Source organism: Daucus carota, chromosome 7 (assembly GCF_001625215.2).
Source record: "Daucus carota subsp. sativus chromosome 7, DH1 v3.0, whole genome shotgun sequence".
NCBI classification, from domain to species: domain Eukaryota; kingdom Viridiplantae; phylum Streptophyta; class Magnoliopsida; order Apiales; family Apiaceae; genus Daucus; species Daucus carota.
This window is the reverse complement of record NC_030387.2, coordinates 8,456,919-8,528,254: the sequence shown is the minus strand read 5'-3', so window position 1 is coordinate 8,528,254 and position 71,336 is coordinate 8,456,919. Positions and strand designations below refer to the sequence as shown.

The 71,336-nt window shown below is 35.5% G+C and overlaps 6 protein-coding genes and 1 non-coding gene across 10 annotated transcripts; 3 read left to right on the top strand and 4 right to left on the bottom strand.

Annotated features, from left to right (window-relative positions):
- Positions 1–5,298: 5,298 nt before the first annotated feature.
- On the bottom strand, positions 5,299–5,370 carry TRNAW-CCA (transfer RNA tryptophan (anticodon CCA)). The gene has a single exon. It is a non-coding gene; the product is annotated as a tRNA-Trp (tRNA).
- A 1,677-nt stretch (positions 5,371–7,047) lies between these two features.
- Positions 7,048–15,724, bottom strand: LOC108195858 (protein RNA-directed DNA methylation 3). Of its 3 annotated transcripts, none has more exons than XM_064081626.1 (21): positions 15,458–15,724; positions 14,265–14,518; positions 14,031–14,186; positions 13,769–13,927; positions 13,505–13,588; positions 13,081–13,154; positions 12,664–12,999; positions 12,487–12,538; positions 12,240–12,395; positions 12,004–12,147; positions 11,787–11,883; positions 11,555–11,704; positions 11,428–11,476; positions 11,274–11,332; positions 10,875–10,944; positions 10,711–10,744; positions 10,566–10,626; positions 9,386–10,483; positions 8,181–9,019; positions 8,059–8,095; positions 7,048–7,954 (listed from the first exon to the last, which is right to left on the bottom strand). In XM_064081626.1, the coding sequence occupies exons 1-21, from the start codon at positions 15,636–15,638 to the stop codon at positions 7,296–7,298; spliced, it is 4,749 nt and encodes a 1,582-aa protein (XP_063937696.1). In that variant the 5' UTR covers positions 15,639–15,724; the 3' UTR covers positions 7,048–7,295. The 3 variants fall into 3 exon arrangements, with proteins under 3 accessions (XP_063937696.1, XP_017218343.2, XP_017218344.2); XM_017362854.2 differs by having other exon boundaries at positions 8,181–9,025; positions 15,458–15,723; XM_017362855.2 differs by having other exon boundaries at positions 7,048–7,948; positions 8,181–9,025; positions 15,458–15,723.
- A 28,062-nt stretch (positions 15,725–43,786) lies between these two features.
- On the top strand, positions 43,787–46,956 carry LOC108193768 (protein HHL1, chloroplastic-like). Its single transcript, XM_064082262.1, has 6 exons — positions 43,787–44,167; positions 45,243–45,380; positions 45,588–45,674; positions 45,790–45,837; positions 46,297–46,460; positions 46,548–46,956. Exons 1-5 carry the CDS (start codon positions 43,862–43,864, stop codon positions 46,336–46,338), a joined length of 621 nt encoding a protein of 206 aa, XP_063938332.1. The 5' UTR covers positions 43,787–43,861; the 3' UTR covers positions 46,339–46,460; positions 46,548–46,956.
- A 306-nt stretch (positions 46,957–47,262) lies between these two features.
- Positions 47,263–48,521, top strand: LOC108193767 (small heat shock protein, chloroplastic). Its single transcript, XM_017360582.2, has 2 exons — positions 47,263–47,669; positions 47,970–48,521. The coding sequence occupies exons 1-2, from the start codon at positions 47,426–47,428 to the stop codon at positions 48,434–48,436; spliced, it is 711 nt and encodes a 236-aa protein (XP_017216071.1). The 5' UTR covers positions 47,263–47,425; the 3' UTR covers positions 48,437–48,521.
- A 408-nt stretch (positions 48,522–48,929) lies between these two features.
- LOC108194588 (late embryogenesis abundant protein) lies at positions 48,930–49,353 on the bottom strand. The gene is made up of 2 exons (XM_017361548.2): positions 49,192–49,353; positions 48,930–49,088 (listed from the first exon to the last, which is right to left on the bottom strand). The coding sequence occupies exons 1-2, from the start codon at positions 49,351–49,353 to the stop codon at positions 48,930–48,932; spliced, it is 321 nt and encodes a 106-aa protein (XP_017217037.1).
- A 541-nt stretch (positions 49,354–49,894) lies between these two features.
- On the bottom strand, positions 49,895–52,634 carry LOC108195508 (uncharacterized). The gene is made up of 5 exons (XM_017362473.2): positions 52,261–52,634; positions 51,939–52,091; positions 51,350–51,739; positions 51,153–51,229; positions 49,895–51,075 (listed from the first exon to the last, which is right to left on the bottom strand). Exons 1-5 carry the CDS (start codon positions 52,394–52,396, stop codon positions 50,185–50,187), a joined length of 1,647 nt encoding a protein of 548 aa, XP_017217962.1. The 5' UTR covers positions 52,397–52,634; the 3' UTR covers positions 49,895–50,184.
- A 13,833-nt stretch (positions 52,635–66,467) lies between these two features.
- On the top strand, positions 66,468–70,725 carry LOC135147714 (uncharacterized). Of its 2 annotated transcripts, none has more exons than XM_064080979.1 (2): positions 66,468–68,773; positions 70,303–70,725. In XM_064080979.1, the coding sequence occupies exons 1-2, from the start codon at positions 67,245–67,247 to the stop codon at positions 70,319–70,321; spliced, it is 1,548 nt and encodes a 515-aa protein (XP_063937049.1). In that variant the 5' UTR covers positions 66,468–67,244; the 3' UTR covers positions 70,322–70,725. The 2 variants fall into 2 exon arrangements, with proteins under 2 accessions (XP_063937049.1, XP_063937048.1); XM_064080978.1 differs by having other exon boundaries at positions 70,300–70,725.
- Positions 70,726–71,336: the final 611 nt, after the last annotated feature.

Sequence of the window (71,336 nt, the reverse complement as noted above, 5' to 3'; positions counted from 1 at the left end):
TAGTGTTTTATATTATAAAAAGTTGTTATTTTGGGAAAGTATAGAAATTATGGGACGTCCTAAAAAGAAAACGGTATAGAATTGATGGGAAATTATAGAAATTATGGGACGTCCCAAAAAGAAAACGGTATAGAATTGATTGGGACTGAGGGAGTATTTATTATTCCATCCATTTCAAAATAATATTTGATTTTTTAAACCTATTTTGGAATGTACAAACTTAATTTTATATATTATTTTTCAATTTTTCTTTCTAAACAAAATTTATTAACTATATTTTTATTTAAAAAAATGCAGGTATTTCATTTTCGGGCAGCTTATTCAACGTCGCATGAATCGTAGAGTTCCTTGGACCGTACTTTACCTGGTCCTCGATCTTTGGATTATTGATTACGTGATTATTGTTTTTGTCTGTTCCTCTGTGAGTAAAATATTACTCGAACTTATAAGTGATTAATTAAGAATAGTGGATGTATGTACTTTCTATGTAATAAAATTTCGCTTTTTTTTGACAAGTTTTATTATATAAAGAATTAAAACAGAAGATTTCAAAAAGGAAAAACATAAACAACGCTTGTGAGAAATAAAATAATAAAAATCACGTGTAATAGTAACTCCTCCCTTCCGTCTTATTTGGATAAAAAAAATTTCATGAAATTTCAAATTGAATGCTAAATATTATGTCATACTCCTATTAACCGCATCTTAATTAATTAATAAATTTCATGAATTTATATTAGAACAAAATTCCATGTAGTCCACATATTTACCGTAGTACCGTAATCCACATATGTTTAGCAACTATATAATGGTATAAAAACATTGCAAAATGTGTTATTTTGCAAATCATGTTTTATAAACATCATTATTTTGTTAAAAATTTTGACAATCCTAAACATTCTACAAGTTAAATAGTGAAAAACATATTCTTCTGCAAAACAGGTTAAGTTTGCAGAACATATTTACATATTACAGAACATATGTGTTCTACTTGTCGAACATAAATGATTCTCAATATTTTTCATGAAATAGTGATATTTATAGAATGTATTTCACAAAATAACAAGTTTCATACATTTTGCAATGTTTTTATACCATTATACAGTTGCAGAACATATGTGGTTTACGGTACTACGGTAAATATGTAAATATGTGGACTACATGGAACTTAACTCATTTATATTAATACCACAAATTCATATACGATGAAATTATTATACAAAATTTTATAATTTGATATATGCAGCAACTCTATAATTTTGTGTACTCCTTCTATAACATAACCTTTATTTAAAATGCCAAATTATTTATATTTTTTTCAAAAGAGAATACTAGAATTATCACATGTCATATTATCATCAGTTATAATTTAAATAATGATAATAGACAATCTTACATTCACTAATATTCCCAATTAGTTCACCCTAAATTTTTAAATCATTTTGTAAAAAAGTTTACGTCCAATTTAGCCACATTATCTGGTTAGAGCATCTCCAACGAAATTGGTTATAATGTTTGACTAAATTGGACACCTAAGATATTATGTAAAATTTAGTATATATTTTTACTTCGATGATATTGGCTATATTGGTTGGACATAATTTAAAGATAGTATATTATTAATATTTTAAATTATTATAAATAAAATATAACACTTCAATATGTTAATAAGTTATGTTTAATTTTTTAAAGGCCTGTAGTGAATCGTCATTGTCCAAGAGAAGGTCGACTATTATTATAGATAAAAACGGGGGTATAGTTGGAGTGTAAATTTAAGAAGAGATTGACTATGGACTATTTAGATTAAGGTTGGGATTAAGAATCGGAAATGGGAACGGAGGGTATGAGAATGAGGGTTAACGGGAATGAGAATGATATGGAAGCCCAAGGGGCGGGAAAAGTATGATTTAATCACCTAAGAGAATTGAGGTTTGCATTCCATAGCACCAAATAACTAATTCAAACACCTATGTATGAGATTGAGGTTCCGATTCCTGTAATCCTATTAACCGGGCTCATTAACCATGAACCAAATACCCCTTATATGTTTTATTTTTCATATGTCAGCTAAAATTATGCCCTTCATAAAATGAGGGATGGATCGACAAAGCATTGTATGTATTAATAGTCTTGTATATCTGAAATTGAATATAAAATATGTTTATAGTGTGATAATTTGATATAATTGGAGAAATCAATAATTATTATTATTATTATTATTATTTAAGATATAATTAGAAAATCAGTATACGCATCATTTTATATTTTTTGACCTTTAGCATCTTTTTCATATATGTCTGCCGATTAAGAAAACAATAATCAGATTATTGCGAAAACAAACCTAATTCCGACGTGTCTTCAAGGAGCCGGAATTGATATCCACTCACGAAGTGCCACGTGGTAAGTGACCGTGGGCGTGTGCTCCGTAGATGCAAACATGGCTTAAGGTGTGTCATTTGTGTGTGTTATTTTAATGTGACCACAAATCTATCGCTCCAAAATTTGAGCCATAAAGTAATAAAGGAGCTCATTTTATAAGATTCTTTCCTTTTACCCCCACACCCCACTATATTCCCATTTCTCCATGCGGTCCATCTCGCACAACTTCGATTCATGATTGAAATAACCACATATAGACACACTATTTTATTATGCGTCTCGTACGAAAGGATAGAATATTGCATATTCCGTAGCCATCCAAATTGTTCAAAGTGTACTTAGAGTGGATCTGCGATAATAAGGCGTAATTTAAAAATATTTATTATTTATAAATGAGAGATTTAAATAAATGAGAGATTATAAGTGAATAGTACATATTATATATTTAAATAAATATCTGATACTTACAAGTTATTGAGTATAAGAAATTCTAATAAAATTATAAATTATCTTTTAAAATAGTCTTTGACATATATATTTGTAAAATCTATTTCAAAAATGAAATGAGTCACTTTCATCTTCTCAAATTCTAACTTAAAAATTAGAAACTGATTTGTAAATTTGTTACACAAATGGTATAAAGAGTAATTCTTAAATTTAATATATTTGAGAATTTATGTATTATAATTATTATATTTTAACAACAGAATATTTTTGATGCTTAATCAATCATGTATATAATATAATTAATTTTCGTAAATTAAAATTTTCGATCTCCGGTAGATGAAGTATCGTCCGACAATGGATATCACCCGACAGTGGCTTGTAGGTGGTAGTTGATGAGAGTTGAGGCAGCTACTGCGGTCCAGATAGAATAGTTACATTATTAGTAATGTATATCCATTCGTTTAGATAAACAAAAATAGAAATGATAATAAAAAGATAGATGCTTGGTAAGTTATGCAAATGCATCTTCTTCACATGCATTTCTTACATCCTGCGTTTGTTTATCGTCATCAAAAATCATATTTTTTCACAGTTGGAATATTCGTTAAAAAGAATCTTACTATGTCTGATTATTGTAATCTTAATTTTGTCTTGTGTATTTACTGTAAGTTTGGCTGTTATCATTACCTAAAAATATTCAAATATTTAGGAACCAAGAGATGAGATTAGCTTTAGTACAAACTCTGGCGGTGTTCGATAATATATCTGTTTTATGTAAAAAAAATATATATTAATAACATATTATTTTTAAATTATAATCCATTAGTATAGTCAAATGTTCAACAAATTATACATAGTGTCTTACTTGTCCAATTTACACAGCTATTATAATCAACTTTTACATGTTCAACAAATTTTACAAAATGTTGTATAAATTTAATTTAATTAATCAATTTTAACAATACTGTTGGAGGTGCTATTAACCAACTAATTTGAGCGAAAAACTGAGGCCTAGATTTCCACACTATGCAAGTACTTAGTAACTTATAGTATCATACTACCATATGTCGACAATTATGTGGAAATATGAGTACACATAAATTAGCAAAAATTAATATGAAATCTCCAACCAAATTGGAATTTCAAATTGTACACGGCAAGATTGAGAAATTAATTAGTAAATTCACATGAAAACAGATGCACGTTTTATAATATAAGATGATTATGATAAACCTTCTTCCTAAAACCTCAAGATTATGAGAAAATTAGTTACTTAATATGATAAGTGATATTCATTTTACGCAAGACTCATGTTCAACTCCCTGTTTAAAGATGATGCTCGTGGCATTGATAAATGCTCTTCTAAATATCTTAAAATTTTAGAAAAATTAGTCACTTAACACCACGAACCAATAACTTCTCGGTCAGATGGCCTGGCTTTGAAAAGTTTAAGGGTTCGAAAGAAATGACCAGAGGACCACATACTCTGTTTCCTGATAATTCTGCTGGAGAATACCTACTTTGTTTCTAGCTTTTGTCCATGTAAATCCCAGCTCCTACTCCATGCATGTGAAAGTGAGTGACAAGTGGACATGTCAGTGGGCAGCCAGTGGACCTGTATGTTCGCAGTAGCTTCAGCCTGTCTGAACATCTTCTGAATGGATTCAAACATCAGCAGCATATGTACAGTACTAGATATCAGTCATGACTCATCTTCTTGTCGAGATCACCTATGTCTTGCTCTGCATCTTCCCCATTTTTACAACAATAACACACATGCATAATGCATGCAAAACTTTTAAACCATGATTTTGATGATAATGCATGCATCTCTCTTGGTCTCGAGTAGAAAGTATTTGGACAGGGGACATCTGTATTAAGTACGTGGAAAAGTTGCATTTTCGACACTAATGCGAGTCAAAAAGTGATCAATTATAATTTAAACTCAGGCGCCAAAGTTCAAATTTGGAACAATCAACTGGCTGCTACTCTACAATTAGTGACTGACTTTTACACATGACTTGCCATTTTATAAACCGGTTCAAAATGACGGTGTTGTTATTTGTACAGTAGATATATCTTTTAAACCTTTTCGAGCTCATCTTATTATGATATATCGGATATTTGAGTACTAAAAAGTGATCCAAAAATTATTATAGATTGAATTAATTGTTTTATACGATGACTTAAACTCGCATTCGAAATTTTGAAACCGCAGGAGCTCCTTGGATGAATTTTGAACATTCGGTATAGCCGTATATATAGGTAATAGTAACCCAATCTGTTTTGATAAAAATCAAGCACTGTGCTGACCGTAAACATCTGGATCGTTGGGGACGTTGATTTCATAGAAACGAGTGAGTGCAATATATAGTCTATGTGTTAACATAATGTCGACATGTGTAGTCACGGATGCAGTAGCTGAGTAGAGGACCATTTAGCAGCTGTAATTTCTATTTAAAAAATGTTTTGTGAACCTGACGTGAATCGAACACGCAACCTTCTGATCTGGAGTCAGACGCGCTACCATTGCGCCACAGATCCACCACCTTCTTAATCACCTAGTATTGCTATATATATTAGTTTAACCTAGTCCAGTTGTTTGAAGTAATTAATTTGTTTTTTTTTTTGAAGTAATTAATTTGTTTTTAAGCGCACTTGTAAGTCGTACTCACAAGAAACATTTAAGCCTTAAAAGAGTATTTAAATGGAGTTGACTAAATATGAAATATATGCGTACTTTTCTTCCTAATTATAAACATATACCATTTCAGACTTCATCTGGGCTGGACATACATGCTAAGAGCATCTCCAATCATACAAACCCCTTGGCTAAAATGTGAGTTGATATTCCAAATATAAAAAATTTAGTCAACCCGTTGAAAAAATCATACTCCAACCACGTGAATCTGTTGTCTATAATTTTAGCCAACCTCTTATGGATGGTTATATTTGTCGAACCTCTACAGGTCTGTAAGAAATCTGTAGGATGATTGCACATCATTTATTACCATATTAAACTGATATATTCTATTTTAACAAACTAAAATATTAATAACATTTTATTTTTAAATTATAGCCAACCAATATAGCCAATGCCATTTAAGTACAATGTCTTATAGGTTCAGCAAATTTTACACAATATCTTACATGTTCAATTTAGCCAACGATTATAACCAACACCGTTAAAGATGCTCTAAGTGCTAACCGAAAACAAGTAGTATATGCTAAAAATAGAAAATCTATTTGGAGTCTGATCCAACAGCCCAAGGCTCATATTTTTTCAAACCCAGACCCAACGGTCAGCATTTTTAAAGCAGTAAATAGGCATCATATGTCATTAATTATTCTTAAGAGCAAGGGCGAATTGGGAAGGGTCAACAAGCCAGCCAAAAGCAAAGAATCGATTAATGAACCAGTTAACAAGAATCGAAATCTCAAACCTACTCCCTCCGTCCCTTCGATTTTTTTACAATTTTTTTTTGGGGTGTCTCATCCAATTGTTTACATTTCAAAACTTATCAAATATAATCAATGGATCCCATCACTTCTCCACTTTTCTTTCCTTTTCACACTACTTTTACTCCACTATCTTCTTTCGGTTTTTCTATGGTGTGCCCATGGGCACACACTAAGCACCAAAATTTATGAAATTGGAGGGTTCTATTGGCTTACCTTCTTTAATAATGGTGGACCCCCCTGCAGTTACAACAACCACACCAATCAAAACCCTCCATTTTTATTAATGTTAGTGCTTAGCATGTGCCCATGGGCACACACTAGCCAAACCGATCTTCTTTTTATACATTAAAAATCAATGAGTCCCACCACTTCACCCACTTTTCTTTCTTTTTTTCACTACTTTATACATATTTCTTAATCTCCGTGCTCAACCCATTTGATAAGAAATGGGAGGGACGGAGGGAGTATTTGTTAGTTTTTGGATTAGCCATTTTGTTAAATGAAATAGGAACTTCATCATTCACAATTTCCCACTTGACAAGTAAATCATTCCTTCCACACCCCTGGAAATTCAGATACTCATTCTCATTCTCGATTTTCAACCCCTGGAAATTGGTATACTCATCCTCATTCTCGATTGAAACCCCGTTTATAAAACAGCATTACCACTATACCAGGCTCACAACTAGCATTTAGAACTACAACTACACGGTTTCTGCAGTTTAATCTCGTCAAATAATATAAGAGTTGGTGCAATACTGAAGAAAAGGAGCTCCATAGATTCATACATGGAACATTAGAATCAGGAACAAAAAAATTACTAAATCTAAGTTTTAGGAACTTAAAAGCAAAACATTCAAGAACTTGCCAGCTACCACTCTAGAAGGTCCTCAGAGGACAGAAGTTCACCATCAAAAACAGACTTCAATGTAAGTGACAAAGCAAGAAAACCTCAAAAGAAGAAAGTTACCAAGTTTTAAGAGAAATTCACCATAGTGCTAAAAAGTTCAATTATTCGAGCTAGGGCATTCTCGGGCAAAGTGCCCTTCCTGTCCACATTTATAACAACCACTTCCACCACCACGGCCACCAGACCTTCCACCACCACGACCCCCACCTCCCTGACTACATTCTCTGGCAAAGTGCCCAGACTCTCCACACTTGTAGCAAGCATTTCCACTGCTAGCACGACCACCAAACCCCTGACCGCCACTAAATCCACCTTCACCTGCGTTACTCCCACCAGCAGCACCCCATCCCCCAGTTTGTTTTTCGCCAGATGTATTCCAACCCCCAGTATCTTTTCCTCCTGATGTGTTCCAAGCAGACATGCTTCTATCAGATATTTCTTTACTGTTCCCGTTGTCTGCAGTACCTCCCCATGAAACTGATTGATTCTTCCCTTCTGTACCAGTGCTCCAGTTGCTTGTAGGCTTCCCAGGTTCAGCAGCACTACCCCATCCACCAGTGACTTTCTCACTTTTAGAATCACCCCAGGAATCAGAAACAGTGCTATCGTTAATAGCAGGAGTAGACTGGTTCCTTCCACTATCAGTATTTCCCCAGCCCCCAACATTTTCACTAGCAAGAGCACCGTCATCAGCTTTGGCTGCACCCCATGATGATTTTGGAACCGCTGCACTCCCCCAGGCAGCAGAGCCTACATCTTGATCATATAAATGGGTAATCAGAGCACAGGCAATCAAAAAAACCAGTTAATTTCACATTGTACAAGAATACTTCAACAAAAAAGGGATATAGATATCACACCTTTCTCAAAGTTGAGACGACTGGTCTCTAGCTGTGTCTGTAAAAAAAAAAAAAAAACCGTTATAAAATAGATAAACGCGTATATGCTGCTTAATGAAGTGCAGTATTTTAGAGCTAACTACCGAGTTTTTAGCAGACCATGAGCTTGTACTATAACCTCCACCACCACCCTGAGTACAATCCCTAGCCTGGTGACCACTCTCACCACACTTGAAACAATTATTTCCACTGCCACCAGCCTTGCTACATTCCCGAGACATATGACCAGTCTCCCCACATTTGTAACAAGAACTGCCACCACCCTGACTACATTCTCTTGCCATATGACCCGTCTCCCCACACTTAAAACAAGCATTTCCTGCTTTGCTGCCACCTTGAGGACACTCCCTGGACATATGACCTGACTCCCCACACTTGTAACAAGCACTGCCTCCTCTGCTGCCACCTTGAGGACACTCCCTAGAAATATGACCAGACTCCCCACACTTGTAACAAGCATTGCCTCCTCTGCTGCCACCCTGAGGACACTCCCTAGCCATGTGTCCACTCTCTCCACACTTGTAGCAGGCATTACCAGCAGCGCCTCCTCGCCCACTAGCACGACCATCATTACCTGCAGTATCCCAGCCGCCGATTTCTTTATCAGGTGTTGGAGTAGACATATTCCAACTTGCTTTACTTGACCAGCCCCCGCGTTCTTTTTCTTTTTCAGATGAAGCGGTTCCCCAGCTGGACCCTCCATCTTTAGAGGTATCAGAGGTTTTATTCCAAGAGCTACCCCACCCGCCAGTTTCTGAAACAGGAGCATCAGTCGATGTAGTCTGGACAGCTTTGCTTGACCATCCCCTGCTTTCTTTCTCCGGTGCAGATGCACCCCAGCTTCCAGTAGCATCATCAGCTAAATTTGCACCCCAGGTTGAATTCTGATTAGTATCAGATTTCGTCGACCACGCGGTCTCTCCTACATCTTGCATAAGAAAATAGACATTAATTGTTACTTTGGTAGTCACCAAGAAAGTGAAGCAGAGCAAAAATTCTTGGATTCTTTAATCATGTATTTACAAATGTGGTAAAGGTGATAAACATAATAAAAATACATAGTAACTTTTAATTTCTCCTGCTTTTTCTTGGAAAGCAACAAATAATTTAGCAATCTTGCTCAATACTGTAATATCAAATAACATCAAAGGATGGTTTTTTACTTATTACATGCAAAAATATTCTCAACTCATATTTATTTAAAAAAATATGATGCACCTCTGGAGCGTGAAGCATTTTTCAGCAATGAGCATACAAGCCGATAAAAAAGTACATGCAATGAGCATACCTTTGTTTGAATGACTCCAAGAGCTTCTGACATTGTTTCCAGCACCACTGCCGCCACCCTGACTACACTCCCTAGCCATGTGTCCCGTCTCCCCACACTTGAAACAAGCATTTCCTCCTTTGTTGCCACCCTGAGTGCACTCCCTAGCCATGTGACCAGTCTCCCCACACTTGTAACATGCATTTCCACCTCTACTTCCACCGCCGCCGCCCCCCTGAGTACACTCTCTAGCCATGTGGCCAGTTTCCCCACACTTGTAGCAAGCATTACCACCCCCGCTGCCGCCGCCCTGAGTACACTCTCTAGCCATGTGCCCAGTTTCCCCACACTTGTAGCAAGCATTACTGCCCCCACCACCTCCCTGACTACACTCCCGAGCAATGTGCCCAGATTCCCCGCACTTATAGCAAGCATTGCCGCCGCCGCCCCCCTGACTACACTCCCGAGCCATATGCCCAGACTCCCCACACTTGTAACATGAATTGCCACCAGCACCGCCCCTTCCACCATTCCCACCACGTCCACCACCCCTTCCACCACCACTGCCATCAAATCCACCTCCATTACCACTACCCCAACCCCCAGTTCCTTTATCTGCCACAGTGGTGGATGTATTCCAAGAAGATCTGCCTTCACTAGGACCATCTTCACCATCTTTACCTTTACCCCAGGAATCCACTTGATTCTTTACATTTGCACTGCCCCAGGCACTAGTTGTATTATCACTCGCATTATTTTCTTTACCCCATGTTCCCTCAGACTTGCCCCATCCAGCATCCTGGTTATTAGTTGGATCAGTACTCTTTCCCCAAGAAGATGCAGAGGGATCACATGTACTGGTAGATTTATCTTTTGCTGCCCCCCAGGCATCAGTTGATTGGCCAGCCTGATCATCGCCGGGTAATTTTGCCCTACCCCAGCTATCAGAAGTATTGCTGCCACCGACAGTATCAGAAGCCGCTTTACTCCAGCCACCATCACTTCCTCCCCAACCACCAACTTGCTCAGTAGTAGCGAGAGCTGTTTCGCGAGTTGCAGGCGCTCCCCATGATGAACTCTGAGTTGGTGCCAATTTTGTCTCCCATGTTGCCCCCTCATCTTATTCATACAGGGTATGTGTGAGGAGAAAATCAAGTGAAGATGCAAATTCGTTGAGCAAACATGAATAAGAAGTTATTACCTTTTTTTGAATCAATATCCATCGAGTTTAGAGGATCCAATGATCCTGTTTCAGGATTAGGCTGCAAAAGTTGGAAGAAGGCATTTTATACCATATCTCTTTGTGTACAGAAACTGAAACATATTAAAGCAGGTTATAGACTAACCGCGATGCTTGAAGGGAAAGCACCCCAAGAGTTACTGCCAAAGTCGAACAGCAATTGGGTCAGAAGAAATGTCCATGTGGAAAAATTAGTAGTCAGGTAACGATGACTAAAACTTGCACAACTGTTTTAATATGAATATCAACCAGGAAGTCAACAAGCCTAACCTCTCAGTAGTCTGGCCACCAGTACCCCAACCCTGAACATCTGCTGATGTCCCTGCCCCATCCATCCAACCTTCAAAGTGAATAAATTAACACATATAAAATATTATATAATAAACAGGCCGTTTAACCACAAGCTACAGTAGGGAATACAGACCAAAATGACATATACAGATTGCGACAATTACAGTGTAGTGACAATTTTCAGAATCATGACTGACATAAAGACTAACATATGGCTAATAAACAGAGTAAACTCTTAATATTTCTAAAATGTATTTGGGAAGTTATATCTAACATGTCACTTGCAATGAGAACTTCCAGTTGCATGGCTCAGATATACTAATTAACAGAGAGACATTACCACAAGTCTCTCTACTATTAAAAGAAATATTTTCTTACCTCCAGGGCCGTCTTCTTGAGTTCCAAGCAAATCAAAAGGTTTAGACTCCAAGCCATCACTAATGCAAAGAGTAAACAGTGCATCAAGAAACTAAAGAAACTATAGAAAACAACACAGAAAGCCTTCATAAATGTTGGTTCTAATTAATATTACCCGGTCAGAACACCCTTTTCACGAACTGCAACGAGGTGCTCAGCTTTAACTGCATGTGTAACATATTACAAATCTGTACAACCATATTTCCAGGATCAGAAAACAAGTATGAGACGTATCACTAAACCTGTAAGTATCTTGTGCTGAGAATCCAGCTTCACCGTAACATCTGACCTTCTTAGGGCCAAGACACGACAGAGATATCCCTTCAAAGGGCCTATCCGGATTCTTAATGACTGACCAACAGAGAATAATTCATCTTTGCCACCCTGGTTTACTGCATCATTTTATTAGAAAAGTTACACAGAAAATTCAAAAATAGGATTGGAGGATTCAACTGAATAAGGGCCAAAACATACAGGTACTATCCCTTTCTTGCCATGGCTTTTTGGGGGAGAGAGGTGATTTTGGAGATGATGGGCAATCATCAAAGCTCGAGGATGCTTGTGCACCACCCTGATCATATGCAATTAAAATACATATTTATTTTTTATTTAAAATTTGGGCTGCAAAAAAGGGGGAACTAAATAATCATGTGACGGCAAACTAAATATTATATGTGACAAACATTCAAACCTTCTCTTTACATGCATCACCAAGAAGTTTAAATTTCTCGCAGTTTTGAGATTTACAACAGTAATAACCACTATTTTCCTGTTCAGACTCATTATAAATGAAGACTGTTCCTCTGTAAATTTGCTTAACGACACCTTGCCTTCCCTGGAAATATGGCAAGACTGATATAAGATAACAATTCTTCAGCAACATAGATCTTACTAGATAAGAGGGAGAAATATATGAGAATGATTGACCTCTAGTTGACCTTCCAAAATCCGGACGGAGTCATTTATTGATATAATCTTCTTGTGACGGTCCCATGTAGTAAATTTATTATCAAAGGATGCCTTCTTCAGTTCCCGACGTTTAACATTCACAATTACTTGCCCTTCTGAACCCTCCTTCAGGACCTGGGAATATTAAATAGTATATATATAGCTAGGTCATATACTACCAGTATACAAGTTAAAATGTTAACCCAGAATATACAAGATTGTATACCTTAAAGCTGTCATCCTTCTCCATGCCTACAATAACACCAAAACCAGTCCGGCTACGATAAAAAATTAACAGCATTTTCAGTACTGATGAACCATGCAGTACACCATAAATGTATGAAAAGATTCAAGAGGAAGCATCAGACTAACATAAAAGTTGGCATCAATAGGTACTAATTACCTGAAAAAAACCATATCATGTACTTCTAAATCACTATCCAAATTTGAGGACGATGAACCCTCTCCTTTTCCACCAGCTTTATCATTTCTTCTGGTAATATTTTTCTTTTGTTCACCATAAAGCTCAGAGAGCCACTCCACATCATTAGATTCCTCATTCCTGGAAGACTCGAATTTTAGGAGCTCATCCTCAGACGGCAGTACACCATACAAGCTCAAAGAATCAATACGGACTTTTTTGTATAAATAGCCATCCTTTAGCAACATGCCATCCAGAACCTCATAGAATGTATTGCTATCACGGTCACACCTAGACTGAATGAGAGGTCGGAACTCCCTAAAATATTATTTACACACCATAAGTATACATGTACAGGAGCCAATATACATATATGATAGAGTGGGTGGTTCATATTACTCAAGTTCACTAGAGCTGATCAATCTAGGGGGTGGGGCAGGGCCAGCAGTTTTCTTGGCGGCGACTCCTCCACCCTGTAATGTGTGTGTAAAAGGGTCAATATCTCAAAATCACAAGGTTATTCAGTGATATTTGAGTAGTGCAAGTTTCAACAAAGGAAATTAGATAATAAATCCCCCAACCAGATTAATTTACACAGGGGAAACATTACTTACAAATATTAGTAAGCGAATCAAGGCATGGCATACGAAAAACATAAACATGCATATTTATCTCCTCACAAATAATAATTTCCATGTCAATACAAATTTATGCGTAAATTGTTTAAAAGGTGTTCTCTGACGATACATGCATATATTGAGATATAAATTATGCATGTTATATTAATGTTGATCTTTTAAAAGAATAAATATAAATATATTACAAATTTTGCCGCCAAAGCTTGTAGATCTATTCTTGGAATCAGCTTCACAGTAGCTTTTCTCTTTGATTCATTCACAGCCACAACCTACAAAGTAATCACTATATTGTCAAGAAACTACTTATGATAAAACAAAAACATAAGATAAAGATAAAAGACGTATAGATGTACATTCATGTGCATTAACAAAAGGGTAGAAAAGGAATGAAATGAAAATGAGTATATAACAGCAGGTAACTAGTGGAATAAATGACATGCACAAACTACCTGAGCAAGGTCCCCCTTGTACTTCCCACTCTTAACGCGGGCAAAGGTGCCCAAGGTAATGTTGCAGGGCTTGCTTCTGACAGTAAGCAAATTAGAAATTTCACCTGGTTTAACAGCAGCCACTCGACTTGGATAAATACTACAAAGCCCATTACAAGCCTATACAATAAAATGCCACACATTAGTTTCTGGTATCACTATCTGGAAATATAATCACCAAATCTCTACTGATTAAAAAAAAAAAAAAAAAGGAAAACCATACCTCATATATATCATTTTTCTTGTAAGCTTCAATAAATATAGCACCCTTTACATGTTCAGCTGCAAAAGCAGTAATTATCTGCGGTTTTTTCCCCATGGACTGAAGATCAACATACTTCTGCATAAGGCAGATAGTAGAATGCCTCTCGCGACCAACCTGTAGTCAAAGAAATAATGAAACATACAGTAAAAGTATTTCCAAATTGTATATAAGCAGAAGTTGTCAAACACACACCATGCATTTAACTTTCCACATTATAGGATCACAAGAAGTCACTGTACTCCGTTCAGTAGATCTTTGGGAGTCAACTCTATCTTCTGCATATGTAACGAAACTAGAACCTGGTTTGTAACGTTCTTGGACCATTTTTTCCAGCATTTTTTCATGTTCTTCCTCAGTCATCTCTTCCTCCTTTACACGAAGGGCGACATTTCTTTGCTGTTCAGCACTGACATTAGCTTCCTCATCAAATATATCTTCCAGAAAATCTGTTTACAGTAAAAAGATTAATTAAAGATGATATTCGACATAGAAGCAAAGAGCTAGAGTTGGGGCATCGCAGTAAAGCAACTAGACATATCTTAGTATTCTTCGAAAACTCTTATCTAGTAAGTGGGTTTTTATTAAAATTAAGGTAGACAAACATCTCTCCTATGTTTAATCTCAGGAAGGTATACGGGTAAAAAAAATAAATCAACAAACAGAAATATAAACAATTTCGGAAATGATGTTTACCCCTCTCAAAGATAACCGAAAAGTGAAATGTGGTACATCCATTCCCCTTCCAGCTTAATAAAAATTATTTCAAATCATTATAAAATGTATCCCAATAGAAGGCAAGTCCTCCGCCAAACGATAAACAGATATTTACAAAAAAACATAGTAATCACCAAAAACTAACAGAAAAATAATCAAATACATCGTGTTCAAACAACATATAAAATGTCTTTTTATTCTCAACTCATAGAAATGATAAGAGAACCAAACCACAAGTAAACCCTAAACAACATACATTAACATTTCTTAAGCTAATAGTACACCAAACAAACCTCAGAACTCAATTCCAATAAAATTTCACATGTTTCCCCGAGACCCTAACTTACAAACACACATCCATTTAAATCATTTACACACATCATTTCACATCTCACATAATCAGATCTATTCATATTCAACATCCACCAAACAACAAAACCCTAATTTATCCAGATAGATTCACACAAAACAACATGCAAATCAAAACTAGGACTATACATAACCACACACACGCAAGCATATGTATAGAGAGAGGGGGAGAGAGAGACGAAGAGAGAGAGAGGGAGAGGGAGAGGGAGAGAGAGAGAGACAAAGAGAGAGGAAGGGGGAGAGAGAGGGGGGGGGGGAAGAGAAAGAGAGGCGAGAGCGGGGAAGAGAGAGAGATCATATACCACCATCCTCGTCGTCACCGAAGAGGCTATCCAAACTATCATCGCTCTCATCAGCTTCACGAGCAGAGTCTTCGAAGAACTGAAGCACGCCGGAGCGCTTCTTATTCCGGCCTCCAGTTTTGTCGTCGTCGATCTTCCGCTTGCCTTTGGGGTCGGCGATTGCTTTGCCCTTTGATGACATTTTGTGTTAGTTCAGAAATTGGGGAAAAGAGAGTGAGAGCATGAGAGGAGTCTTGTTTGTGTATATCCACTGTGTGTATGTGTGCATTTTATATAAACAAAACTCTACTTTAAAAGGACTTTTTTGCAGTTAAGTCCTTTGATTCTGTTGTTATCAATTACTTACCGTCCTCGGCTCAGTTGCCTATTTCAAAGTTTCATCAAGAGAAAATTTTTGTTTATTATTATTTGTAATTAATCTTAATTCATGAGCTTTGGCACTCTTGTTTTGGGGTCTGTTTTGGGGTGCTCTAATACTGGTAAAAAAAGTGTTGTTGTTGAAATTAGATAGCTGTTTGGTAATTTGTTTTGATCTTTGTATGTTTTTAAGATAAATAAAAAAAATTATTTTTGATGAGGTTTATTAGTGAAATGTATGATGCATGACAGCTTCCCGTAAAAGTTGAAAAATAGATTTTTGCAAAAGCATGAGAAGACATGCTTTTCCTAAAACAGCTTTTGAGCTAAAAGCTGCTATTCACAAAAGCTAATTTTAGATTTACCAAACAGCTTATAACTTGCATTTCAGCAAAAAACAACAATAGTGACAAACGGTACCTTAGTATGCTTTTAAGGATCTTATATTTATTTCACATGTTCTTGCATCAACCCATTTGTATATTGAGCAAACTGATTTCTCTCCCATTCAAATTTTAGCTTTTTACATACTTTCGGAGAAGTGGATGGTTGGTATCGGTGTCTTAGAGATAATACTATTATGTTTCATTATAAACGGTTATAGATTATGTTCTATTGGATATTGAATAAATATTTATTATGTCTTTATTTACTGGGGAATAAATTGAAAGCATAATAAATGTCCTTAGAATTCTGATACGTGTTATATATCTTTAAGTATGTGACTTAAAAATGACTTTAATCATCGAACTACTCAGCTAACCATGGAACCACTCGGTTAACTGGGATCACTTGCTTAACCATCTTTTAACCATCTTTGATTTAAATGTTGAAGTCTATAGATAGAATATTGTGTTTTCATTTGAAAACAACTATAAAACTTTGTATTGTGCACACACTCTTCACATTTACTCTCAAGAGCTTAGATATAATATCTATTAGAACGAGCGTACTTGTGAATTGTGTATTTTAGTCCCCGAACTTGTCGTGTGTTATTTGATTACGATTGAAGACAAACCTAATCTGAATTATTCCACAAAAAAAATTGAAAAACGAACGTTTGGTATAAGACATATTTAACTTCCCCTTGTACGTTTAATTGGGACTAACAACGTTAGTGAACTTGAAATCAAAAACTTTCGCCACCTGCCACCCTGTTTTTCAAAATCACTTGTAAATTAACTTATTAAAATATATTTATTGCAAGAATAAACTCAGGATTAAACGATAAATCCGGATTATTTTTTTTTTTTTAAGGTGTAATTGTGTAACCCATTTGTTGCTTTATAAGATTTATTTTAATTTTACTTATACTTCTCTCTCCCTCACATATTAGTCTCCCCTCCGTATACTCTCTTCACCTCTTCTTTTCTTTAAAGCCTCGCCTCTCTTACTCCTCTGTAACCGGTAGCCACTGACCACACCCTCCCACCTTCTCCATCCACTTCTCGCCCTAAATACGCTCAAAATCATCCGCTTTCACTCAATAATACCAAATACTTTCATCTCTTTGCTTGCATATAAGTATTTTTGATTAGGGTTTTGGGTTGGGTGTTGATATTCGGAGTAATCAGGGATATTGGGAGTTTAAACATCGGGATTGTAGATGGGTTGCGATTGAATGGAGTTCGGGGGTCTGAAATCAAGTCGAGTCTCAAATTTTGAGCCGATTGACAACGGACCGATCACTGGCAATGAGCTACGGTGAGCCGGTGGTCATGGCGTTTTCTTAATATGTGATTCTCTACTTGTTTTGAGTTGCATGCATGTTGATTTTTGGTAGAATGCATAACTGATTTCGTTCTTTGGGTGTTAATGTTTAAAGATTTGATGAGTCGTGCTTAGACATTGATAAAATGTTGATTTGATCTTGCGAGCAAAGCATGTTTTGGGTCTGACTTATTGTGGTTGTTTATATGTTAGTTCAAGTTTCTGATTTCAGTCGTAAGGTGTGAGTTGTATGATGTTTGTGAGCTTTTAAGTCCAAGTGTGATATGTTGTCGAATCTATCTACGGAAAACCTATTGTCACTATTCTGTTCTGTCTCTGTTTTGGTCTAGTTCAGGGTCTGATATGAATAAGATTTATTCTGTGAAAATGTGCAGTCTGGAGTCTAGTTTGTTCAAGCGAAAACCTTGTATCATTTGAGTTATCGAGTAAAAAGTTATGTGTGTTTTACTGAAGTTTGCGCAGAGTGGAATTCTCTGTTATTTGCTTATTGTTTAGTCAGTACGTTTTTAGCTTAATTAAATTAGTTTGGAGATGAAATTTTTATGTTAGTTGCAGTAGGTATTCAGGAAGGAGTCTGCAAAATTTCAAGTAAAAATGTTAATTTTCTATTTATTAAAAATCTGTGAGTGGGAGTCATTTAGGTACCAAATAATTCGGATTTGTGAAGTCCATGTGTATATGTGCTGTGTATTGTATTTTACGGTAGTTTAATTTTATATGAACTAATGTGATATATATAGTTCTGATATGCTTGGTTGTTAAATAAGTTAGTGCTTGTTTGCTAGTGATTGGTTTTGTGATAATACAAGGGAAATGCTACCGGAATTGCGTTATAATCTAATGCGGACCTAACGTAGTTTGGTTAGCTCTCACTTGTATCCTTATGTGTATAGTAACTAAATGATCTTCGAGAGCTATTTATTTTAAAGATGTTTATATAAAAGACCTATTTTTCATAAAGGCAAAATGTTTTACAAATACGTTTCTTTTAAGTTCAAACTCGAAGATCAAAAGAGTTACTATTTTGTATGATATGTGTTTGGTGCTTGGTTTTAAGTATTTGTTTATATGTAAATATATATTATGGGTACCACGAAGGGTAGCTTAAAGTAGACGTTCAAAGTGAACGTCGAAGTATAGTGAGATTAGTTCTGAAGTAGAGTTTTTACTTGTGTAGACATTAGGAGTGAGGACGCACCTGTAGAGCGAGGAAAGGCTAAGGTCGAGACCCAGTGAAGTAAGTGATTGCTAGGCAGGAAAGCTTTTGTAAGGCAAGTAACTTTCCTAAACTTTGAACTATTGTTTCCTTTCAACCTATCTCAATACCATTGTTATTTTGTTTCGTTCAAAAGTATTTACATTGATGTGAGCCTATTCTTTCCTAAATACTTGATATGCACTTTATCTTGATTTATGAACCTTTGACACTTTTATGCGCTTTATCTTGATTTAGGAACCTTTGACACTTTTATTGATTCATACCTTTGCTTGATCACCCATTGCGATTCCTTAGCTTGATACTTTATCCCTCGATCCTGTTATCACATAGTTTCTTGAGGATGTAACCTTAAAAGGAAAATGATTTTTACTTCTAGCTAAATTTCCTAAATTTATAAATTGGTTTTTATAAATAGATACTTTGTTCGGATGAGAACAAAGTAACATGATTTTATTGATAAAAGCTTTGTTCAGATGGAATCTTAGAAAAATGGATTTGAAAATGTTTTGCGCAAAGAAATAACTGGAAAGATTTGTTTTTAACCGTGGCGCCGGTTGTAGTATTGTTTTTATAGGCCAAAGTGTGCCTCGGATCCATTATGAGACATTGCGGATGGGCATTGTTTGGGGGCTCTAACATGACTGATCATCCGTTTTAGCCCACGCGTCTTTATAATTCCAGTTCAATGTAATATGTTTTAGAAAAGAAAATGACAATTTGTTTTACGCAAGGTATTAAACTTGTTGAGCAGGAACAGATGATGCCTTTGATTATGCATTTTTCCATATTTTATACTATGCCATGGTGTATGTAAATTTTACTTGCTGAGCAAATTTCTTTGTGCTCATATTATTGCTTCCCACTAACCTTTCAGATACCTTCACTCATGGCAAGACTAAGGGGTCATATGTTTACTGCTGAGAGAGGCTGAACAAAGATGAATGGTATGATTTAGTTATTAAGTTCATTTGTTTTGCTAGATAGATGTGAGTGAATGATTCATGGACTTGCTGACCGAGTAATACAGTATCTACTGGCTGTAGCACTCAACCAACATCACCTGCACTATATCATATACTTCTGTTTTATTTTATTTTTCTTTATAAGATATCTTAATATAATTAAGAACACAAATAAATTTAAATATGTTCTTGTAATATTGTTTTTATTTTAAATGTGTTAAATTTATTTTGATTTTATTATTCCTCCTATATATATATATATATATATATATATATATAATATTATATTAATTTTTATGCTTGTTGATTATTTATATTATAGTTAGTTTATAGTAGCTTTTTTATATTTAACATTATTATGTCAAATGATAATTTTATTAAAATTTAAACGTCTAAATAAAAATACTATAATTCAGATTTTTAAAATATATTTTTGTCAAATAAGATTATTCATTCAGTATTCAGATAACTGATTTATTCAGATCATTCAGATATATTAATCATTCATCAATTTTGCATTCAGATTTGTCAAATGACCCCTAAGAGTCACGGCTAGGAAATCTAGTGCTTGGAGGAATCTCATCGCTCCCATTCGACCAGAGGTGTATGACTATCAGTCGGGTCAGGTGGAGAGGAATATATATATTAGTAGTATATTAGATAACAAGTGTAGTTTTATTTTCATCTTTTGGTAAGAGATGTATCATGTATGTCTCACTCAACAGCTCTGATGTAGTTCGGATGTCATCCTATCTTAGTACTTAGACCTATTGTGTTCCTCGTTAAGGGGTTATTACGATTATCTGCATGTTAATTATATGATAATCTGGTTTTATTTTGTTGTGTGGCACCAAATCTTCTAACCCCGGATTTGGGGATGTCACAGATTTGACTGTGTGGATAGTTGTATGTTATTATACTTGTTTTGCGGATTAATATTGTAATATCCCGTAATTTTTAGAATAATATTAATTGATTAGTAATAATAATAAAGGATTAAAGTTGAATTAGGATTTAAAATTGAATTAGGATATTGGGCTTGAAATATGGATCGGACTTGTATTCGGATAACTGGTAGGGTTAGAATTAGGGTTTTGACCCTCTCTATATATTGATTTGTTTCCTCATTCTTTTATTATCTTGTGCGAGCCGCCCGACCTTTTCTTCGTTTTTATTACAAAAATTCGTAGGGTTTTTATTCACGCAAATCAGCTGTCTTGTAACTGATTCAACTGATAAAGACTGGATGATGTTTCAACTGATGAAAATCAAGCATTCAACTGAAGACAAAGTATTCAACGGATAATGCTGAGGAATTCAACTGATGAGACTGGAACAGCATTCAACTGATGGAGTTTGTAATTCATTCAACTGATGAGCCAGGCATTCAACTGATAAAGTCAATAGCAGTTGAAAGCAACCAGAACCTTCAACTGATGAAGCAAAGAGCAGTTGAAAGTGACTAGAGCTTAAGTCTGACAAATCACATGGATCGAATTACACTAAAATAGACATGGAAGCCTAATTAGGAAAATAAAGAAGAAGCAGAAACATACTTATCTCATGCAGTGCAATCTGGATCAAATCAAGATGATGGTCAAAGATGAAGACATCTCAGAAAGCATGCATAAGACAAAGTTGTGCAGCATTGTTTTTAGATTAGAGTGCATTTTGTAATCTAGCTAAAAGCTTTGTAAAACTTGGAGTATATAACCAAGTTAGTAGCATCAGTTGAACTTGTTCAAATTACTTGAGAGAAAAATCTGAGAGTTAGAACTTGTTTTGAGTGATGAACCAGCAGCTGTGCGAATTGTAAAACAATCCACAGATTCTTCTATATAAAATCTCACGGGTGGATCATTCAATCCACCCGTATTTTTAATACTTGGTGTTTTTCTGTTTATTGTGTTCTTAGTGTATTGTTCTTGAATCTTTTAAATTTGTAAAAGATTGTATTCAACCCCCCCCCCCCCTTCTACAATCTTTCTCATAGTTGGTGTAAAATAACAATTGGTATCAGAGCGAGGTTCCCAACAAACAGGGAAAAAGATCAACACTGCTAGAGAAAGATGGGAAAGAAGGATGCTGGAGTGAAGATTCCTGTTCTTGACAAAGACAACTATTTTCACTGGAAAGTGAGAATGCATCTGCATCTGTTGTCCATTGATGAAAGCTATGTGAACTGTATTGAAAAAGGACCTCATGTCCCCATGAAGGTCTGCACAAGTATGGGAGCTGATGGTGAAGACATAGTAGGTAAGATGATTCCAAAACCTATCCATGAATATTCTCAAGAAGATACTGAAGAAGTGCACAAGGACAAGAAAACCATGAATCTTCTGTTCAATGGTTTGGATCAAGAAATGATTGATAGTGTTATTAGCTGCACAAGTGCCAAAGAAGTTTGGGACACCATCAGGACCATCTGTGAAGGGAATGAGCAAGTGAGAGAGAACAAGATGCAGCTTCTGATTCAACAATATGAGTCATTCCATTTCAAGGCTGGTGAAAGTTTGAGTGATACATTTAACAGATTTCAAAAACTGTTGAATGGTCTAAAGCTCTTTGGAAGAGTATATCAAGTTAAGGATTCAAACTTGAAATTCTTAAGAGCTCTTCCTAAAGAATGGAAGCCCATGACAGTCTCTCTCAGAAATACACAAGAGTTTAAAGACTATACTCTAGAGAGACTGTATGGAACCTTAAAAACTTATGAGCTTGAAATGGAGCAAGATGAAGAAATTGAGAAAAACCAAAAGAAAGGGCATTCATCTGTGGCTCTAGTTGCATCTCTGGAGGATACTGTCAAGGACAAGGGAAAGTCTCAAGTTGAAGAAACTGAGAAGTTGGTCAAAGAGGAGAGCTCAGAGTCAAGCAAAGGAAGAAGAAAGGAGAAAGAAGTAGCTGATTCTGGTGAAGAAAGTGATGGAATTGATGAACATCTAGCCTTCCTGTCAAGAAGATTCTCCAAACTAAAATTCAAGAAGAATTTTAATTCTGCATAATCTTTTAAAGGCAATCCCAAGTCTGATAGAAGCATGGTAGACAGATCAAAATTCAAGTGCTTCAACTGTGGGAATGCAGGTCACTTTGCAAATGAGTGCAGAAAGCCTAAAGTTGAGAAGAAGTCAAGTGAAAACATTGACTACAAAAAGAAATATTATGAACTTCTCAAACAAAAGGAAAGAGCATTCATCACAAAGGATGATTGGGCAGCTGGAGATGATTCTGATGAAGAGGAGGAGTTTGTCAATCTAGCTCTAATGGCCAACTCCACAGATCAAGAAGAAAACACTGGAAGCAGTAGTCAGGTATTCACTACAAACCTAGTTGAGTTAACTAAAGATGAATGCAATGCTACCATTAATGAAATGTCTACAGAATTGTATCATTTGCATGTTTCTTTAAAATCTCTCACTAAGGAAAATAGTAGAATTAAGGAAGCTAACACCTTTCTTAGTGATAGAAACAGTGTTTTAGAAGCTCAATTTATTGAGTTTGAGAAGCTGAAAATTGAGTGTCAGACAGCCAAGGATGATCTCTTGGTTGTTCTGAAAAGAGAAGAGATCATAAGAAAGCAGCTTGATAAGGAACAAGAGATTATTGCCAAATGGAAATCTGGTAGGGATGTTTCCACCAACATCATCAACATGCAAGGTAGAGAGACCTTTGTAGAGAATGAGTGGAAGAGGAGTAAGAAAGTGCTTGAGATATCTGAGAACAGTTCAGGTGATGAGAATACTGATGATGATCATCAGTTGAAAGGCAAAGTCTCAACTGATGAGAGTCATCAGTTGAACAAAAACTCATCAGTTGACAAGAGTGTTCTCAAGAAGCTTAACAAGAAATATGGTCCTGTTAAAAAGAATTTTGTTAAAGGTGAGAATAGTTCTTCTGAGACCAGTGATAGTATTAATAACACTCTTAATTCCAGTAACAAGAACAAGAAGAAGTTGGATACTAGTGAGCATAAATCTGAGGAGACTAAAAAGAAGAAAGGAAATAGAAATGGCAAAATAGGAGTTAACAAGCACACCAATTACACTCCCAATGCTAGTGCTCTTAGGAAAACCTGCAGCAAGTGTGGTAGTGTAAATCATTTATCTGCCAATTGTAAAACTGTGATTGCTCCTAATTTGTCTTTGCCTATTCCTATGACATCTGTTCCTCACATGAATTTATCTGCTATGAATATGTGCCTGGTTTATTGCCTCACAATCCTTACTCTCAGCCTAACATGCCATATATGTTCAATCCTTACTTCAATGCCTTTAACATGCCTCAATTTCACTCAAATTTGCATGGAATGAACAATTTATGCATGTCTCAAAGGCCTGTGTTTGAAAACAGAGTTGATGTTCCAATTTCTCAACCAAAACCAAAGATTGAACCAATTCAATCCAAGGAAAAGGCTGAGAAAGTGGAAAAGGCTGCTAAGACTAACAAATCTGGACCCAAAGCAATTTGGGTACCAAAATCAACTTGATCTGTTTGTGAAATGTGTGCAGGGAAACCACAAGAAGAATTTGTGGTACTTGGATAGTGGATGCTCCAGGCACATGACTGGTGATTCCTCCCTGCTCACAAAGTTTGTGGAGAAAGCTGGCCCTAGCATTACCTTTGGAGATGACAGCAAAGGATATACTATGGGATATGGCTTAATTGCAAAAGAGAATGTCATCATTGATGAAGTTGCATTGGTGTCTGGTCTTAAGCACAACTTGCTTAGCATCAGTCAGCTCTGTGACAAAGGTTACAAAGTCAATTTCACTCCTGCAGCCTGTGTTGTCACCAAAGGAGATGACAACAATGTGGTTCTGATTGGACAAAGAAAAGGGAATGTATATGTAGCTGACTTCAATTCTGTCAAGTCTGAATCTATTACTTGCCTTCTCAGCAAAGCAAGCTCAGATGACAGTTGGCTATGGCATAAGAGATTGTCTCATCTAAATTTCAAAACCTTGAATGAGTTAGTAAAGAAGGACTTGGTAAGAGGTCTACCAAAGCTGGAATTCTCAAAAGATGGACTTTGTGGAGCCTGTCAGCTAGGAAAGCAAAAGAGAAGCTCTTTCAAAAGCAAAACTCTTTCATCAATTGTGAAGCCTCTTCAGCTCTTGCATATGGATTTGTTTGGACCAGTCAACATCATGTCTATTTCAAAGAAGAAATATTGCCTAGTGATTGTTGATGATTTTTCAAAATTCTCTTGGACTTTCTTTCTGCATTCTAAGGATGAAGCTGGGAAAATCATCATCAATCATATCAAGGCATTAAACAACAATCCAGATGTCAAAGTTGGAAGGATAAGAAGTGACAATGGAACAGAATTCAAGAACTCTGTGATGAAAGAATTTTGTGAAGAAGAGGGAATTATTCATGAGTTCTCTGCACCAAGAACTCCACAACAAAATGGTGTTGTTGAAAGGAAGAATAGAACTCTTATTGAGGCTGCAAGAACCATGATTAATGAAGCTCAACTTCCAACCTATTTTTGGGCTGAAGCTGTGAGCACTGCTTGTTTCACTCAAAACATTTCACTAATTACCAAACCTCATAATCTAACTCTCTTTCAACTCTTCAAAGGAAAGAAGCCAACAATTAGCTTTCTTCATGTGTTTGGATGCAAGTGTTATGTTCTAAGAAATCAAGGTGAAAATCTTGGAAAATTTGAGGCCAAGGCAGATGAAGCTATTTTTGTTGGATACTCTGATGGAAAATCATTTAGAGTATATAATCTGAGAACCAACATTGTTATGGAATCAATCCATGTGGTTTTTGATGATAAGAAGATTCAAGGATTCTCAGATGAAGGATTTCATGATAATCTCAGATTTGAAAATGAAGGTGAAGGTGATCTGTATGACAGTGATGATGATGATGACATTATTCAAAATGTTGGAATTAATCCTGGAATTAATATTCCAACTGATGACTCTCTGGTGCAAGAAACAACTGTAATTGGAAATTCAACTGAAGCATCAGTTGAAACTACATTGGAGGGATCAGTTGAAACACCTCAAGGATCATCAGTTGAAAGAATGTCTCAAAGTTTCAATCAGTCTAGAAATAATGAGATGTCAAATTTAGGGGGAGCTTTCCAACATGGAAACCTGAACTTCAATAATGAAGCCACATCATCAAGACAATCACTTCCACCACAAAGAAAGTGGACAAGGGATCACCCTTTTGAGCTAATTATTGGAGATGCAAATGCATCTGTACAAACAAGAAGAGCAACTCAAGATGAGTGTTTGTATAGTGCATTCCTTTCACAGGATGAACCTAAAGTCATAGAAGATGCTCTCAAAGATGCTGATTGGGTTCTTGCTATGCAAGAAGAATTAAATCAATTTGAGAGAAACAATGTATGGAAGCTGGTACCCAAACCTAAAAACAGAACAATTGTAGGAACAAGGTGGGTATTCAGAAACAAGGTGGATGAGAATGGAGTTGTCACCAGAAACAAGGCAAGGCTTGTTGCTAAAGGATATTCTCAATCTGAAGGAATTGATTTTGATGAGACCTTTGCACCAGTTGCAAGACTAGAAGCAATAAGAATCTTCCTGGCCTATGCTGCTCATGCAAACTTTAAAGTTTATCAAATGGATGTCAAGAGTGCTTTTCTAAATGGTGAACTGGAAGAGGAGGTATATGTCAGTCAGCCTCCTGGTTTTGAAGATCCAGAATTTCCAGAGTATGTTTACTTTTTATTAAAAGCACTCTATGGACTAAAGCAAGCACCAAGGGCATGGTATGACACTCTGTCTCAATTCTTGTTAGACAATCATTTTTCCAGAGGAACTGTGGATAAAACACTATTTTACAGAAATGTAAATGGTGCCTTTATTCTGGTTCAAATTTATGTAGATGATATAATCTTTGGTTCTACAGATGAGAAACTTTGCAAGAAGTTTGCTAATCTAATGAAAAGTCAGTATGAAATGAGCATGATGGGAGAGCTCACCTACTTTCTTGGTTTACAAGTTAAACAAGTAAAGGAAGGTATATTCATAAATCAAACTAAGTACATTTATGATCTACTTAAAAAGTTTGATTTATTGGATTGCAAAGAAGCTAAGACTCCCATGCCAACAGCCACTAAATTAGAATTAAGTCCTAATGAGAAATCTGTGGACATCTCTAATTATAGAGGCATGGTTGGTTCTCTTTTATATTTGACAGCTAGTAGACCAGATATTATGTTTTCTACATGTCTCTGTGCTAGATTTCAATCTGATCCTAAAGAATCACATCTTATTGCTATAAAAAGAATATTCAGATATCTTAAGGGAACACCAAATCTTGGTATTTGGTACCCTAAAGACTCTGGATTTGATCTAATTGGATATTCAGATGCTGATTTTGCAGGATGCAAAATTGATAGAAAAAGTACAACAGGCACCTGTCAATTTCTTGGTGACAGATTGATTTCTTGGTTTAGCAAAAAGCAAAATTCTGTATCAACCTCTACAGCTGAGGCTGAGTACATTGCAGCTGGAAGCTGTTGTGCACAATTATTGTGGATGAGAAATCAATTACTTGATTATGGATTAAATCTCTCAAAAATCCCAATATTTTGTGACAACACCAGTGCTATTGCTATAACTGAAAATCCAGTACAACACTCAAGAACCAAGCACATTGACATCAAATATCACTTCATAAGAGAACATGTGATGGCTGGTACTGTTGAAATGCATTTTGTTCCAAGTGAAGAACAGATTGCAGACATTTTCACAAAGCCTCTTGATGAATCCACATTCACAAGGTTGGTAAGTAAATTAGGTATGTTAAATTTCTCCTAATTTAGAGTGAATTTTTCTGTAATTTGGCAGCCAGAATTTGATTAATTTTGATTTATCAAAATTGAATTAATTATAATTTTGGATAAAGTCTATAATATTTCAACTGATGAACCAGTGAAATTGTTTCAACTGATGCTTGAAACAATGTCCTCTTGCGTTGTTTTTCATTCAACTGATGACACCAGTTGAGGATGCCTTCAACTGATCTTCATCAGTTGAATAGGAAGTTTAAAGAGGCCCTTATTTCATCCGTTGAAAGTATTATCAGATCTGAGCCGTTGAAATTTCTTTTGTCTCTCACCTACTTTATACACACGATCGTGTGTGTAATTTTTGTAGAGATAAATAAGAGTAATTTCTTCTCAACGGTAATTTCTCAGCCAATCACAGCAATTTTCTGAGAAAATATTTAAGTGTTTTAATTTATTTTCACTTCCTTTCATCTCACTCTTTCGAATTCTTCAAGTTCTCTTCTCTCTCTGTGCAAAAGCAAACTCCAATTTTTCCTCAAGCTTTCTCTGTAACTACAATGGCACCAATGAAGAAGTATACTGCACCAAGTGGGTTTATTTATGAGAAGAACAACTTTGCGTCATTTGTGGATACCAAGGCTGTGGAGGAGAAGGAGTATCACAGGATGATGGAGTTCATCAAGTCAAGCCAGCTCTCCTATGCTATGACTGAAGCTCCCATCATCTACCATGAAATAGTGGAGGAGATGTGGACCTCTGCAGAGTTTAATAGTGAGAATGAAACTCTAACTTTCTCTATTAAAAATGAAACTCATTCTGTTAATGCTGATATTATGAAAGCATGCTTTAAGATTCCTGAAGATACTGTTTTATCTTTGCCTAGTGATGTTCAGTTGGTTAATTTACTTTATGCTATGAATTATGTTTTACCAACTGATGCCTTAGGTAAAATAGAAAGGAGGGGTCTTAGGAGAGAATGGAGTTATTTATGTGATGCTTTTATTAAGGCATTTTCTGGTAAAATTAGTAATTTTAATGCTCTTACTTCTCAGATTTTACAAATGCTTTACATGTACCTGACTAATGAATATTTCAACTTTGGTGGTTTGATGATCCAAGAAATTGGGGAGAAACTAGGTGATAAAACTGATAGACCTAGGAATATTTATTATGTCAGATTTCTTATGATGCTGGCTAATCATCTCAATGATAAGCTAGTTATTACTAACAAGGAAGCCAAGCTTCCCAGTTTTGTGCAGGAAAAGAGAGTCTTTAAAGACCTCTTTAGGATGAATTTATACCCCTCCTTGGAGGTGGTGTACCTGCCAACAATGGAGGCTGGAAAGCACAAAGAGGTACATGGCTTTCCTACTACTCTTTCTCAACCCTCACCTTCTTTGCTTTCTGCCATCAGGGCTGTTGAAGAGGCCCATCAACAGTCCACACAAGTGGCAAAACCTTCTAAAAACAAGTCTTCTAAACCAACCTCAGATGCCTCCCAAAAGACATCTGTTGTAAAATCCAAGAAACACAAACCTGAGGGGAGTGTGATTGGAGGTTGTGAGGGGGAGGGAAAGGGTGAACATAAAAGAAGCCCTAAGAATAAGGATGGAGAGATGTGTGTTAACCAGCCAAGCCACTCTGCAGTCTCCCAAAAGACTGTAGATGTTAATATGGAATTAAACTCATCCCTAGCAGCATCCTCCCAAAAGGATGTTGCTATTGAAAATAGTCCTCAACCAGGGACACAGTCAAAAAGGGGGAGGGACACCACTTCTTCACCAATAAAGGCCTATGGGAGAAAGAAGCTAAGAAGTGAAAAACTGAAGCACTCTGCACACACACAGGCATCCATTCTGGATTTTATGCCTTTAACTTCTCAAAGTCAGATTGATGTGACTTCAATAAATGTGGAGTCACAGCCCCCTTCTTCATCTCAACCAATCACCCATATTTGTGATCTTACCATTTCTACTCCTCAAACACAATCCCCAACCTCTTCTGTGGATGTGGAATTAATTCACACCACACTTGTAAATTCTCCATCTTTGGATTTCATGGAGAAGCCCCCATCTGAGATTGATCATCATCATTTTGATGATTTGTTGGATCTTTCTCTTCCATTTCCTTCTTCTGTGACAGTGTGTTCTGTGGATTTTCCTTTAAAATCAATCACCACAGACTCAACTATCACAGCTTCTAAACCTATTTCTTCATTTTCTTCAACTGATCTCCCTCATCAGTTGACAAGTGTTTGTCCTTCAACTGATCTGCTTAACAGCTCTCATCAGTTGAATGCCTCCTCTACTAATGTTTCAACTGATGTCTCTCATCAGTTGACAGCTGCTGCTACTTCAATTACTTTACCTCTTTCTACAGCAGTTGATCACATGGTAGCACAAACACTTTTAGGATTGAGTGGAGTGAGCTATGGAGTGGAGAGGCAGCCTAGTGAGCTGGCAAAAGGAGAGGGTGTGGAGAGTCTGGCATTTTCTTCTAGCCAGGAAAAAGGAGAGGATAAGAGTGACCCTTTAGTAAGGGTAAGTGAGGGAGAGGTGAGTTGTGTGGTGAGCCAAGGGGAGCCCTTGATGCAAGAAAAGAGAGAAATTGAGAGAAATGCAGGTGTCAATGAAGGGTTTAGTGAACAAGAGTTTCAAGCTGAATACAGATCCATATTGGATGGTGTTTCACTAGACCCTGAGACTTTTACTCATGGGATGTCCTCCATTCAAGACTTTGCCAGATTGGACAATCAAGCAGCTAAGAGGCACCTCAATCTGATTCACACTACATCTTCAATGCTTAGAGCAAAGGAGGCATTAACAGCTCTGCCTGCCAATGCTGGAGATGATTTCCATTATGATGATAGTGATGAAGACCTCAATGATGCTCTTGAGGAATCCCTTGTTGAACAACCTACAACTTCTCTACCTTCATGGCTCTCCATGCAGTCTGCCAATGCAATTGTTGTTAGCATGGAGCTGGAAAGGCAAGCCTCCACCATTCTTCAATCACAACCTGGAAGCTCATCCTCCTCTCCAACCATCTCTGCCACCATTGCCAGTCAAGCTCTAGAAAACCTCAAGCTTCACGAGTTTCAATCTCTTCATTTTCAGCATGAGATAGAGCATCTCAATTCTCTTATTGCCTCTGTTAAGACTGATCTGACCAAGCAAATTGATGAAAAGCTTCCAGCTCAGGTCAAATCAGCTCTTTCTGCATCTGAGCAAAAACAACTACAATTGGAGAAGCAAGTGGAAGCTCTGGAAGGAAATGTCTACACCTTAAACTCTAGAATGGATGAGATGTTGCAGCATCAAAGAATTCAGACTGGACTGCTTCAACATCTTCTTCTTGCCTCTGGTGTTTCACTTCCCAGTCCATCCCCTACACTTGCTGCTAACAAAAAGGGGGAGAAAGAATTACCAACTCCTGCAGAATTGATCAGTCAAATTCCTCCCCCTTTCCACACTGAAAGGGAAAAGCAGAAGATTGCAAGGATGAAAGAATTGGACTCCATTGCAAAGAGAGTGGCTCAACTGGGCAAGAAATCCTCTACATCTTCTACAGCCACTACAGCTCAAATCTCTTTTCCAACCACAACCACAATTCTCAGGGTGATTACACCTGAGATTGTTATCCCTTTCAAGACAGAAAAGGGTGAGCCATCAATTGTGAATGAATTCAAGCCCATTCTGTTTCCAAACAATTGTGGTTACTCCAAGCCTGGGAAAGATTCAAGCTCAATCTACTTTCCACCAGCCAGGCCTGACAAAAATGAGTACAAGCTTTTGGGCCAAGAGATCAAAAGTTACAAAGACTGTGCAGATGTGGCTTTAAAAGCTCATTTTGCCATCATCTACAGAGAAGGCCAGAAGCTGTTCATTGGAACTGGCCATCCTCACTACTCATTTGCAAAAGCTGAAGAGGTGGCCAGAGAATGTGAAAAAGAGGAGTTTGAATCCCAACTCTCTTTGAACCAAATAGAGGTTGATGAAAGGTATGCTATTGAGCTGGAAGAGGAGTTGGCAGCTGAGTTTTTAAATGAGAAAAGATTGCCTCTTGAATCTTCTCCAAAGAAAAAGAGAGTCAAATCTAAGACTAAGATGCCTGAGGCAGCCAAGAGAAGAGAAGAAGTGCCAGAAAAGCCTATCTCAAAGCCTTCTTCTCCAATCAAGGATACCACAGTAGTGCATCCAGATGTCAACTTCCATGATGAGCCAATAATGCCAAAGGAGGAACCAATTGACTTGGAAGATATCCCAATTCCAGCTTTTCTTGTTCAAGAATCCTCTAAGCCAAAGAAGAAAGTCAAGTCTGTGGCTAAGAGGATGGCTAACCCTCCTAAACCTCCAAAAGAACCTGAAAATCCTGATGACTATCTGATCATTGCTAACATTGAAGAAATTTCTGAGTTGGAGCTGGATCTGGATGATCTTCAAGAAGTAAGAGGAATAGAAGCAACTTCAAAGTTACCTGAAAGATTGGCATTCTCTTACAAAAACAAGGGTGATGTCATCTGGCCTCTTCACAGAGTTCTGAATTCTGAGGGATTCAGTTCTCTAACAAAAATATATGGATCTATGAAGAGGACTGGAGGATTTACACCACCTGCAAAGCAAATGGTACTAAAGAGAATCCTTGAGATCAGAAAGGAATGGAACTCAGATGCTAGTCTACAAAGAAGGCTGAAAATTCCCTATACTGGAAAGAAAATTCATCATGAACCTACTCCAGTCATGGAATTTAGGGACAATCAAGGTGTTAGGAGATTTTTCAGACCTAAAGATCAACTCAAAGTTGCTAGCTTGAATACTCTGAAGACTCTCCAATCCAAGCTCAACAGACAAGACAGTGATGAAGAATGGTTCTACAGGATCTTTCAGAAGCAAATTAATATTCTTGAAGAAAAACTTAAGTCCAGAAGAAGAAGATCTTCTAGGAACAAGTAACTGCTCAGTCTAAAGGAGCATAATCATCTGTAATCTTTTCTAACTCTTGCATTTAAATTCTGCATTTTATTTTATTAATGTTTTGTTATCATCAAGTGTAGAATTTATGTCTGCATCTTCTCCAGTCATAAATTGGGGGAGATTGTTAGGAATCAATAATTTTTGATGATAACATAAACATTTTGTAACATGTCTCACTTAGAATCTTTATCAAATTTCAGTTGTAATTGTTACATTTCTTGTCTTTGGGAATTATCAACGGATGGGTAGAATAGGATGGCTAATTGTAAATATCCAATGCCATGTAATTTTATCTAAGTGAAGGATATTCAACTGATGAGATGTAACTGATTCAACTGATAAAGACTGGATGATGTTTCAACTGATGAAAATCAGGCATTCAACTGAAGACAAAGTATTCAACGGATAATGCTGAGGAATTCAACTGATGAGACTGGAACAGCATTCAACTGATGGAGTTTGTAATTCATTCAACTGATGAGCCAGGCATTCAACTGATAAAGTCAATAGCAGTTGAAAGCAACCAGAACCTTCAACTGATGAAGCAAAGAGCAGTTGAAAGTGACTAGAGCTTAAGTCTGACAAATCACATGGATCGAATTACACTAAAATAGACATGGAAGCCTAATTAGGAAAATAAAGAAGAAGCAGAAACATACTTATCTCATGCAGTGCAATCTGGATCAAATCAAGATGATGGTCAAAGATGAAGACATCTCAGAAAGCATGCATAAGACAAAGTTGTGCAGCATTGTTTTTAGATTAGAGTGCATTTTGTAATCTAGCTAAAAGCTTTGTAAAACTTGGAGTATATAACCAAGTTAGTAGCATCAGTTGAACTTGTTCAAATTACTTGAGAGAAAAATCTGAGAGTTAGAACTTGTTTTGAGTGATGAACCAGCAGCTGTGCGAATTGTAAAACAATCCACAGATTCTTCTATATAAAATCTCACGGGTGGATCATTCAATCCACCCGTATTTTTAATACTTGGTGTTTTTCTGTTTATTGTGTTCTTAGTGTATTGTTCTTGAATCTTTTAAATTTGTAAAAGATTGTATTCAACCCCCCCCCCCCTTCTACAATCTTTCTCATAGTTGGTGTAAAATAACAAATGCTATTTAAATCATTGCTGTAGTTTGTTTTCTTTTATTGCAACAAAATTTGCAACACTTTATTTTGATTTAAACATTGCCATATAGCACCTGTGGCAACAAATTTTGGTCCTAATGTATTGTTATTTTAGTGAATTATAATAGAAAAAGCAACCTCTAAGGCAACATTATAAAGACATATTGCAACATTATGAATAAAAAAAATTGGACATGACCATTTCAAAAATATATCAATCCACCTTTAAAGGTTCAACACCAACAAATCCCAAATACAGTATTAAGACTGTTACCAACCACAAGTCTGATCCTTCCTAGACTACCACAAGTCTGATCATTTCTAAACTACCACAACCAAGATCAGTTACATAGTTACTAAATAAAAAAACAATTCGAAGTATAAAAGTCGGATGGAAATTGGCCAAAATAGGTTAAGTACATCGAATTTTTGACATCAAAATGGGCCAAATCAAGAACATAGTCCTACTGATCATGAATAATCAGCTGCATTGCTATCGACATTAATATGTTGTGGGAGATTCTTTTCAGTCAAATGTCTGGGGATTATTATCTTCAATATTTGTTAAGTTTATCCTCCATATCGAAAGCTTTCTTAGAGATCTTCAAGTCCATTGATATCCTGTACACCACCAAGTATATAATCATGTCATGTATCGCTTAGAATAGAAAGAAAAATAAACAAAAAAAAGGCTGTCTAAAACACTAGTTTTAGAGGACAACATAATTATAATCAATTAATTTCTATTTGTATAAACACAGCTTTGCCTCCTTTTTCCTGGTGATAACTGTGTAACACGTACAGAGAGGAAGGGCAGGCTTAAAACCTCAGACTCTTCGCCATCGCTAACAGAATACTACTAGTCCTGGACCAAACAGAGAATTAAATCAATGAATAAGAGAACAAAACTTCAAAACAATATATTACCATACTTCTTAGGAAAACAATTTGTCCAGTTATATTTATATCTGATACAAGCCTGACTTCAACTTAATATATTTAGTATAAGTGACATTTTCTTTTTCTGAGGGGCTTTAGTAGAAGCTACTTAAGATAGTCCGATATAACCAAAAAAAGAATGTAGAAAAAGAATAAAGATGCAACACACCTGTATGGCATACACCACACCATTAACTGAAATAAAAACAATATCAATTTAAATTGAACAAGCGAATTTTTAATACTTCATTGAATTATAAATATGACTTCAAATGTTAAGAAATTCACCCGTTCTTCACTTCTATTATCAGACTTAAGTCTAGAAATATTAACATCAAATAATAGTACTTCTGCAATATTAGCATGACGTTCTTTTCAAAATACAAATTAATATAAAAAAATATGCATTAATTTAAAAAAATTTAATCTGCCTCATGCTGAAGCCTAGAAATATTAACATCAACTAATACTTATGCTATGAAGAAACTATATATCGAAAGTAAGCAAATAAAAACATGCCACAAATTAGGATAGACCGATGTCCCAAAGCATATTGACCACGAGGCTTCGACATAGAAGCTTTAAAGTAGATGTAAAAGAGGTAGTAAAAGTACCTGAAACCAGAAAAAATCCTTAATAGTTGATACACACTTTCAATCAGACACAATATTGGCACAAAAGGAGATTTTTGTAGATCGAGAAATATAGACTACTGGTTCATTGCAAACACAAGATGATAAAGAACCTTAATACGCATATTTTGGGTTGTAAAATTTTGTTAAACTTTGCCAGGGGTTTGAGCTTGCAAGAGAATATTAGTTGATTTAAGATCTAAGTTATTCGCTATTGTCATTGTCATTGTTGAAGAAGATAAACAAGCTCCAATGCATAAGCCAGATCCTATTCTGAACTTGATTGAGCGGGGAAGAGAAATTCTGCATATACATAAATAGACAAATAAATATTTAAACTTACATACTTGCAGAAGCATGTGTCAATGGACAACGACCTTTTAAGATAACACTAGCACTGTAACATATTATTAAATTAAAATTGGGATGGTAATTGCAAAACAAGACCATTTAATATAATTAACAAGTTAACACCAAACAAACAATCATTTAAGAAAACAACAAGAGAATGGAAACCTGATATCGTTCATTATGCATGAGGAGATTATACTGCTTATCAGCCCTGAGCTCCTGAACACAATTGGCATTCTGCAGGTTTGACTGTACTTTAGGGGAGTGGTTTGCAAATAAGTCCACTCACTCTAAGGTGGTGACTAGTTATGGATAATGACATACTGTAAATTCTTAAAAGCTGATGCAATAACTCAAGCCTCCAAACTTTGTCAGTTTTCTGGGGAGGCTAATCTGAATTGTAAAGGTGCCTTTAAATCCATAGTTTCTTATAGTAACAATAAATTTCTTAAGATCAATTCAAGTGCACGTAGATAGACCAGTACTGCTAGGCTTCTCAAATCCTCATTCTGTACTCAAACAAATGATGAATGTCAAGTGCAAGTAAGAAGCATCACAAGTCTGGAGATTATTTTAAAGAATTGTATGTTATGTTTCAGAGTGCAAGTATTATACTATTATTTTTTAAGATTCCGGTTGTATATTTGAAAGTAAAGTTGTGTGGGACAAATCTACGGAAAAAGATCAGTATAAAGAAACAAAAACAACAGAAAGGGTTCATCGCTGGGATGATGACAGGCAGATGCTGTCAGGAATTTGGATAGTTCCATATCTGTATCAAACTGAATGTATTGTATCAGAATATGCAACCACTGGTAGTGGCAATCTTTTTGGTTTGAACACATTGAGATGCTAGTCAGAGTGACATTATTCAGGTGAAATATATAGTTACTTTTTGCCCTCATTCGCTTCAACTAGATACATATTCAGGGGAAAATTCAGGAAATTGAGCAAGATAGCCACGCCAAACATATTATGGTAGAATAAATCAGTGGATGACTGATGACCCAATAGGTAGATTTTGATGCTATAGAAGTACTGATCATGTGCAACAAGCAGTTAATCTAATGGTATCTCCCTCGCTCTTATGGAAAATCGGGGGTTTAAAGCTTGTAATCAACAAGATGTGCACGTGAGTAAAATAAATGAGCAGCCCGAGTATAGACTGAGTGTCACACCATACTCCTACTGCAGTATTGGGTTAGGTTCAATTCCCACGAAAAAAAAAGAATATTTTCCAGTTACGTTGTGCCATTATTGGGTTCAATTCCCACGACCAAAAGAAACAATTAACAGTATTCATATCAAATAAAACCCACAAAACTACAAAAAAATCAAAAGGAGTCCGATAATGAATCCTCTAGGAGACCTATTCTCTTCGCAAACAAACAAAATGAAACACCTAAATTAACAAACACACAAAACCCCTAAATTACCAACTCATAATTAAACAAACCCACAACCTAATTAAGAACATAAGCCCTTCATTTATCAAAACTTAGATCCAATCAACAACAAATAATCGATTACACACATGTACAAAACTTAATTACACACATGTACAAACTCAACCAAACACACATCTAAACCATTACATACTTTTAGTTATCAGGGGAAGAAGACAATACCTCTATATCGCTCACTTTCTTCCATCCTTTTGGCCTTTCTTCTCCCTCGCCTTCTCTCGCCTTCTTCCTCTCTCTCTCGCCTTCTTTCTCTCTCTCTCTCTCTCTTCCCCTCCCTCTCTCTCGAGCCTTCTTTCTCTTCGGAGTGTTTGTGAGGTGAAGTGGTGAACTACACTGCCTTTTTCTTTATTTTGATTAACCGGGCAAATATTTCATTTATCCCGCTCGTATATTTTCATTGGCCCGCCAATTATTTTGCCTCCAAAAATATCATCTACTGCAACGCCTCACTAGTCATGTTGCAAAAGACGGTTCTTTTTGTCCACCTATAAATTTTGTAACGAAATTTTGATTCTATTGTAACGTTTTTTTTGGCATTGCAATAGACTGATTTTATTTTTTCAATTGCAACGATTTGGAAGAAAATTTCTTTTGAGTGGTTGCTAAATCCAATCTATGGTATAGTGTTTGGTTGGTTGCCAAGGATTAGTTATATGATCTTGGATGGTGTTGATTATTTGATTTCGGTGTTGTGGTAAGTTTCTGACCGATCTTTCTAGTGTTTTAAAAATTATGTGTTATATGTTTATATTTGATTGTATAAATTTGGGCTAAGTGATTATATTTTGAATTAGTTTTCGTTCTCGTATATGTGCGGTGTTGACGATGATTTCGGAACTCTTATTTATGCCATGATTTGTGAAAATAAGAATAAGAATAAGGACCGAGTCACCGGGTTATAGTGACAGTTTTCAGAAAATTCAGGACCGTTATCACCGGGTTGTAGTGGTCGTGGTATAAACTATGAGTTCTGAGTTATTGTTCACCATGTGATTGTGGCATCGAATAAGAATATGAAAGTGTTTTGAAAGTATTTGTTGCGTATATTGTTATCGTAAAATAAAAAGTATATTTTATTTTATGTGTACACATGTTACTTGGCCCGACTAGTTGGATCGATTAGTTGCTTGCTAGGCTGTATAGCTCATTACTTACAATTTTCAGGTTTGATTTAAGAGCGAGTTGATGTGCATTGGAATTGGAGTTTGAGGATATTAGATTTGGAGTAGCTTGACGTTTGGACTTCCGTTAGCTGCGCTTTGTAATAGTCACCTTTGTAATAGAATTTCCGATTAATTACGTTGTATTTTAGTTTTGTATTTAGTATTAATATTCCGAAAAGTCGGGATGTTACAAATATGGATTTTACAGGTTATGTGTCCTCCTTCTTTCTCTGATTCCGAGGACGGAATCCCTATAAGGAGGATAGATTGTAATGACCCGAATTCGTAAAATCTATTTATTAGTATTATAAGTGATTTTCGTAAAAAGGAAGGAATAAGATTTAATATTTATTCCAGTTTAGTGACTTTTCAGTTTTATATGTTAAACTCCGGGTTATTGTGTTATGGATATAGGATTATTTTTTCAAAACTTATTTCATATATTGTTTTTGAAAATTCTAGATGATAATTATGTGAATATATGTGTGTGTGATTAAGTGTGTTGTGTATAATTATTCGTCTAATTGATTATAGTGATTTATGAATATTATATGAATATTATGTGATTATTATATGAATTTTGTGAATTATGTGTTATCTGATTTATTGAGGTGACTGCTTATATGTATTTGTATTTGAAAGATTTCAATTTTTATATGCTCAGGATAAAATATAGTTTATTTATATATTTCTTATTGATTTATGGATTGCTATATGATTTTATAATCGATTTATGGATTCAATTGAGTATATTTATATTTAATTGATAATTATTTAATTATTCGAAAAACCGTCCACTAGTAACGGTGTAACGGTTTTACTTCCCGGAAATTACGAGAAAACTCACCTTAGCCTAATTTGAATACTCCAGACATTTTTAATGTTTTGACTTTTTCAATCTTGGAGTACGGTTTTCCCCGGAGTCGGTCCGACGGAGTTTTGCGGGTATTTTAATTATCGATAATTATATGGTTGTCTCGATATACATCCAAGCCATATATTTTGATTATTATAATTATTTTTTTATCTAAATACGTGCAAATGAGATCCGCACACCAATCATTGAGTTAAAATACCCCGTTTTGATAATTATCTCTAGAACCGATACCGATTGGACCCTCTTTATTAATATAAGCTACTAAATATTTTTTTTTATATCATATACGATCCAAAGGGGTACTGATTATTCGTAAATATAAATAGACCATTCTATAGCTTATTTTCCCTCGTAAGGGTCGGTCTAAAGTAATAATGTATGCTAAAGAATGATCTGAATCAATTTTATTGAGACTTATATTTTTTTTATTTTAATGATTTGTTTTGTTTCATTATGTTTATGCATTCTGATCGAACGTATTTCATTAGTTATGACGTAAATATATATATATGTATGACATGCCTTTGTTCCATTTGCCCATTGACATGCTAGGACTTATACAGATTGAGTACAATTCTGATAATTGGTGGGATAACAGGTCTGGGTATACAGAGTAGTGGGATGGCAGGATCTTCTATCGATGCCACATTAGCAACAAGTGAAGTGGCAGTGATGGCTGGTATCTGCCCACTTGGCAATGTAGTATAGGGTCCTGCCCCTGGTGCCTCTTTAGGATCATTAATTTCAGGTGGATCAGATGTCACTGCTGATTGAATGGGAATTGAGGGTCTGCTTCCTCGAGAATCCTAGTTGAGCTGGCACAACCAAACGTAATGCCTGGCAACAAAAGGTATATAGTATTTTTGAGTATGTTTAAGCTGTGTAACTGGAGCTTGGCCTTTTTTTTTCATTATACTAGGAATTAATATGCACAGGTACAAGTGAGGTTGGAGGGTCAGGAGACTTGAGTTACTCTTTAGTATTTGCAGTTTGTTTGTGCAACATGAAAAAGAACTGGACCTGATCTCTTGGAGTTGTTGCTGCAATGTATGATATTGAGAAAATAACTAACTCCTGCTGTTTAGCTCAAACTAATTTTGTCCTTCCCCTGTCCAAGAATCGCATTTGTTCACGTGCACAAATATAATAGGTATAGTACCTTCTTAAAGTTCTTTCACCAAAATATTTTTAGTAATTCAATCAGTAGGATATCTTCAAAGAGTCATAGTAGAAAGAGCACCGGAAGTTATATTATTAATAATTCACTCAACAAGATATCTCAACAAGCATATGGACAAGTAGGTATATATCGTCTTATACTCTAAGCTCATCAATTTCATGTTTTTGGCGATGCAAGGAACCATTCTGATATATGATTACAACTTTAAAATTATCTTGCATGCTCCGGAAAATGTCTGCTTCGGACAATGTCACAAGTACCATGTAGTGCTTTTCTCTAGATCAAAATTTATTATACTTCTAGGCCATCAGTACGCGCTTTAAATTTGTTGCAGATTCTTTTTATAGATATGGGATCAAAGTTTTCATTCAGCCAGAAGAGTTTCTTTACAAATGCTTTGGACAAACATGTTGAAAAATAACCTCCAAAGCAATGCTGATAATAGGATTTCTTTTGTCCAGTAGTTGAAAGAAGAAATCAGGGTGCCGCTTGCTTTTCATGTTGACGTGGAGGTTTCATATGAATTTTTTGTATTTGCACATTGCCATGTCTCAGTGAACAGATTTTGCTGTGTAATTCTAATCAGTTAGAACGACCTTTTACTTGCGAAACAACATATTTCACATTTGCAGGTCTTTCGGTCTTTAATGGATATATGCAAAAGGTGATATATTGAAAAAAGAAAGTTTTTAGGGGGTTGAGGACCAGTCATATTTGTATGCACGTCTTTAAGAAAATAATAAGCATGGCCAGCTATTATACCAGGTAATCAACCCAGATACTGGCACAAGGAAAGACAAAAAATATTAGAACACGAGGAATGAGCAAAACCGAACTAGAAATATTAGAACCAACCTACCACTGTTGACTGCTACCACTTTATGTTCTATTCTATTTTGAAAAGACTTTCATTCTAATTAGTTGTAATAAGAACATATGTTCTGTTAGTTTTTGATCTAGAGGAATTTGTAACGGACTGAATGTTTTGTTCCTAGACTGCTGCAGAATAGTCAGAGCTTGAAACTGGCATGCTTTAGTCCTGTATTATGTAGTTTTAAAATCTGTATCTTAATCAGATTGTTATGCATTTAGACTTGGTTGTATTTAAACTTGATTTGCATCATTTTCTTTTTATACAAATTGCTAGCAGTATTTTAATATTATGCTGGTAGTGTTTTTTGTATAGATTGTATTCTGACAGGCTAGAGATTGACAGTCTGCTTCCATAATGGAGAGCTGTTGGCACTTGGCACAGGTTAATATGCTTTTCATTTGGTAATTGTTTTAGATACTGTTTCCAGATTACATTTCTGTACTTAATTGCTACACTTACGAGCTGCTCGAATATTTACTTATGAAATTTGATTTTGACGTATTAGTTCTGGCTTCTGTATAACATTTTTACCTTAAAGAGGCTTAAAGTTTTAGACTGTAAAGGTTGTACTTGTCAGTAATTAAAGAGTAACAAGTTTGGAGATGTGATTTTATGAGAATTGTCTAATTTTATACTTAAGCCATATTAAAGAATGAAAATCGAACTATTAGTTTTGGTAATAATAGATCATCAAATTTAGAGATTATTCTGTGGCGTTATAAACTAAACCTAACACATTTTCTCCCACTCGAAAGTGGAGACCTTACACCTGCTATTCCAAAAAGCATATGGCAAAATATCCCTGAGTTATGGTGGTAGTCTGATGAATGATGCGAAGCTCTCCGGAGTTTGCTAAACAAGTCTAGCCTCTTAGTCCCGTGGTGCCACTCTGCTGTTGTATCTGTTGGACTATCTTCATTTAGAGGAAACTTGATTTTAATTCGAAATATAATTTTCTTGCTTGCAGATTATATATATAGGGGTGGATCCTGGTACAAACTTAAAAAATTTTATTCGTTCAACACATATATAATTTGAGTTTAACATTTTTTAACATATTTTGTTGAACATCGATTATAATTGTGTTGGAGAAGTACATAAACTAATTTTTCAGTGTAAGAACTAAGTTAAATGTATTATATAACTAATATTTATGTTTCTAGACCCTACCCAAACCCCATAAGTATAGTTTAAACATCTTTATAGATATATTCAACACAATGATAATTAGTGTTCTACATCCGATGTTGAACCCCAGCAACAAATGTGTTGAATGCGCGATTTATTTATGCTTTATATTTTAAAAGTTGTGATGTTTTTTCAAGCATTTTCAACATGGATACCTTCTATAACGGGTTAAATATCAAAGTGGTCACTGAAGTGGAAGTCATATATCACTTTGCTCACTAATCTTATCGGGGTCTCAATTCAATCATCAAAGTCACAATAAATATCAATCAAGTACCTCCAAATTTCAGTTCAAGGAGTAAAAATATTATTTAAAGAGTTTGACATATTTTTTTTGAATACTACCATAACCAATTAAAAGGTTATGACTTCTAGCATTTATGACAATATATTCAGATTTTATCAATTTTATTTAGTATATATTTTTAATTAAAACAAAAAGGTGTATTGATATAATAAAAAATAAATAGTAAATAAAATTTAAAAAATGTAAATATATTATCATAAATAGTAGAAGTCATAACTTTTTACTTGGTTGTGGTAATATTCAAAAATAATGTGTCAAACTCTATAAATAATATTTTTACTCCTTGAACTAAAATTTGGAGGTTCTTAATTGATATTTATTATGACTTTAATGATTAAAAAGAAACTTCGATAAAAATAGTGAGCAAAGTGATATATGACCTCCACTTCAGTGATCACTTTGATATTTAACCCTTCTATAACTAAAGATTAATATGATGAGAGAATAAAAAATTCAAAAAAAAGTTTATAAATTTGTAATTTTAATTTTTTTATTTTTTATTTTTTTATTTTTTTTAACGTAGGAACCCGCAGCCGCTACCCTTCGGGTGCGCACTAGGTAAACCCACGAGCTCACGCAATAGCCTGCAAACTACGTGAACCAAGGTATTTTTATTTGATCCTATATATTTATATATTTATATTTTTCCATCCAAGTTGAAGTTACAATTGAGATAATCTGAGAAGTTTGAGTTGGAATATCATTGTTTTCTTTAATTGTATTTCTCAAGTCAACGGAATTCCGTTACTACTTCAACAATTTTATTATCACATCAGCATTGCCGTCAATTTTTTATTGAAAATTAATGAAATAATATATAATAGTATTTCAATGATTTAAATAAGTCGTTATCGAGATGGGGGTAGCTACTACTCCCTCCGTCCCTCCCATTTCTTATCGAATGGGTTGGGCACGGAGGTTAAGAAATATGAATAAAGTAGTTGAAAAGAGAAAGAAAAGTGGGTGAAGTGCTGGGCCCCACTGATTTTTAATGTATAAAAAGGAGATAGTGGAGTAAAAGTAGTGTGAAATGGAAAAAAAAGTGGAGAAGTGGTGGGACCCATTGACCATATTTGGTAAGTTTTGAAATGTAAAGAATTGGATGGGACACCTCAAAAAGGAAAGTGTAAAGAAATGGAAGGGACGGAGCGAGTAATATTTTGTTGAGCTCAACACAATATGATATAAAACCCTTAAAATAAGATGTTCATGGTGGGTAAACAAGAGTGGATAAGAATAGCGCAAACAGTCCAGTAAGCGAAACAACAAAACAAGTGAAATGGAGACGAGTTTGTCGTTAAATGCACTAATTAGAATACCAAACTCAAAATCTTGTTCATCATCACTGTTAGCTACAAGAAATGAAGAGAATGGGCTGATCAGGTGCTCATTCATTGTTACCAGAATGAGGGTGTTAAAGAATCAGGGAGAAGGACAAAGAGGTGGAGTAATGGTGGCAAAAGCAAAGAAAAATAAGTCAGGAGGCATGCAATCTCGGCGGAGTAAACGGCCAACTCTTCCTTCAATGCCCAAGATCGAAGAAGATGATAACCCACGTTTTGTTATCTTTATTCGGATGGCTAATGTTAGCTCTCTCTCTCTCTCTCCCCCCCCCCCTCCCTCCCTCTCTCCATCTCTCTCTCTCTCCCCCTCCCTCCCTCCCTCCATCTCTCTCTCTCTCTCTCCCTCCCTCCCTCCCTCTCCCTCGCTCCTGCCAGTTATAATTAGTTTATTTCTTAAATTACTTAGTTATTTTGGATTGGTCTGTGGTGTCTGTTAAATTTGGTTTAATTTTGTCATAAGCATAAGTAGTCTGAGTAAATAAAACTCTAAGCTATAAAGTATTTGTATTAAGCATCCATCGATGCTTCGTTGGTGAAGCATTGTTATTCTCCTTAAGTGTCTTTGGCTCTTAGTCTTTAGTGTCAACTTCAACTGTCAGGTGATCTTGTTAAGCAAGAGCCTAGCACTACTACGAAGTTGAACGAGTCTAATGAAATAACAAGATGTTGTGGCTGTTAGCAATTCAAGTCTTATCTTGATTCAGATGATTCTTGTCTAGTAATTGTGCTTGGGACTTGCCGCTTGATTTATTCAAAGGGGTGAGCGTTGTGACTTTGTGGTGTTAATGGCGTGAACGTTTTGGAGTGCTGTCTGAGGGCTTGCCTGTCTACCCGATATCATGAGTACTGCAGTTGAATCACAAAAGTTCCTTATTTTTGCCGGTACTTTTAAGTGCATTTAAGTGCCCCAGTATCTATTTCCAGGGGTTGTCCCTTTTGCAAGTGTCAAAGCATCAATTCAAAAAGTATTCAACTCGATACTCTTGCCAAGTACAGTTCTTTTTAACATTTACTTAAGTGAATATTACAAATAGATGTGTATGAGTTTGATTTTTGTCTAGCAACAATGTCTCGTGCAACTAATTACAAACTTGAGGTCTAATAAATTTGTTCTATAAGGTTGATTGATAATGATCGTCAAGTTGATTGTCAGTGTTCGCTGAACATCGAATTAAGTACATAATGTTTGATCCTGATGTTCTGAATAAGTAGTGTTTGAATGCAAATATGGCCATCACTGTAAATGTATATAGTATGAAAGTGGTATGCTATTTGATATGGCACTGACCTTGGTAAAAATTGTTTAATTTGTGGCAGGTTTATGTATGGTACCCATTAAGCATTGTATCTGGTGGATCAACCGCAAAAATTATTCTTGCTGCTAAAGATACTTTTGTGGGAAAATATATATACAAGGATACCCTAGCTAGGAATCTTGGAGCTGTTATTTACAAGGTACAGTGTGCATCAATGAATTAAAGAATACTGCACTACTTCGCATTCAGCTGCTTCACTGCTTGCTTGTAGGAATAAACCAAAATGCCAAGTAGAAGTGTCTTTTTAAGAAGCTTTTTGTTGATTTCTGTAATGCTATTACTACTTGATGTATCACTCGTTCTAAATGTTATATTGATATTTTTGGTTTTCCGCAATTGACATCAGGATGAGAAAGAGATCCAGAAGACAGCAATTCAACAGCATCGTGTGTTGCGATCAGCTACAGAGTTCAGATATGGCTATAAAATAGTTGTAAAAACCGAACTTTTCTTGTATATGCCATTTCTTTACTGCCCTGGTTCTATCTTAAATATTTAGCTTAAGAAAGAGCATAGCTTGGTCTTAATCGACGGTCTTGGTAATGCAGGAAAATGGTAATATGAAAGCTGCTATTTCCCCAAATGATGTTGTTGAGGTGAGTGCTGCAAATCTCTTCCTATTTCATTTTGGTATCTTGAAATCCGTCATCAAGACTGGATAACCTTCATGTGTTGATCATCTCGAGCGTTGTTTTGATCCTTTCGGATAGACAAGGACGACGACATTGTTAATCTAATAGAACAGGCCACACATATAACTTGATTCACTGTTTACTGTTGATCTATCTGAAACCAGAGCATGGATTGCGACTTGTTTGTAAATATTTGTGGAAATATATGATATTGGTCTCAAAATAGTATGAGCTAAGATACGCCATGTCCAAATAGTTTTGTAAAAACCTGTTGTCTTGTTGCAAGATGCTGACAGATCTGTCATGGTGTCAAAGCTACCATTCCCGATGCTTATAGTTTCATTTTAGTCAAAATAATAAACTACATGGTGTCTTTTGTGTTTGCCTTTAATCTCGAACCTCATAATTTCCTGACCTTATCAGCTCCCAAGACGAGAGGAGCTCAAACCGTGGTTGATAAAGTAAAGGATTTCTTCGGGAATGCCAGAGAATCATTTGGGAAGCTTACATCCTTAGAGACTCCATCGTCCACAGAAGCAGATGATAAATCCTAGCGACTAAAGAACAGAGTTTTCACAGTCTGATAGGTTCCTTCTATTCACCATCCATGTCATGAAATGATCACTTAAATGAAAAAACTGTTTCTATCATATGAATAATTTTTTCTTCTCCAGGTCCTAGAGCTGAAGGAGGATTGAGGCCTCTTGCTGAAGGAGAATCAAGGCTTCTTGCCGCACTTGTTTTCTAACAACTCGAAAACTTCTTGCCAATAGTCGACGACTCCATGTTCTGCACAATCTCTCCACCCCATCTGCAGTCGACATTTATATACAGATCTTGCGTATTCCTGTAATTCATGGTTAAATAGAATTTTGTCTAAATTTCTCGGAAAAATTGCATGCATAATGTTCATGGTTTATTGTTTAAGGTGCAAGTAAGACACGTTTAGAAGCCAAGTGAATTAGTGAAGAACATGCCACTCCATTAAGCTTTGCTTTATAATCTCTTGGCTATATTTTCTGATTTACATAAAATTGTATGGATTTTTATATGATGGCTGATAAAATGGGCTCTTTTCTATTACTTTCCTCGAAACTCTATATTACAATTTTTCTATGAAGTATGGGTTCTGTTTATTATTATTTTGAACTATTTCTTCGAATTTACAAATTGTAAAAGTACATTTATGACAAACAATTGTAATCTGTAAAAAAAAAAAAATTGACAAAATTACTTAAAAAAAGGAAAAATAAATGCAATAAAATAAAGTGAGGATAATTATTATAAAAAAAAAAGTGAAGATAAAAAATTTCCATACAGGACAACTTTCCTAGGCAAAATGTCCTGGAAGAGTCTAGAAACATGCAGCCCTCCCCAGCACTTGTCTGATTCTAACATTCTGGGTTTCTAGCCGCTTCTTTACTAGAAGTGTCTCGTATGTTCTTCAATACCCTATTTATACACACACTTACTCTATCATTTTGAGTCCAAAAACAGTAGATCATTCGAGCAATTTGTGTGCTAGTGAAAACAGGGATTTTTAGAAGAAAAAATGGCTCAGTGTCTTGCAAATCTCTCCTTATCTCACCCAGCTTTGTCCAAAAATGCCAGTTCTGGTTGCACAAGACCACATGTTTTGAGGTTTTTACAGTGGCCCTCTTCCTCCAAATGTGTTGGAAATGGTATCAAAGCAAGTGTGAGTAGAGATAGCCTTGATCATTTGCAGAAAGTTGGCAAAAATCAACAGCCTCAGCAGCAACAAATCAAGAAAAGAGCTCCCCAAGTGACACCCATTGGTACTAATTAATCAAGATCTTTGACTTCTTTTTTGTATGTTTGTCTGAAGATTGCACCTTGTTGTGTTTGATTACTGATAGCAATCTTGTTGTGTTTGATTACTGATAACTACTCCCTCTCTCTCTCTCTGCCTCCCCCCCCTCTCTCTCCCTCTCTCTCTTTCTCCCTCCCTCCCTCTCTCCCTCCCTCCCTCTCCCCCCTCTCTCCCCCTCTCTCTTTCTCCCTCCCCCTCTCTCTCTTACTGATAGTGTTAATGTGTCCTGTTTTCTGGTCTGAATTGGTGTATATTATGTATGCAGGCTTGTGGGATATCTTTCCAACAACGAGGTCAGTACAACAAATGATGGACACAATGGACAGAATGATGGAAGACCCATTAGTCTACAACAATGGCAACGGTCAGCCGAGAAGCGAGAGTGGGAGGTACAACAGAACACCATGGGAGATCAAAGAAGGACAAGGAGACTACAAGATGAGATTCGATATGCCAGGAATGACGAAACAAGACGTGAAAGTATGGGTTGAGGAGAAAATGCTGGTGGTCAAAGCTGAGAAGAAGATTGAAAATGGCGAAGCAGAGGGTGAGAAACAAGAAGAAGAAGAAGTATGGCCTGCTAAGGGCTTCGGAAAATACAGTTTCAGAATTGCGTTGCCTGAGAATATCGAGTACGAGAAGATCAAAGCTGAGGTTAAAGATGGGGTATTGTATATAAATGTACCCAAGGCTAGTGTTAGCTCTAAGGTCTTGGATATTAATGTGGAATGATAGAGAGTTTGTTTTGTTTTTGTGACATGTCGATGATTTTGGCATTTGTAATGAAGTTGGTTCACAACTTTTTGATTTTCGCTAATCTCTGCTTGTGTTTAATTTGGCCAAGAACATTAGAGCACAAGATGACTAGCATTAGACAATGTGAATGTGTAGCAACTTTTATTTTCATATGGTTAATGGAACATAAGTGGATTAGGGGCGCCCAATATATTGAGAACTCGTCCATCTGAAATCTCAGCGCTTGGTAACACTAAACTATCCTAGGCTACTAGATTGAGAAAAAAAACAAGAGTGCATAAGCAAAAGCAAGTAGTCTACATGTTGGAAGTAGAAGTGCAAAACTTAAGAACACACCATGGTACTCGAGTTCTGAATTCAACATGTAGATGACACTATATAACTAAAAACACGCCAAGATGAGAGGCAACTAAGCAGGTAGAGGAAGTCAATAGTTCATTGCTCGTTTCCATCCTCTCCATAAGTGAGACTAATGATGGTGGTGGTGGTGACCGGGCAGCTTGTCCTTGATCCTCTCCATAAGTCCTTTTTTCGCATGATTCGTCTCCCCCTCCTCTCCATTTCCATCATCAGACCCCGTGGTCTCACCTGCACCTGAAGCAGCCACGACTCTCTCTTTGATCTCGGACTGCAATGCATCTCACAACATATTTACAAGTATTACTATCTACACAATATCATAACATCATCTCCAGAAGAGATGGAAAAGTGTTGGTAATAGTACTACTTACGTGAGCAGGGGAGCAGGGGAGCTGTGTCTGAACAGCCGTGGGCGTGGTAGCATACTGATTAGGGAGCAAGCCGCCGCCAGTGATGGCTCCAGTGCCGGTGCCACTGCTATACATTCCAAACCCACTAGTATCCACACCACCAATACTTTCAGCTTTTTCCATTTCTCTTATTCTCTTCCACTCTGCTCATGTTTTAAAGATTATATAATATCATCAACTCGACTGAACAAGAGTTGAAGATTGCGTGCGTGTCTGAAATGCATGCTACGTGGCAGTGCATTAGGAAAGACACGTGTAGACTGATGTTGGGTCATGGGAATAGGAACCCGCAGTTGCTACCCTTCGGGTGCACACTGGCTGATCCACGAGCACCTTTGTGAATGTTGGATGAATATCCGACGGTGAGAATTATAACAAAATTTTAATAAATATAACATTTTTAACTATCGTATGAGAACTCATCCAATGAGTACAGTGTCATTTTTCCATATACAGTTAAAATATGCTGTATATATTAAAATTTTGTTATAATATGACCAGGAACCAGTTATATAACAGATTGATGGGGCCATCGACCATCACCCCTAACTGAATTGTACAAAGTGAATATGCGACTACTTTTTTACATTCTCCAAGCACTGGGAAAGAAATAAAAATAAAAATATTGGTTCTTGTATGTGGATTATACAAGATAACCTTGAAAGAATGTATAAAACTTTTAGGAAGCCAAGATTTCAAAGTTAAAAATGCAGTGCTAGTTGCAGAATTGTTTGCTTAATTCAACACTTAAGCAAAGTGAAGTAAACCGTCTGGGCTTTGCTGCAACAAGCAGCCCTCTTCTTGCTTTGATACAACAAGTCTTTATACTTGGATAGTCTAGACAATGCTGCATTACAATGTTGCCATTTTGCATTAAACAAACCACAGCAGAGCACAATATACATATCTGTAAGATACTGTCTATAAAATAACTACTTAATATGTGTTCATCGGCTACATGAACAACAATCCGTCGTACAAGTCTGGTGAATAATCAGTAGACAGTTCTGAGTTGCTGCAGTCGCAAAAATCTGTGTTAAGTAGTTCAAGGCTTGTTAAAAATGGATCCTCTGGAAGCAAGTCAGATCCATTTAAACATGCCAAATGATTTAGAGAATCGATATCACTCACTAAAATGTGTTCCAGTATTTCATCTTTCATGCTCCAACTGCTTCTGGTATAAGGCTCGGAGTAGAAACAAGTTCTGTGGCTGCTGTCAGACTGGACAGGACACAACTCATACTCAACTCTTTCCGGACTCTGTTTTGGAAGGTTCCGGTTGCTGTAGGGTATTTTGAATTCGACATGGGGTGGATTGTCAATTTCTGTAATAGGTGTTTGATATATAGTGGGAGCAAATTGCACAATATTCGGGAGGGTTTGGTTTTGGACATTGGGATATTGGTGATGGCTCAAGTCATTCTTCATCTCTAGGCGAGGCCTGATTTCCTGTTTGGTCTCGATTCCTTGTCCATTTCTGCTCAAAGAATATTGAGATGGAACGAAAGAAGACAATGCCATATAGTTTGCTGCTGGTACTCCACAAGTACGAATGAGATTGCTCTCTGATATGCTGCTAGTATTCTGAATTTCAAAATTGTCATCCGTTGTGGTCAACATGGGCAAGAAAATGATACCTCCACTTTCAGATGTATTCTGAATAACACTGCTTTCAGGAAACCCGGATGTGCAACTGTCAGCGTCAAATTTCTTAAAACTGATCTTGTCAGAGCCCATATCAGCAGCAACTTGTTCTTTTGAAGATAAATCTGATTGTCTTGTCCCACTAAAAGAGGTCTTGAGATCATCTTCTTTCTGTAATCTGCTCAAGTAGAGCCGGTATTTCTGCACATCAGAAAAAAAGATGAAAAAAATTAAAAAAGATAGATCAACAGACGAAGCCTGTCTGCAGAGAACGTTACCTGCAAGTGACTAGCAACATTTTCCCTTGTCAACCAGGGGACATTCATCAAATCAAGTATCTTCTTGGGGCCGATTTCTACCAAACAAATTAAACAAAACTCAGATTGTGTATATTTAATCCCCTACAGACAAAAACCAACTTAAACAGATGCAACTAACATAAACCAGATAAAGAAATTTTAGTTGGAGTGCTTACTATCAAGTCCTATGTGATTCACAGTTTTGACAAATTTCTGGTGAAGTTCTACGGTCCAAACTACTCTACTTTTCTTCACAGCAGAAAGGTCAACAACTTCATTGTCACGGTGCTTGCTTTCATATCCCTTTCTTTTCTTTCCGAAATCCATACTCCTTGCACAGAAGAAATATCCATCATCGAATCCATTGGAAATTCCACTTCTCGCCACTTGAATATTTTCTAGGCCTTTAAGACCTTGAATATCTTTCAACTCATTTTTCTTCTTTCTAACCACATGCTGCCATATATTTTTCAGTTCTTTCATTCTTATTGGCTTCAAAAGATAATCACATGCTCCATGCTGAATGCCTTTCATAACTCGACTCGTTTCTCCATCAACAGACATCACTGCATGTATAAACTAAAAGTTAAGGAAAGTTCTTCACAGATACGAAAGTAATTAATTCTTTACTGCAGCCCTTAAAATCATACAGCATGTATTCATAAGATGTCGCGGACTTTATACTGAGATACATAAGAAATACTTGTTCCTCAGGTATTACAATCTTGAATACTTGATTATACGTTTTTGTGGACAAAAGCTTACTTATGACAGGAAGATCCATCTCAAGGCCAACGTACTCGAGAAGCTTAAAACCATCCATATCAGGCATGTTGACATCACTAATTACAATGTCAAAACCGTCTCTTCTTTCACGGAGTATATCCAGAGCTTCTTTTGCTAAGCAACAAATTGTCACTGAAACATACCAAAATGAAAAACATATATCTTAGCCGCAGTAATTATATCAAGCTGATCATGAAAATTGTACTTAATGAAACTGAAAACATCCCCTGTAATTATATCAGAAGATATGAGCGTTTAAAGCGTAAATCACATCAATTAGCTATAAGTATCTATAGAGGACCTTGATAGAAACACTTCATGAGCATCCTCTCAATGATTTTTAACCAGGTAAGATCATCATCCACCACTAGAACACGAAGGCCATGCGGAAATGTCTCTGCTGTTCTTGGATAGGAGAACTCATTACCATCCACCATGTTAACAATGCAAACAAATATATATTGATTTAAGTACTGATTCGTGGGGTTTAAGGGTTCAAGACAAACAAATAGGTGTCAACACTTATCCCAGTTCCCTCAATCATATAACATCACTTGTCTTAAATAAAACTTCCTCCATGATTAGTTTTTTCAGTGTGTCGAGGAACTAGTGAATTAAAAACAATATTTGTCACCACCAAGTTTCCTCAATGAACAATAATTCGAGCATAAACTTTGTTAGTGCAGAATTTCGTTTCACATTTCCTTTAACACAAGTACATTTGTTATAATATGACTATCCTTTTCCTCAGTGTAAAGGTATTTGCTAAGCAAAAGCTATTGTGAAGAGAGGCTTAAACTTTAAACCTGAAGCTAAAGCCATTACTCTCTCCGTCCCGGCAGGTTCTTTACGTTACAAGTTTCCCTGAATATAAGTTTTTCTTTTCCTGAATAAAAGTTTGACATTTAAACTTTTATTAAAAAAATAATTAATTTTTTTTTATGAAAATATATTTTGTAGGAGTCTCAAGCTGCGTGCAAACAGTAAACGTAAACAACCTGCCGGGACGGAGGGAGTACTTTGGAGAGTGGGGTTGGAATTGTGTTTCAACTCAATGGCCCTAAAAAGGACTGCCCACTAAAATTTCAACCCTTTTTACATAGTAACCGTCTTATTAGAGACGAGCTTCTCATCTGATCATGTTATCAGAAACAGACGTGTACATTTATCCGTTAGACCGTTACACTAAGGTCTGCGTACATCTGACTCTCTCAAACCCTACTTGTTTCGAGGAAAGGGGGTGCCTGGTTAACTCTGGTCTGGTTTCCTTATCTAATCTCAGAGAATGATTAGTGGGAAATATGAATTCCATGTAATATATTAAGTAGGGTGGTCCTTTGGGAATTTATTTCTTCTTATCCCTTGGTATGTTCTGAGTTATGAATCAAGCAATAAGAGAAGGCCAGATACATGCATAATGCATGAGCCAATAGCTTAGCTCTCTACTTGATTCTTCTTCTTTGGTTGTCTATAGGCTCTTACTCCTAACCTATATATAATGATGAAGATGCTTTAGGCAATAGCTTGCGCCATTTATACCACTTATATGCCAATAGCCTTAAAGTATGAATTCAAATTAGTTGGAGGAGAAGACATTGCTCAGGTATCCATCTTTTTATTCTCTTGTTACCCTAACTTTTAGGCTTTGTGAAAGAATCATGTGGGGACTCATTCGCTGTCGAATTGGAGAGTGAATTATCGTCTAAAGCTAATCTAAAAAAAAAAAAGGATACCACTTTAACCGGTAACCTGCCACGTTGACAAAGACACGTTGTCAGGAAGTATATTTAAAAAAAATCAAATAAATATGATATTACTATTTTCTTTTTGTCATAAGGAATATAATATGGTGTAACTATGTATAGATGAAACCTATTTAGTAAGAAAAAGGAAAGAAAACTATATATGAAACCTCATACCTCATTTGGAATTCTTATAACTGAAAAATGATGCTTTCAGCCATGTCGGAATCTTATATGTAATTTTAATTATGTTTTTGAAATTAATTTTAAAAACATTATTTCTGTTACAAATTTCCTTTTGAAAAATTACGAAATACGTACTTTGTCCCATAAACGAGGAAGATCAGCTTATATTTAGAAATATTTGTACATCGGATACAAATGAGTTCATAATATAGTAGATATATTTAAGTATAGAGTAAGGTTGGATAACTTATCCTCTGTCGTCCCAGGTCTGGGTTCGACCTGCAAATCAGAAGTTATCCAGTAAATAATAAAAATTAAATAAATATAGCGACTTTGGCAGATAAGATTCACGTGTTGAGCCTCTAATCACGTTATTTGATTGATCCTTTGTTTTAAATAATGTTTTGAACAGTTTTATAAATTGAAAACTACTGTACTGACTACTATTTTTATAAAATACAACAAAATGGTGTCAAACTTTCAAGTAGTGCCTTTTATAACTTGTTAGCGAGGACGATATATAAATAAAAACATGAGAAATCTTGGGTAATAAATTTCAAAGCGAGACATGCGTAAAATAAATTAAACACTCTACATTTCAACTATTTTTTACATTTTATATTTTTAATATTTATTAAATTTTTACGTGTCAAAACTTTCAAAAAATGATATTTTTATTCAAATATTTTAAGTCAATTAAATTTCTACACGTCAAAAATTTAAAACGATAATTTTTATAATATACTGTAACTCACTGTTTTTCAAATATAATTATGGGATCTCTAATTTTCACAACTTTTCTTAATTTGTTCACAATTTTATATAAATGTGTGAATATGAGGTTAAAGAAACCTAAAGTAGTTTAATCTGATACCATATTCTTAAATAAAATAGTACACAAGTAAATGACACTTAATTATCGGTGACTTTGATAAAATTATTATTCCCTTGAACTATATATAATAGTTTGGGATACGAATATCAGAAAAATGTATAAAAAAGATCAAAGTTAGATTAAAAATGAATAAAGTGGTGTCATCGGTTTATAATTTGAGATAGTTATGAAATGTAAAAAGTTCAAAATTATTTTATATTGTTATAGAATAAAGATAATGAGAAAAAAATTCAAACGTAATAATATTCATATATATGAAAAATATATTATTTTTGGAACACGGAAATGAACGAAAAAAGAAATAAATAAACTAACACATGTAGCATTGGAATCTACTTTGCACTACTAAATGACTCTGACACATCCACGCGGATCTAGTGAAAATCTAAACCCACAAGATTTGTGTCCAAATTAAGTCCAATCCGAATTTAATGAACTAATGGGCTTATTTATTTTTATTACCTAGCCCAACTGCCAAATTACTCAACCCTAGACTTCTATTTCTAGACCTCACTAGCCGTCATTACAATCATTCTCCTCGGAGTCTGTGTCTGGCTTTTCTGTCTGAAAAAGAACACTTCCTCTCAGCAGGTAACTTTCCGCATCTCTCGCTTTTGCCGATAAGTCTACAGTATCAATGTATAATGCTTCATTTTAATTATTGTTCTCTGATTGCTTATGATATCTACATAATTTGGGTTTCTATATATGGATAATTAGGGCAACGCGTGTTTTTGTTGTTGTTCTACCCTATTGAATGAAGGACATTAACTATCAATCAGCTAGCTAGGTCATTCATGTCAACCTAAAATTAGGGTTTATGTAATAAATTAGGGTTTTATCATGTAAAGAGGGTTGCGTTCTTATATGTTCACTAGCTAGTGTATAAGCTTGTTATTCCATCATTTTGATGAATTTATTTCTAATTCTGGAAACATTTTATCTTTTAGAAGTTTTTCATAATGCCTTGTGTTGGCTTATGTGTGTCAATTGAATTTTTTCTTATTTATCAGCTGGGGCCATGGCATCGGTGGCCATGTTATTTGTTGGTGCTATTGCTAATTACTTCTTAAGGGAGGTAATACTCAATTCTACCTTTATTTGTTTAAATGTTATTCATAAGGTACAACTGTGGTTTGAAAGCGCAGCCGATAGTTTAATTTAGCTAACTTAATTGTGCCATGTTTTGCCTAGTTGGTATTTTGTAAAATTACCTTTTTAGTAGTTTTTGTTCCGCAGGAGTAACTTGATTGATCACATTTTCTAAAATGTGGATTTACCGCCGGGAGCTTATATCTGAGTTTCAGATCAGCATGGAGAGTGCCATATTTTTTGTGTGATTTTTTTTTTTCCGGGCTAATACAATTATCAATTAACCAATACTTTCAGAGGGTTCCTGCTCCCCCTCCAGCGCCAGCCACCACGGCAAGTTTGAGATTCAAGAAGAAGACTGTGAGCTTTTCGTGATTTTGCTTTGTGTTATTTTTTTCGCTTCTGATTAATATTCATTTGATTAGTTAATATTTGAATATTATTTGTATCAACCAGAACTTTGACAGCAAGCTGGTGAGTAAACAAATTAATGAAAAACGTTCCAAGGGACATGAAGATGATGCCATGAGTACTAGTGCTTACAGCTTGGATCATGCTTTTGATATTGATGATGACCCTGACCGTAACTAATTGAAAGAGAGATAATGACCTTGCGAGTAATGCTCCTGTACGTCAATGGTATGCAAACATTGCATAAAATGTCATATCAGCCTTGTCTTCATATAAATATATTAATTGTCAGCATTCCTGTCGTAGGAAAATTAGAGCATTAGATTTTTTCAGCTAATGGTTAGTTAATTAGGACCCAGAAAAACTAAATGGGATGGCATTAGTAGCTTATAATACATGCAATTTTATATAGACATCATTCTAAAATCTAAAGCTTCTTATTAAATTGATTGCAGGTTAATATCCATATTTCTTTGTGTTTAAAAGTATGTGTATATTTAGTCTTCTAGTTGAAAGATTTAAGATAGGAAACAGTTTTTTTTATGTGTAAGTGTGTAGATTGAGAAACACTCCAAGCCTAATTTTCTTCAGTTACATTTCTAAAAGAAATCAGCTAGCTAGTTTACCAAAGTGTGAAGTGAGTTTAATCCATTGATCTGTTACATTGATCTCTACTTAATCTGCTACATTGATCTGTTGGATCACCGTAACACGAAGTTGAGGGTTCACATGATCTAGCTAGTAGAACGATGAATGTGTTAGCATTTAAATTACCAAAATCTAGTATACATTCTGAAAAAAAAGATCATTAGACTTGTAAGCTTGCTATATGTAGTTCTAGAAGCTTAGCAGATTCATAGCAAACCTTTTATAGTTACGACCTGGCATCATTCTACAATATTGTATTCAAGCTAATTAATTTCAACCTTAACATTACACGTATTAGGGGTTGCGTCATTGTGTAATCTTGCAGAATGGAGAGAGGTAAGGTGAGGTGAGATAGGTGAGTGGAGAGAGTGAGGTGGGTGTTTGTTGCGTGAAATGTGAAATCTGTGTCAGTATCGACTCAAATGAGAAGGGGGAAGTTTGCGGCTCCGATTTTTAGCACGCGACAAGTTTTTATTTTGTTTATTTTTTTGTTTTAATAATTCATTTTATTTTCAACTTCTTAATTATTTAAAAATATAAATATTTATATTTTTTAAAAAAATTCAGTTGCAGTTTTATTATTTTATACACATTTAATTAGTTTCAAATTTTCTTATTTTTATTATAATTAATTATTTTAAAGAGATGATATAAAAATTAATATTATATTCCAAAATTTAGTATTTTCATGTTTAATATATTATATTTTATTAAATTTTCATTTGAAAGTATTTTAGCTTTATTTTATGTAAATTTTATTATCATAATAGAAATAATTATTTTATTTATACTCTACGCAACACATAATTTTGCCTATTGCAACATCATATGGATATGAATGGTTATCGTTGCGGTAGGTATCAACTAGTGGCTCTAATGCAACATAATTTTGCAACACTCGCGTTTATACCATTGCGATAGGCCATATATGGCGTAGTGATATATCATTAGAACGCATAAGTATTTGGAGTCACATATATATATCATTTCCAAAGTTTCTGTTAAATTACATTAGTACCAATATCTAGACACCGTCGTATTTGATAAAATCTACTTAATTATTTGAATAGCTTTAAATACAATCAACAACAGAGACAGTTTCATCATCATAGTAGCCAATAGTAATACATTGTTACCAGTGTATAACCACACCATGGTATTGATAGAGACAATCTGCAGTTTCATACAGTACTAGGCTACGCCTTGCAGATTATCTATGTTTACTTTTTTTTAACCGGATTTCATGCTAATACGACTAAAACTTGTCAAATCTCCTCTGTGATGCAGTGACACAACTCGCATTGGTTACATGGAAATCAAAACACATGGCGAAGAGAAGAATTATATCAACCAAAGGACTCTTGCTCTTAGCTGTATCGCCCTCACCCTGTTGAGATACAAGCCGGAATATACCTAATTCCAAGCCAGATCTATATTACAAGGAGGTGGCTCTTTTACTCTCTTTTCCTCCCCCTTTCTCAGCCTTATCTCCTCTGTATTTATAAGCTTTAAGTCACGCTCCTCATGTGTTTGCTTGCTGGGCTTTTGGCCTTGGACTCCCTCTTGGGCTTGGCGGTAGTGGGCTTCTAGTTCGTGGGCTTGTGGCCCAACATTAGCCCCCTCCAAAGTAGTTCCATATCTTTAGATGTGGATTAGATTATCTTGGAAAGCGTTTTTACTACATAATTTTTGTTGCTTGACAAGTTTATTGTGGTGTGCAGGCGGTGAGCCATTTCTCTAAGAGGTACATGAGGTGGTGAGGTTGATGGTGCCCGTTATGGCGAGGACTGTTGGGCAGTGCAGTTGAGGAGATGGAAGATGCAGTGAAGGTTGATGAGATTCTTGCCGATAAAAAGTCTCTTTCCTTTCTAGTTGCTTTCTACCAAACAATCGAAGCCAATCTGATGGTGATAATTGCTGAAAGAACATGATGGCTAAAAGAATAAACTGTCGAGTGAAGTAGAGGGGCTGTGAGCTTAGCTCGGGGAACCGTCTTGGCAGTGAAGTAGAGGGCTGTGGGCTGTGAACTTGAAGAACCGTCTTTGCAGTGAAGTAGAGAGGCTGTGGGCTGTGAGCTTGGAGAATCGTCTTTGGTGGTGATATCAATGTTGTCACTTCTAGATTTCAGGTTTGACGATCGATTTTAGTATGGCATCTTGTGGAGATTACCTATATTTCCGTCTAATGGGTAAATAAAAATGTTAGATATGAGAGACGCTATCATGCGCTCCTGATTTTTCTCTCGTTGGGGCTGTCACTTGACCTTTTTCAAGTGAAGAGTTTTGGTGGACTACTGCATACATATAAGGAAGTTAATGTAGATGCCTTGATTCACATACTAGCTTGCCCGCAAAGAGGGCTTATTTGAAGGTAATATGTTTGGGCAGATGAAGCCTTAGGCATGATACCTGACACCCGTTGTAGGGCATTGCCTGCCATTTAAAGGACGCTCACTGAGCTAGTGAAGCGATGTAGTGAGCAGGCAAAAAACAGAGCCACTTGGTTCATCGGTTCAATATTTCAGCGCTTCCATTTCCGATCAGATCTGAGAATATCATCTCTCTGCTCAAACTTTTCAATAAGCAACTAATAGACATCCTCCTATGAGGCGAGGAGCTTGCTAGCCTTGGAATTCATGACTAGAACTTTGGATGTTGGGGGAGCCGATGAAGTAAGGAGGGAGAGCCGCTGAAGCGAAGAGGCTATTCGACCTTGAAGGTCAAGGACAACTAGACCTAAAATACTTTGGAAGTGGAGAAATAATGAAGTAGAACCGCTGAAGCGAAGATGCAGGTCGTGGAACCACTTTAGCGTCCTCCAAAGTGTGACGTTTAAAGGACGATCCAAGAGCTGGATGCTTTAAGAGCTGTATTTTATATTTAAGAACAATTCAAGAGCGTGATGTTTCAAGGGTGTGACCTATGACGCTTCATGAGTTGGACGCTCAATGAGCAATTAAGAATAATTCAAAAATTGGAAGCTCAAAGAGCAATTAAGAATACTTTAAAATTTGGACGCTTAAAGAGCAATTAAGGACGCTCCAAGAGCTGTATTTAAGGATGCTTCACAAGAAGACGCCTCACACGCGGCGCGCCTCACAGAGGTGTGCTTCAAAAATTGGACGCTCCAAGAGCTGATGGAGCAAAGAAACGAATTATAGAGCCATTTTAGGACTGTGCCTTTTACTTTTAAGGATGCTCCAAGAGCTGATGGAGCAAAGAACCGAATTATAGAGCCATTTTGAGGCTATGCCTTCTATTTTCAAGGGTGCTCCGAGAGCTGATAGAGCGAAGAGGAGATTTGTGGAGTCATTGAGGCTATGCCTTTTACTTTTAAGGATGCTGCGAGAGCTGATGGAGCGAAGAGGCGAAATATGGAGTCATTTTGAGGCTATGCCTTTTTATTTTCAAGAATGCTCCGAGAGCTGATGGAGCGATGAGGCGATTTGTGGAGCCTTTTTGAGGCTATGCGTTTTAGTTTCAAGGATGCTCCGAGAGCTGATGGAGCGAAGAGGTGATTTGTGGAGCCTTTTTGAGGCTATGCCTTTTAGTTTCAAGGATGCTCCGTGAGCTGATGGAGCGAAGAGGCGAGATGTGGAGTCATTTTGAGGCTATGCCTTTTACTTTCAAGGATGCTCCGTGAGCTGATGGAGCGAAGATGCGAAATGTGGAGTCATTTTGAGGCTATGCCATTTACTTTCGAGGATGCTCCGAGAGCTGACGGATCAAAGAGGCGAATCTAGATTCATGATTTTTGGATTCCCATCGGGATATATGTTTGTTCCCTTTGGATCCCATTGGGATTCGATTTTTGTATGCTCCAAGAGCTGATGGAGTATGGAGTCAGATTGTTGAACCTCTTGGAGATTGTATTTTGCACTTTTTTTAAAGGACTTCATCACTTCACTGGCTCCACGGCTTAGCGCTTCCTTTTTCGAGTAAGATACATGATATTTTCCTATTAATTTTGAGTTGGTGACCCGTTAAGCTGGAGAGCCGATGAACTACGAGAGGCGATAGAATATGGATGCAAATCGTTGGACCACTTGAGAGTTGTGCTAGATAATTTTCTGAAAATTTCAACACTATATCGGTTCAATGGCTCCACGCCTCCTTTTTCGATCAGATGTGAGAACATTCACTCCAAGCAGCCTTCACTCCATATCAGTTCCTCTTTCAGATCTAATTTTCCTCATGTAGTCTCTATCAAACTTGGTGGCATCGAATCTCTTAGCTTGGCAGCTCGTATATCACCCATCGTGATGGCGCATAGATCAGCAACCGTAGTGGCGCCTAGCTCAACAACAATGACAAAAATATCTGAAAACAAATCGCCAAGCAATGTAGAGCATACAAAACAAATCGCCAAGCAACGTATATCATACAGGAACAGAGCTTCTTTATTGGAGATCTCGAATGTCGGTAGATCGAGATTCATTATTCCAACAAAAGTGTGAGTATAGATGTATGTATATATATTTTTTATGGTTGTATAGATCTCGAATGCAGGACATGGCTTATCGGGAACAAGGAGCACCTCTCTCGTCGCCGGATCTGGCGGCGATTTGTAGAGCTCATCCTCGTTTCCGGTAGTAGCCTTGCCGATCGGAGATATGAGTTTTGTGGTTGGAAAAGCGAGAGCCCCTCCTAGCGCCAAATGTTGAGATACAAGCCGGAATATACCTAATTCCAAGCCAGATCTATATTACAAGGAGGTGGCTCTTTTACTCTCTTTTCCTCCCCCTTTCTCAGCCTTATCTCCTCTGTATTTATAAGCTTTAAGTCACGCTCCTCATGTGTTTGCTTGCTGGGCTTTTGGCCTTGGACTCCCTCTTGGACTTGGCGGTAGTGGGCTTCTAGTTCGTGGGCTTGTGGCCCAACACACCCTATCATGGGAGGTGGATTGTGTGCCCATAAAAACCTGTAGTACTACTTAATTATGTGCTTGCAGATGATTATGCTGGTGAATTGGTTATTCCAAATTGTGTGTTTGATTAAATTATATATGCTGCATAGTATTGTTCGAAAGCTTTTACTGGCGTCCTGTATTGCTAGTAAGCTTTCCGGGGTATAATGTATGTAATGCGGCATTACAGTCCTAAATTTGTTTATGAGTACTATGCTTATCATTGATGTGTGTTATTGTGCTTTGAAGTCCCAACTTCATTAATATGCTTGTCGTGTGTAATATTTGTGCGTCACTGGCCTGGTAACCCTCAAGATTATTTTGTAAGAAGCTATTTGGATGATCGGTTTTATTATGATGCCCCCATGACCATGAGCACACAATAAACATAAAATTTGATAACTTTTTCTTCTTTTTTTTTTTTGATAAGGTAATTTTTTTTTTTGATTGGCTTACACCTCTTTAATAATGATAGTCCCATGCATTCACAACAATCACACCAATCAAATTAAATACACCAAATTTATAGATTTGAGTGCTTAGCATGTGTTCATGGGCACTTACTAGACAAACCCTTAGATGATATTACAAGACCAAGGTTCACCAAAGGGTTGTAATACACACACGTGTGTGTATATATAGTATATATTGTACTGATTTATAAAAATAATTGTTCAACCTTATTACAGTATTTATGTTCTAGTACATATTCTACATGTGTCTGGATGTTAACAAATATTGTTGAACAAAAAAATTTAAATTTAAATAATTAGATATTATATTTTATCCAATTGTGTATGCTAGATTTTATATACAAATATGGAGACCTCATATGTCTATTTCTTCTATTTACTATGAACATCTATTTATCTAAGATATCTTATTGTTATGACCGTTTTGCAAGCATTATACTACTTTTTACTCGATGTCGCCAACAAATATAAATATATGTTTGACACTTACAATATCTTACCTTTCGAGTCCTTACTATGTATTCTTATGAAGTCTTAAAGTTCAATGTAAGGTTAAGAAATACGTAAACTTTTGTGTATCCATACATCTTGCATTGGTTCTTTATGGTTCTTTATCTTGACTCAGGGTGTATATGAATGGGTAAAATACTTGCATGTGAACCATAGTGCTGAGATAAACTATTTTGATGAATATTATATTAAGGGTTTGAAATTAATCCATGAATAAAACATTACTTTCAAATTAAGTGACTTAGCAAAATCTGTATATTGTATTAAAGTTGTAAAAGAAATAAATAAAACCTACAAATTTCATAAAATCATGGATAAATATAGTTGAAAGAGATTTACAACTTTGGAACAACATAGTTATACAAAGTCAAAGTACCTTTGATAGTGTGAGATTTAAAACTATTTAACGATTTATTTTTCAGTTCTTATATATTACTTGAATTTAACAACTTTAGTATAAATTATATTTATATTTTAGTCAAATCTTGAAATCGAACATATAATATTTTTATTATTAATTGAAATGTATATTGGATTATAGATTTGGAGTTAATCTATTTCACTTAAAAAAATTCTACTCGAATTTAGTACACTACTAGAAAAGCGGAAATTTTCGACTGCCAAAATCGACTGACCACAGTCATCAGGCAAAAAACGGGCATTTCCGATCGACTTACTGACCAAACAAGATAAATCGGAAAAAAGTGGGTCATTTACGACCGCCGTTACCGACCGAACAAGGTCGGTCGGTTATAAGTTGGTGTGCGTCCCGTTCACCAATGTTCTTCAGCTGACAGGGACACCGTATCACTAAATTCGACCGGCTCATTTTTGATCGCCTGTGGTCATTTCCGACAGCCTCGACTGTTTTAAAATAATTGATCAGCTTTTAGTCTATTGTCGACTTGTGATTGGCTGAGTGGGGATGTGGTGGAGCCTAGCTTCATTTCCGATCGACTTCTGTTGGAAAAGCGGTCGGAAATGACTTTGCTACTATTTAAATTGCTATAGTCTCTCACAAAGTCTTATTGTTATAGCATTTGATGTTCCGTTAAACTATAACTCCAAAAATTATTTTTAAATGAATATAACGGTCGGTTTTATAACAGGGTCTCCCAAAAATGAACCCTGAAATACTTTCCGACCGACTCATTTCCGACCATCTCAGTTGGTCGGTTTTTTAACAGGGCCCTTTTAGTTGAGCCGTGAATTCCGACTAACACATTTTCGACCGCATGTGGTCCATTTTAGGACTATCCACTTGTATGACACGTCAACGGCGGAGCTAGCTTTCTAAGGAAATGACAACACTTTGCGACCAAAGTCATCCGTCGGTTATATGTCTTATTTCGGACCGATCCGTCATTTCTAAATCGGTTTTAAGGGACCGACGTGGTCGGTCGGTGGTCGGTTATGACCTCAAAACTGACCAATTTCATTCATTTCCGACCGAATTTGACCGTCGGAAACGTTCGCTTTTATTGTAATGTTATATACCTCACTTAAACTTTAATGAAAAAGATGTTACTCAATAAATCGAATACATTTATTTCGAGTCGATTAAAAACTCCACTCATATTCAAATCTAATAAAATATAAAATGATAATGTTTGATTTGATTCGGTTTCATTCTAACTCGAAGAGAATAAAACTACAATGGTAATGCACAAGAAAAAAGTTAAAAAGAAAATGAATAAGACGGGCGAACAGTGTTTCAAAAATATAAATTTATAAAGAAAAATTGGGTAATTTTTAAAAAATAATTATTTGTAATTTAAATAAAAATTTCTAACTTATAAAAAAACAAATTCTCAATAGATTCTAATTAATTATGATTTCTAACGGGTTAATCATCTAGTTGATCACTGAAGTGGGCTTAATGTATCAAGTTGGTCACTGAAATCAAAACGGTATCAAGATGGTCACTAAAGTGGCCATAAATATCAAACCAGTACCATGAAATATGAATTCAAGCAGTAAAAATATTATTTATAAAGTTTTACACATTATTTTTGAATGTTACCAAAACCAAGTAAAAGGGTATGACTTCTAATATTTATGATAATATATATATATATATATATATATATATATATATATATATATATATTTAGATTTTATAAATTTTATTTATTATTTATTTTCAATTAAAACAAAGAAAATAACTATATAATAAAATATAAATAATAAATAAACTTCATAAATCTAAATATATTATCTTAAATATTAGAAGTCATAACATTTTACTTGGTTTTGGTAACATTTAAAAATAAAGTGTAAAATTTTATAAATAATATTTTTATTACTTGAACTTATATTACAAGTTACTTGTTTGATATTTATGAGGACTTTAATGACCATCTTGATATCATTTTGATTTCAATAACCAATTTGATAAATTAAGTCCATTTAATAACCAAACTTGATAATTAACCCGATTTCTAACATGGGTCCTAAACAAATCCTTTAGATTTCTTGTTGAAAGCGCCCTTAGTTCTCCACTGCTTTACATCTATATATTTCTTAAAAAAAGTCTCGAATATATATAAAAACTTGAAATCAAAATCAAGATTCACAACCATCAACAAAAACTAACCGTACAAATCAATTTTACAACAAAACCCACAATATAAACTACAAAAATACATTGAACATTTTAATAATATTTATTTAACAAATTAATGAATTTTTTGTTTTTGATTTTCTGCTAGCATAGAATGAGACTCGGTGACCATGGACTTTAAAAAAATTAAATTAGAATACAACTTAATTGTATATATAGTATTAAAAATAAATTATTCTTCTAAAAGTTTGCAAGTTATTTTATTTATTTTTTTTTTAAGAAAAAGTTTGCAAGTTATTTTATAAATTTCTTCCATTGTTCATTCGTTTCAATTGCATTGTCATAGTAGTTATATGCAATAGCTTTAAAGAGTGACGAGACACGAGACGTTTGAATATATTTTTTTCAATAAATTAAAAATTATTTGAAAATAAATAAGTAATACTTATATATCTTTTATTATGATATACGAGATACTATTCATTTGATCAATTAATTTAATTTTTATTATTATACAAGAATCAATCATATCATTCGGTTAATCAATTAATTTTATTTTTTTAAATTGATTTTAGTCAATTAGATAGCATCACGAAATTTTGACCAATCATATTTATTATTTGAATTTTTTTTTCAATACCGAAATTTCAAACCAACCATATCAATTCTTTGACATTTAAATATGAAAAATCTGATTTAATATATATTGAATAATAAATTATCACATATTAATGATAAAAAAATATTTATAAATAGATAATAAATTTTAAAAACTAAATTTTCGTGTGAAAATATAATCTGTTGGTTAATCTAATTTAATTAAAATTCAATTTATTAATATTAAAATACTAATAAAATGATGTATAAATTTAAAATATAAATAATAAATTACGAATTATATAATCGCACATGTTAAAAACTATTTTTTTTTAAAATTTTAAATGTTGAAATATTTATATCTCATCTAATTTGAGCATCATTCTTGTGAGTGTTTCTAAAATACACCTCTATGTCTCAATTGTAAAGTTCTAGTTAGGGAAAATTAATTCTAAAGTCACTGAATTATATGCACTTTTTTTTCTAGATACCTGAACTATAAATGTCAATTCATAAGTAATTCAACTCTTGATTTTTTTCTACCTGGGTCCTTTCGTTAGATCTGGTTTGACGCCGTTAGTTTTTCCGGCGAACTTGGTCGGAAAAACTCAAATCCGGTGAGCTCGAATTTTCCGACGAAGCTAATTTAAACACTAAAAGTTACGAAAATTATATGAATATGCTCATAATCACACGATCTATCAATCTACATCATTATAATTCGAATAAAAGCTATTAAAATGAAAACTAATATTCAACTCAAAATTCGGAAATTACCAAACTAAATTTTGATGGTATAGATGGATAGGCGATTGAAAAACGAGCAATTCGATTACTCAAGCTTCAAATCTGGATACCGGAATCACCTTCAAAATTATCTTTGATTCTCATGAACTTAAGAAGAACTAACGACGTCAAATCAGATCTAACGGAAGGACCTAGATAGGAAAAAAAATTAAGAGTTGAATTACTTATGAATTGACATTTATAGTGACCTAGAAAAAAAAAGTGCCTATAGTTTATAGACTTTAGAATTAATATTCCCATTTAGTTATTACCGCCCTGAACAAATCCTTCAGATTTCATATTGAAAACGACGTAGTCCTCCAGTGCTTTACATCGAAAAGAGGTTGAATTATATTTCCGTTTGTACCCCTGTCACTTCATATCCGTTGAAAAACATAAACTAATGTCAGTTGTTTGGAGAAGCTACATCGGAGTTTCATAGGTTTCCAATTAGGGTTTGGCTGCGCACATCCTTGAATGCAATTACGAGGTATGGATCGGTCTTTACTTTTCTTAATTCACGTAATTCTCTGGAACTTACGAAAGACTAAAGACTTAGTGAACGCGTTACATCAAGTAGGAGAACTTGTACTATCAATAGCAGCTAAAGAATTTGCAGTTCCTATGATTTTAATGAATCATGAAGAAACAGATGAGGCCATGGTGATGAGGTGTTTAATAGCGCTAGTTCTGATTGTGTTGAAAAGTCTTTTTAAGTGTCAAGAAGCTTTTGTAGATGTGTTGAGAGAAGCAGAGGGAGCGGTGATTAAGTTTTGTATGGAGAGTGAAAGGCCGAGAGTGGCGGTGATTATGTCGGCACCTGCTCGGTGGTGTGAACTTGATTTGAATTTGCTGGAAGAAATTAGGGGGAGACTCAGAAGTCCTACTGACCAGGCGCGTTTTCGTGGGGTGTGTAAGGCTTGGCATGATGTTCGTCCGGTTAAAATGATGAAATCGATACCGTGGCAAGTTAAATTGGACCGTGAAATTCCGAAGGCTGCTGATAAGTTAGAATTTCGAGTGTATGACCCGTCATCAATGTCTGCTTTTGTTCATAATATCTTTTGGGCTGATTTAGGTATTCCCTCTCCTTCGTCTTATAAGAATATAGGGGCTAGTCGTAAGAATAACTGGTTTTTTATTTGTATTAGTAAGCCAAGATTGTTTTTTTGGACGCGTAGATACTTTTTATTTCATACCCCATACACCAGAAAAACTATCAAACTCCCAACATTAGACTATCCATCTCGTTTTAAGTTCAGAAGAACGTTCTCCACTGACCCTGAGTCTCCGAATTGTGTCTTCTTTCTTTCGGATACTTTTGATGCAGACAAAATTGTTGTTATAACATATTGCAAGAGTGACACAAAATGGACGGCTAGAGAGTTTGAAAGAGTTCAGGAGTTTGTCCCTTGTGATTGCATCCCTATATACTTTCGAGAAATCTTCTACCTTGTTTCTCCCTTTGGACAAGTCGCATCCTATAATATTGTTGATGACGAATTTAAGTTTGAGAGTTTGTTAATAGATGAAAGTTTTGTTCTAAATTACAATTCATTTAGGATATACCAAGTGTTTGAGTTAAATGGAGAGCTCATGCTCATTTATTTTGGCTCAAAGAAAAAGGACAATGACAGTCGCCCCGGCAAGCAGTGTATAAGAATGTATGATTGGTCAAACAAGGTTTGGATTCCAGTGAGCACCCTTGGGGATAATGCAATATTTGTTGGCGACCAAATTCTTTCAGTTGCTATAGTTAATACAGAGGAAACGAAAAATTGTGGAGTATTACCAAACAAGATATATCGCTTTTATGATTTTGGGTGCATTATTTATTCCTTGGAGGATGGCAACTTAGTCGAATATACGCCTATGTATTCTAACTTACTGGGGGATGGTTGTGGTGATTTACCTGAATTCAAGTACAATTGTGGGATTACATTTTGGGATGCGACCAAGGCGTTTTATTGGTTGGAACCGCCCACTGTCATGTACAAACAATCAAGGTGACATATTGAGTAGTCTCTTTCTTTATGTTAAGTATAATTTTTTTATATAAAGTAGCATCCATGTTTTCTTTTTTACAAATGCTGCTAGGTGTTTTTCTTTTTTAAAATTTTTTCAGTCTCCTTGAGTGTTGTTATTTTGTTTGGTATGTGTACATCTGTAGCTGGTATAAATTCTATTATTAATATCTGAATAGTGTGAAGAAACACGTCTGTAGGATAAGAATCAACAACAGTTTCTTTTTTAACAGAGCATAGCCTTTTGTAAATTAGGTGCAGTAAAGTCATTACCCCAAAAAGTCAAAAAAAAAAGAAAAAAGGTCATTAACCCAAAGATTTTTCAATTGCAGAAGACATAGGAAATATTATATAAAAGGTAATAAGTATCAATAGAATAATACCTAGTTTTGTAAACAACTTATATGTTGGTATTATATGTGGGAAAAATTAGCTTTGCAGAACTCATTTGTTGTACGAAGAAGCATGGAACACTTAGACAACTGAGCGAAAACATTCTTGTCCCCATAATTATGCACAAATATACTCATCATTTATCAAGCCAGTCTCTGTTTTTCCACTTTTTTCTTAAAACTGATCATATTAAATTGTTCCTGGTAATACTTCACAATGATATATATAACCATATGTCCAAATTAGAAACTAATATCTTGTTGTTATTTTGAGTTACAAAATCAGTGACAAACTATTTGTTACCTTTATGTCTTTCAGTGAATTATGTTACCTAAGCTCGTAGCTTGTATGGGGTTGCGTGTTTTGTTAGGTAACTGGATTTTAACAATATTCTTCGGAATTAGGTTCTCTTGATTGCCACTACTGGTGTTCACGACATCTTCTGAATGATTCCTACCTGAATGTTCATCAACGTCTTCTTTCTCATCTTTGTTCACGTCCTCATGGTTAGTCTTAAACTATGTTGTGTTTTTACACTCCCACACAAGTCTTTCCACTCAACTACTTAAGTTTGGCCAGAATTGGAAGATGAACATAGAGAACTAGATATGTTGCTACTCCTCCCACAATGATAATTTGTCACCATCATTTTTCGCATAAGCATTTGTTGTCACATGTACAACCACAAGTTGACGTGGATGTTTCATCTAATCTAAAAGCTACTAACCGTGACCACTACCCACATGTACCTTCTTTGTACCTGCAATGGTGAATCTAACAATCATCTTGCTTTTAATGAATTTTTTAATATATATCGATTATTATTCTTTAGCAATGTAAAAAAGATATCTATCATAAATTTTCATCCATTTAGTCATTAATTCCAGCAATATGCATCAACCATCTATCTTTTTGAAATGATTGGCTTCCTTCCTCCCACTCGTATACCCATGTTATTATAGAAAAGTCGCACTCTCTTCATATTTATAAAGTCCAGTTGACACGTAATTCTAGTTAGTGATATGCAGTAATAGTGGTATGTTTCATTGCGGTATTTTGATTTCTACTTGAATTTCCGTGCATTTTATTCAAACTTAAATTTTTTGTTTCTGCAGCAGATTTCATGCTAGTACCTAAAGCAGATTGTAAAGTGCCCTGCTGTGCAATTAGCAAAAAGAAAAAAAAAGAAAAAAAAAGTGCCAGTGTTGTGGTGGTCGACGCGCCTTACCTGCATGGAAAAAACAAGGCGGAGAGAAGAAAAGCTATACTTTGTATGTGATTGCAGATGATTATGCTGGTGACTTGGCTTTTCTTGATCATGAGCTTGAAGTTAAAATTCCCTATAAATAGAAAAAAAAAAGTGAAAAAAAAGAGAGAGAAGTTATATATTGTGCGGGGCCTTTTTATTTTTGAAGTGTTCTGTTGTTTATTTTTAGTAAGCTTTCAGTTTATCTTAACTTATCCAATTTGGTGAATTGGATGTATAATTATGTATTGTTGTGAGATTATAATGTGATATATACATCAGCTCCTTGTTGTTTTCTCATGATTAGTTGGCACGGGAAAGCTGTCTGAATTTAGGACGGGAAAAAAATATCGGTCAGACACTGGTACGCAACAATAACCGGTGTCTGGTGCACAGAGGAAATCTCTTAAAATTATCCAAACACAGAAGATTATGCTTGTGAATTGGTTTTTACCAGATCATGGGTTGGATTAGTTAGCTGGGAAGAATCAGGTCATGCTTAACATTTGCCTTTTTATTCTGAAGTGCCCTGTCCTATTATTAGTAAGCTTTCCATTATAGTCCAACTATTTATATTAAATTTTCCAATTTTTAAGACGTTTGCTATGTGCAGTTGTAAGGATTGGTTGGTTTGGATCAAGGTTTTTTAGTGTAGTTGAAGTTCTTGCTCTTCATTCTCCTTGACGGAAGTTTACTACAGTCCTGCAGATATACGAGTTTCTTGCCTTTGCCCTTCAAACGGAAGCTGCTTGAAACAGAAGCTTCTGATTGATTAGCAGTCAGGTTTATCATAAGGAGTCTTTGTTATGGTTTAAGCTGAAGCGCTCTAGAGTATAGACCATGACCATCATTTTAGAGTTGTAGTATAATATATAGACAATTAAACAGCTAGCGTTTTATCTTGTA

Bases quoted from the DNA above. Each gene is read 5' to 3' on its own strand.
- LOC108193767 (XM_017360582.2), top strand. From the start codon at position 47,426: ATGGCTCAGTGTCTTGCAAATCTCTCCTTATCTCACCCAGCTTTGTCC. The intron at 47,670-47,969 runs GTACTAATTAAT...TTATGTATGCAG, and splicing joins TCCCCAAGTGACACCCATTG to GCTTGTGGGATATCTTTCCA.
- LOC108195858 (XM_017362854.2), bottom strand. From the start codon at position 15,638: ATGTCATCAAAGGGCAAAGCAATCGCCGACCCCAAAGGCAAGCGGAAG. The intron at 12,148-12,239 runs GTCAATCATTCT...CCATATTTCCAG, and splicing joins TTTTGGAAGGTCAACTAGAG to GGAAGGCAAGGTGTCGTTAA. The intron at 11,884-12,003 runs GTTTGAATGTTT...GCATATGATCAG, and splicing joins GTGATGCATGTAAAGAGAAG to GGTGGTGCACAAGCATCCTC.
- LOC108193768 (XM_064082262.1), top strand. From the start codon at position 43,862: ATGGAGACGAGTTTGTCGTTAAATGCACTAATTAGAATACCAAACTCA. The intron at 44,168-45,242 runs GTTAGCTCTCTC...AATTTGTGGCAG, and splicing joins TCTTTATTCGGATGGCTAAT to GTTTATGTATGGTACCCATT. The intron at 45,838-46,296 runs GTGAGTGCTGCA...TGACCTTATCAG, and splicing joins CCCCAAATGATGTTGTTGAG to CTCCCAAGACGAGAGGAGCT.
- LOC108194588 (XM_017361548.2), bottom strand. From the start codon at position 49,353: ATGGAAAAAGCTGAAAGTATTGGTGGTGTGGATACTAGTGGGTTTGGA. The intron at 49,089-49,191 runs GTAAGTAGTACT...GATGCATTGCAG, and splicing joins TCCCCTGCTCCCCTGCTCAC to TCCGAGATCAAAGAGAGAGT.
- LOC135147714 (XM_064080978.1), top strand. From the start codon at position 67,245: ATGCAATTACGAGGTATGGATCGGTCTTTACTTTTCTTAATTCACGTA. The intron at 68,774-70,299 runs GTGACATATTGA...TTGTTTCTGCAG, and splicing joins GTCATGTACAAACAATCAAG to CAGATTTCATGCTAGTACCT.
- LOC108195508 (XM_017362473.2), bottom strand. From the start codon at position 52,396: ATGGTGGATGGTAATGAGTTCTCCTATCCAAGAACAGCAGAGACATTT. The intron at 51,230-51,349 runs GTAAGCACTCCA...TTTGTTTGGTAG, and splicing joins GAATCACATAGGACTTGATA to AAATCGGCCCCAAGAAGATA. The intron at 51,076-51,152 runs GTAACGTTCTCT...TCTGATGTGCAG, and splicing joins ATGTTGCTAGTCACTTGCAG to AAATACCGGCTCTACTTGAG.